At 44.1% G+C, this 70,695-nt stretch overlaps 4 protein-coding genes across 9 annotated transcripts in view; 3 read left to right on the top strand and 1 right to left on the bottom strand.

Moving 5' to 3' along the window:
- The first annotated feature begins 823 nt into the window (after positions 1-823).
- Positions 824-44,771, top strand: plxnb1a (plexin b1a). The gene is given in 39 exon segments (XM_076983904.1): positions 824-1,175; positions 21,403-21,475; positions 21,615-21,795; positions 21,797-22,726; positions 24,051-24,233; positions 25,388-25,516; positions 25,707-25,807; positions 25,964-26,096; positions 26,257-26,413; positions 27,542-27,650; positions 29,228-29,336; positions 29,705-30,358; positions 31,107-31,241; positions 32,126-32,239; positions 32,447-32,540; positions 32,695-32,861; positions 32,959-33,110; positions 33,199-33,304; positions 33,498-33,634; positions 34,481-34,657; positions 35,418-35,646; positions 35,807-36,049; positions 36,249-36,425; positions 36,672-36,820; positions 36,928-37,028; positions 37,112-37,329; positions 37,456-37,634; positions 37,897-37,963; positions 38,449-38,595; positions 38,830-38,995; positions 40,338-40,441; positions 40,542-40,626; positions 40,748-40,920; positions 41,118-41,278; positions 41,410-41,557; positions 41,685-41,749; positions 41,834-41,909; positions 42,036-42,110; positions 42,230-44,771. Coding segments are annotated over 37 exon segments (6,414 nt in total). The 5' UTR covers positions 824-1,175; positions 21,403-21,475; positions 21,615-21,636; the 3' UTR covers positions 42,335-44,771.
- Positions 44,772-46,828: 2,057 nt separating this feature from the next.
- On the top strand, positions 46,829-52,758 carry LOC143484721 (SRSF protein kinase 3). 2 transcript variants are annotated; one of them, XM_076983582.1, is made up of 12 exons: positions 46,834-47,322; positions 48,204-48,307; positions 48,455-48,563; positions 48,812-48,899; positions 49,013-49,100; positions 49,741-49,847; positions 49,986-50,115; positions 50,264-50,310; positions 50,409-50,516; positions 51,209-51,278; positions 51,370-51,462; positions 51,586-52,758. In XM_076983582.1, the coding sequence occupies exons 1-12, from the start codon at positions 47,270-47,272 to the stop codon at positions 51,768-51,770; spliced, it is 1,182 nt and encodes a 393-aa protein (XP_076839697.1). In that variant the 5' UTR covers positions 46,834-47,269; the 3' UTR covers positions 51,771-52,758. The 2 variants fall into 2 exon arrangements, with proteins under 2 accessions (XP_076839698.1, XP_076839697.1); XM_076983583.1 differs by lacking the exons at positions 49,013-49,100; positions 49,741-49,847 and having other exon boundaries at positions 46,829-47,322.
- slc16a7 (solute carrier family 16 member 7) lies at positions 52,709-55,537 on the bottom strand. The gene is made up of 4 exons (XM_076983584.1): positions 55,175-55,537; positions 54,762-54,905; positions 53,411-54,286; positions 52,709-53,241 (listed from the first exon to the last, which is right to left on the bottom strand). The coding sequence occupies exons 1-4, from the start codon at positions 55,389-55,391 to the stop codon at positions 52,976-52,978; spliced, it is 1,503 nt and encodes a 500-aa protein (XP_076839699.1). The 5' UTR covers positions 55,392-55,537; the 3' UTR covers positions 52,709-52,975.
- A 2,619-nt stretch (positions 55,538-58,156) lies between these two features.
- Positions 58,157-70,695, top strand: part of prkcbp1l (protein kinase C binding protein 1, like) — a 21,991-nt gene continuing 9,452 nt past the window's right edge. Inside the window, exons 1-12 of one of the 5 annotated variants that reach the window (XM_076983578.1) lie at positions 58,157-58,309; positions 62,836-62,906; positions 63,197-63,354; positions 64,269-64,490; positions 65,015-65,128; positions 66,694-66,786; positions 66,921-67,008; positions 67,328-67,383; positions 67,494-67,571; positions 67,871-67,986; positions 68,486-68,964; positions 69,112-69,219. In XM_076983578.1, the coding sequence (XP_076839693.1) occupies positions 58,296-58,309; positions 62,836-62,906; positions 63,197-63,354; positions 64,269-64,490; positions 65,015-65,128; positions 66,694-66,786; positions 66,921-67,008; positions 67,328-67,383; positions 67,494-67,571; positions 67,871-67,986; positions 68,486-68,964; positions 69,112-69,219 (1,597 nt within the window). In that variant the 5' untranslated portion in view covers positions 58,157-58,295. Of the gene's footprint in view, positions 58,310-60,075; positions 60,157-60,752; positions 61,359-62,835; positions 62,907-63,196; positions 63,355-64,268; positions 64,491-65,014; positions 65,129-66,693; positions 66,787-66,920; positions 67,009-67,327; positions 67,384-67,493; positions 67,572-67,870; positions 67,987-68,485; positions 68,965-69,111; positions 69,220-70,695 lie in introns of those variants that run through there. The other 4 variants (XM_076983581.1, XM_076983577.1, XM_076983579.1 and 1 more) reach the window with 4 other exon arrangements.

Consider the following 70,695-nt stretch of genomic DNA (forward strand, 5'->3'; position numbering starts at 1 on the left):
AAAATGTCAGGTAAACTAGATTTCAGAGCACTCCAATTGGTATGAGCTAAAAAGAGTTGGGGCATGAGTTTACTTTGTAGGTGTGGAGTAGACTACCCATGATGCAAGTGCTGAGGTGTTTAGGGATTGGCTGTGTTTTTATGATGTGCACACTGGGGTAAAGCATTGGTTGTTTTTTTATGATGTGTACAGAAAGGTGTAGAGGGATTGGCTATGTTTTCATGAATGTGTTTGTGTGTTCTTTCTGTGAAATGTTCCCCAAAAACACACACAGCCATTCAGACACTCCCCTGCACATCTCACACCCACTGGCTGTGCCGCCCTGAACACTCTCTGTCTGCCTGTTTTTCATATTTAAAGCTAAGAAGCAAAAACACTAAACTGCCCTGTTGAGTCTTACAGCAAACTGGGCCAAGCATTTATCAGTACGATTCTTAGTCCCTGCTTACTCAATCCAGCAACTGCGCTCCATTAATATTTGCAAATTGTGTGTGTGTGTGTGTGTGTGTGTGTGTGTGTGTGTGTGTGTGTGTGTGTGTGTGTGTGTGTGTGTGTGTGTGTGTGTGTGTGTGGGCCTTATCTACAGAGGACTCAACTAACCAGCCTAAAAGTGTAAGAAATATATATTTTAGGTAACGTGTTAATAAAATGTTTAAATCCATTTTTATTTATATGTTGCCCAGGATAAGAGAAGGTAATGCAAGTCATGATTTAGTAGTTGTCATTGTCGGTCTCACAAACCCAGCCCTTTTCCGTCACTGACCGCCGGGTCGCAGTAGCGGACAATAACAGCAGTGTGCGCAAGGACTGAGGACCGCTTCTCCCGTTATTCGCTACAAGCGAGCCACTTCTGAGAGGAGACGACAGACCGCAGACCTGGGACTTTTCCTGTAGCTAAACACAGACACACAAACAAATATTCTGGTTAACTCGAGGTAGTCTCACAGCAATCGAACGTCAGCACACGTGCGCCTCGAGCCAACCAGAACCAGAACGATTGGATAATCTCCCTCTGGGTCAAGTTGAGTGAAGGGTTGTTCCTTTTTGGATGTCGGTCTTCCCAGTTGACAATAGTGAGGATTAACGAGGAATAGCGGTTGCGAGCCGCTTGGCGGAGAAAGTGTGCTGTATTTGATTACGCAAAATATTGAGCAAAAGTTCTGCACAATGTAGAGGTAAGCGTGTTTTTGTTCAATGTAGATCGATTTAATTTTCGTTTAGTTGTGTTCGTAATACAGGCATCTGTATTAAGGGGGAAAAGTCACATTGAATAATATTGGCGGTCCTTACCAATCTCTAAGAAAATTGATGCTTTGGGGCGTTCATCATGCCATGACTTCACATATTGGTTGAGTGCGCTCTTTTCAAATCTTTTACAAACAATATAGGACATTTAAATATTTCTTATGGTTTATTTGCATGATTAATTATGTCATCAAAGTGTGTGTTGGTGTGTGTTATCAGCAAAGAACTATATTTACTACAGGTCTAATTACTAATGAAATCATATTAATAGCTGGCTAATTGGCAAAACGGGCTATTCTGTAGTATGGATTTGATGGTGGTTGCTTTGTGATCCAGGATATTCATCTTAGTGAAGAGACACGAGGTATTGAGTGGACACATTTTTGAGACTCCACCTTTAACATATTTATGATTGAATCCTGAGATATATCATCTTATTCAGATAATAATCTTGTAATTCTAATTCAGATTTAATCTTATAACACAAAGTTTGCTAATTGTAGTGAAGTACACAAAGTTTACATAGAAACAGAGCGACAATTTCCTAGGATTTTCTCTGAAATACAGTACAACCACTACACTTATCAATATATATATTAAAGATTAGTCAACTTCACTCACTGGTAGTCCTAACTCAGGAGGCAACTCTACACCTATTTCCATAAGTGATGGAGTACTTTATTGCTCAGCATTGTCACTTTGAAACTGAGTGCTTCCACCCATCATTTTCAAATGAAATGGATATATGTGTTCAGCTGCACTGTCCGTCAATGTCAGTGTGTGCCTGGTGCCATTTGCTCATCTGACTTCAAATGGAATTTATTTTCGAAGCCCAAACACCTCCCACATTGCTGCCTGTCCAGCATTATTTTGGGATTGTGTGATGGGCTGTAGGAAAGATCAGAGAGGGGACCAGTAGGTGAGACTTGCATTATATCGTCCCAAGGTGCCAAAATCAAATTACACATGTTTGCGTATTATTGACACGATACAATAATTTCTTCACAATTCCCCTCTTGAATTCTTAATGTCAGATTAGCTAAATATATATTTTTTGTGTGTTTCATATGCTGTACATAATTTAAGATTTAAAGACATTTCTACATTCTTTACTAGTGAATGATTATTCTTGCATTATGCTTCCATGTTTTTGGAATGCAGCAACCCACAAACCAGACTGCTACTAGTACTTCAGTTAACACTATCATATGGACATTGCAGTATAAACAGAGAGCATACATTAGCCTTAGTTTAGATGCCTTGGTAGTAATGGCTGTTTTCAATCAGGTTCTTGCTTTATTTTAGGATAATCAAACCATGTATTCATGGAGAGCTTGTGTACACATAAACTCACCCAAAAGGGATGTTTAAGGGTCACTTTATTGTAATAGACATAGCTAATATGTTTTTGTATAATAGTCAGTCATTTCTATTTTGTTTGTGTATTTGGCATTGTTAAAAAAAAGTGCAAACAAACCTGAAAAGAAAACTGGACGTTTGAGACATTTGAAAAGCCGTTATGGCCATGAGCTGTGATGCATGCTTGTGGGTAATGCTCAAATGAGGTGTTCATGAAGATTGTGTAATGATCTGTCAAAATGTTTGCAAACATGAGAACAAAGATCAGTAGTTTCACACTGTCCAAACTTTAGCCGGATTGCCCTTTGTGGGACTTTCAAGCATTCAGTAGATCTCAAAAAAATGCATCCATCTCCAATATTTTTTCCTTCCTTTCTGAATACAGATGGGCCAGGAAACGACCATCTGCTCTCTGTGCTTTGGAGCTGTGAGATCAGATTAGACTCGTCACCTCCTGGTCTTGGGCAGTGCACACAGTGGCTTTTCAAGGCTGCCTGGGGCTTTGACTGTGACACTGAACATTCAGGCAGGGTTAACAGGTGGTGCTAGAAAAACTGATACAAACTGTTGGACTTCTCTCTTTTGTTCTTGGTATTATTTCTATCTATCTATGTTTGATTCTCTAAGGGTATTCTTCACATATGTACTTGAATTAATTTGTTCTTGTACCAAACATGCCCCTTAGCAGTTGTCTATGGTGCAATACAGAATATGTTTTACAAGGCTGTTGAGAGGATGAAGGTTCATCTGGCAAAGGTGGTGCACAGACTGCTGTGCCCTGGAAGTGATGGTGGTCAAATATTGTAGTTTAGGTGAGGTTTTAGTTTGAATAAATTTCTGGTGTTCATGTATGGAAGTTCTGCTAACTGCAGCTGTTCTGGTGTGTGTGTGTGCGTGTGCGCATGTGTGTGTGTGTGTGTGTGTGTGTGTGTGTGTGTGTGTGTGTGTGTGTGTGTGTGTGTGTGTGTGTGTGTGTGACCAGGAAGCACAGGACAAGGGTCATACAAGCAAATTGAGAATATACATCTGTTGCAATTCAGGGATCAGCTGTAAAACACTGCGCTGGCTTCATATTTATTGCATTTTTGCTCTGACATCAAACCACTTCTTTTGCGGTTGCGCGTGCTCTGTGAGATTAGACCGTTAGCAGGAGTCTCTGCTGCCTAGTGAATAATGATCTGTGGAAAAGCCTGAAACTCTTAGGGCTTAGCGGCTGATGCCTGACTGTTGCTGCCCGGTGAAAACTGATTTTCCAACGTGTGGGGTTGTCCGTGGCAGAAGACCTTCTCACACTGCTAGTTGCCATGAGGACGGGTACAGGATCCAAATCCTTCAGTGTTTGGCAAACAGATGAAAGCTTACAAGGGGGAATTCCATTGGTCGGGCGAGTGCAGGTGGAATGGCGAGACGTCAACCTACGTGGAATTAATTTCAGGAGTCACAGTTTGATTTGTGACCAGATGAATTTACACTGCCTTGTGTCACTATTTTCCCCATTTTGTTGTGTTACAACTTGAAATGAAAATGAACTTGATTGGGTTGTTTACAATTTGAGAGACAAATTTCTTATCAATTGCACTTAAAATATATATATTTATTGTGACAAAAGGTTTTTTAAACAAAAAAGCACCCATCTGAACACCCATCTGAACATCTCCTGATTAACACTTGACCGTCACTCAAATATACTGATGCTCTTGCTTATGAACCACTCCTTTTGCAAACTGGAAAATCTTCAAGGATTGTCATCATGTCTTTGGTTCCATCCCTCCAACTGTGACCAGTTTCCCAGTTCATGCAAATGAAAAACATCCCAAAATCATAATGCTCCTACTACAATGCTTCACCGTAGGGGGTGTAGTTGAAACCGTGCTTCACTGTACGGAGGTTGTTCTCAGGCTGTAGAGCAGTGTTGAGTTTACACCATACTGAACGCACTCCAACAACTCCAGAAAGTTCAGTTTTGTTTCTCACCACCAGACTACCTTTCTCCAAAAGTCTGCTGAGCCTCCAACATGCTCCAAACTTGTTTCCAAATGGCAGTTTTTCAAGACGTGTTTTCTTTTTTCTTTCCTGTGTTTCGTGAAGCCACTGCTACACAGAGCTGTGGTTGCACCATATTCATTTTATTTTTTGTATTTAGTGGTGGCTTCTAGAATGTTCTAATTATTTTCTTTCTATTTATATATTGCCCCAGAATGTTTCGATAGCTTCTTGGACTTCATGATGTTTGTGTGTGTGTGTGTGTGTGTGCTCTCAAACTCTGGAACCTTCCAGGAAAAGGTGTATTTATATGACACTTGCACACAGGTGGACTTTATTCAAATTATTCAGGGACTTGTGATGGTAAAACTTTTGAGGTGTTTTGACAGCAATGAAGGTGAATGCTTAGTTTGAATACTTGTAGATTGGTAAAATTTTCGCTTTGTTGCGTTTGTAATACAGGCGTGCATTAAGGGGGGGAAAGTCACATTCTGCTGTTTTTTTAATAAGACATGGTTACCCTAACAAAATCATTTGAACCCATTAACTCACATGGATAACAGAATTGACCAGAATAATGTTCCGTTAATGATTAACAAGATATACATGCTAAACCTTAAACTGTGTCTTTACTTAAATGGCTGATACATGATTGCAACATCTCAATGCTGTAGAATGAGACGATCTGGGTTCATCGAGATGAGCTAAAAGAATCCCCCTAGGGGTCACATGTGTGAAGGACATGCATATTTCTCCTTTATTCCATAAGGAGGGAGGATCGCCCCAGACCCCAAACCCCCCAGGACCACCCAGCTCAACATGCTGCACCATTTGGCCTGCAGGGTTTCACCATTTCCAATTCCTAATCCCACCCCAAGGATTCATTTTGCTGGGTTATTCTTTAAATGTTCATGGCTTAGTCATTATACAATCCAGACACAAAGTTGTAGTCTACCTCTGTCACTCATTTCCTCCAGTGTCCAGAGTCTCTCTTCAGGCCTAACAGACCCCATGTCTTTACGCCCTCGTAAGAAGTTTTCTATAAGCTCAGACTATGGGTTTAATACATACTCGGGTGACAGTCAGGGATTGGCACTGTTGTTAGCTGCCGTTTTATGGGCGTCCCAGAATCTGTAGCTCTTTCCGTGTCACCAAATGTGCTGGCTTGTACAGTGTGTGGTGTTGGTATGGGTCACTGGGCTAAAAGGTGCATTCTTCACTCCTTGTGAACAGGTGTGACACTGTAAGCAAACTGTGTGAAAACAGCCCTCCGCCCACTGCCAGTGTGTGGTCCATGCAAATAGACATGCACAACTACACATGCACACACACACACACACAAACACACACACACACACACACACACACACACACACACACACACACACACACACACACACACACACACACACACACACACACAAACACACACACACACACACACACACACACAAACACACACACACACACACACACACACACAAACACACACACACACACACACACACACACACACACACACAAACACACACATGCACACACACACACACACACACACACACACACACACACACACGTATTTTAGGTCCTCTAAGTGTTAAGTCATACTAAGTGGGGAGAGTTGAGTGACAAAGCATGTTAAAGCAAGGGGTTCATATGTTTCCTGGTGTGTAAGAGAATCCAGAGCCTGTCCATCTTAGTAAATCTCAGTTAATCTGATGCAGCTTGATGTTGCCTACAAACTCCCCAAACACTAAATGTGAATGTAATCCAAATAAGTAGATCTTCATGTAGTTATCTTAGTTTTTTGTGCCTCCAAGTGTCTTCTTTGTCATTCATTCTTGGCCTTAGTTAGATTTCAAATCTATTCTCCATTCTCTGTGTTCATATGTGTCCTTTCACACCGAGGTGAGATTTGACCCTTTTCCATGGTGCCACTTGTCTCTTGGCCTGTCTGGACAATGCCAACTATTTGAAATATGTCTCCTCATATACACAGAGCAGGGCGTGTGTCATAGAGCCGAGAGCACAGGCCTTCAGCCTGACTGGGAACAGCTGTGCCTGATCTCAGGCCCCAGTTCACTGGCCAACAAGGTACTGAGTCACTGGAGGGGGCGTGGCCTGATGGACCTACACTCACAAACCCGCTGAGACGATTTGCTGTTAATGTCACAACACCAAAACTTCAGCGTGCGAGCAGGACTTCTTGGTTTTAACAGAGCAGACTTTTAAAAGAGATGTTGCGAATAAGCCTGATTGGTTGATCAGAGTGATTTGATCACGCGCTCAGTGAGATTAATAGGCTGCAGATTAGACACAAATAGAACTGGGCAAAAAGTAGAGGGGCAGCGTCCTCTCTGTTTGTGTCTTTCTTCCTTTCTTTCTGTTGAGGGGACAGGAGTCCGAGGCAGAAGCCTTGTAACTACACTTGAAGGAGTTCCCCCACCTTGCTGCGATATTGACCTAATTGATTTTGTTCATCTTAGAAGTCTTTCACAGCCTCTTACCAAATAAGGTTAGCTTAGCTTCTCCACATCTCCATACAGTGGTGTCTCCATGAAGTTGTAGAGTGAGGCCTAACTGCATTGTGGGCCCATTACCACTCTGACATGTCATATTATACTGCAGCTCATGCCAGTAATGGATTTCACATGTAAAGTGACCAACACTCACTATCATCACATCTGCAAAGTGTGCACCGCATGCTCAAGATAAGACTCAAGATAAAATGCAGACTCAAGATAAAATGCAGTCTGATACTTGAAGTATGTGGGAAAAACTGCATTTCTACATCGTCCTCCACTTTTACAAATGGACAGTTTGCCAGCCGTGTGTATTATTTCCCAGACAGGAGAGCTAACAAAAGCCCTCAGAGTTCTTCTGCCCACAGAGAGACAGTTGTGATCCAGGGAAGTAAAATAAGATAATATAAAAAAACAAAGCAGTGTGTCGAATATCCACATAGATGTGCATAACTTCAGAGGCACCGTTGTATGATGCAAACCGTTGGTAAGCCCCAACAGTAACTTAAAACGACGTTAACGTTGCTGCAGTTCTGAGACAAAGTTTAGCCAGTAACCAAAAGAGGAAAGTGAACCACTGCCGATGTAAGCTATGCCACCTCATCCGTGAGACGAGGTGACTTGGGCATGTGTGGTCTGCCAGAACCGTGCACCTGGTAGCAGCAGGACTCTGAGGTGCAGAGAAGCTAACACCTCAGAACTTCATGGGCGGCGCTTCGGATGACAGCGGGATGAGGAGATGCATCGCACCGCCAAAGCGGCTAAGGAAAAACCAGCCGCGTGAAGAATCAAGGCCCTGGTCAAATGCCCAAGCCCAACCACGTCGAGCAGATGTCCCAATTACTGAGCGCACAGGTGGAGGTGGGAGGGTGGAGCGAGGGTGGAGGTGGGAAGCCTCCAGACCTAGCAGGAATGAAAGATGGCTGCGGTTCAAGCCTTGCAAACATGGAAGACACCCAGGAAGATACCAGCATCAGGCCATGTCTATGGGCCGTAGACTTCTTGACTGCAAATAATTCATTTTAAATGAATGGCTGTCCCAAAGACGTCTGGTGGTTGTGTCGAAATAATCACCTTAGATTGATTGGAAAAGACTTAATGAAGCACTGATATAGCCTCACCACTAACGTCTGCACATAAACCAACCAATCGTATCCTGTTCCTGTTGGCACTTGTCTGTCCAGTGTGCTCCAGCTGATCGTGCCCGGACTGCTCAAGTCACAAACATTGCATTTCATGTTGCAATTCAGAATCTCATTATGGGACAGTGTACTCAGGCCGTGTCAGGCCGGAAGCTAGTGTTACTCATCTACAGATGGATCCAGCCAGGAAGAGGCTTCTGCTTCAGCAATCTGCTTATTTTGAACTTTAAAAGTTAAAACTTAACTTAATGTGTTTACTGAGCCTCTGAGTTTACTGAGAAATCTCTTAAAAGAGAGAGAGAGAAAGAGAGAGAGAGAGAGAGAAATAGCAATACCAATACCAATAATTGCTTGCTGTATTCTAATGTATTCTTTAAACTTCTTTCTGTCAGCACTGGCAAGTGTGGCCTGGAGCATACATAAAGCATTAAGATTCACTTTTAGGGTGTGATAACCTTTAGCCTGTAATCAGAACCATCTGGAATAGTGATAGCAATCTAATCTCTCAGTTATTTACAGCATAATATTCTATGTTATAACTACACAGGTTCTAATGCAAGAATGAAATGCTAATGTCAGAATACTGGACTGAAGTGTTAGCATATGCAGATATGTCATTAGAGTTAAGCAGCGCCTGTGGCAATCTGGGTATTTTAGCTGTGAAAGCTCAGTTGGATAAATCCACTTTACTTCATCGTGAAGTGAATAAACTGCTCACCAGAGGCGTCCACAAAACGTCTCCTTGTGCCCCTTAATACTGTTCACGTGTGATGGATAAAGTGCACAAGCGTCGTCGTGAAAGCTTGTTAAACATTACACTCGGAATACGAGGCCGACCAGCAGGAGAGCCTAGAGCTGTTGGAAAACTGTTCCTGAGCTCTGTTTGTTTATTCTTAGGCCTGGCTCCGCCCCTCTTTCTACATAAACGAGTTCCATTATACTTGCGTCCTGTCATTACTGTCTCCTACCCAGAGAATATGGTTAAAACGTCAGAATGATCCACGCTACCAATGTGACTGTTCTTCATCTTTTCTTTCGCTTTCAAATTTAGAGTGTGTGAAGCTTGTGGCTCTATGAGAGTGAGTAAGAACCCTATGAGGCCAAATACCCTGTGCTGAGAATCTCTGTTGCACTGTCATTGGGAAGTCCTGAAACATCCCTACACCACTAAATAAGATGTACGGCTTCACTCTGAACACACACGTAGCATGGTGTTTTCCCAGACTGCCCTGTGCCACGCTGTATCACTCTTTTCAGTCCAGATGTGCATTACGGGGTTGGCTGTGGCAGGATGTAGGCAGTTCATGACGTAGGTCCTTACACAGGGACCCAAGTGTATGTTTGTGTGCTGCTTGTGGCCCCCTGCCTGGGAAATTGAGTTGCTCTAGGAACAGGACACCTGACCCCAAACGCCTGCCACAACAGCAGGATGAGAGGCGAACCTCGGCTCACAGCAACAGAGCCGTATAACAGAAGCACGTCCTGTAAGCGAGAACACAGTCGGCACGTTTGCTCTTCACAGACATTTGCGGCGGCTTTCGCACAGGACGGCGGAACAAATTCCAATCGCGCCAGCAAAGTGCCCTGACGGCGATCGGCGGCGTGGGGATCGACCGTCAGACGAGCCGAGGCGAGGCCCCTTTATTAAAAAACCCAGAGTTCCTTGCTCAAGCAGTCAGACCTCCGTTCGGGGCCAAGCTGTAGCCCACCGGCTGGGCTCGGTGGGGGGGCGGCTGCTACACTGGCCTGCCCGGGTGAAGCTGCGGCAGGGACATCGCTGCCAGGGCGGCGTTTGGCCAGCTGTGACGAGCTCTTTTGTTTTTAGCTCGCCAGACTGCCGTGCTGAGGCTTTGCGCTGGGATTTTTCTTCTCGCAGCACGGCTAACAGGGATGAAAGCAGAGGCACTTCATCAATGTTTCATATGTTTGGTGTTCGAAAAGCGTATCCAAATTTATTTCTATTACAAATTTATTTCTTTTACAACACACATTTTTACAAAGCAGCTTTACAAATGCGGCCAGATAGGGTCCAGATTCCTGATCAGCAAGCTGACATGCATATCTGATGTTTCCATGTTATATGTTTACTGAAATGTATGGCTTTGCTATAATGGTCAAAGGAATACTAGTGTGAAAGTAAACAGTCCTTGATTTCAAGCCTGGATTAGACTTATGTCCACATGTAATCATGCTGTCGATATTAAATTATGTTTATTTGAGAAATTTATTCAGGATTTGTGTGTGTGGAAACCTGTGACTGAGTCAAATACACCTTTATCTAGGGCTGAATTGCGACGGTTGTATTTTTCCTATTTTGCTTTTTGTATGAAGGGGAAATGAGGAGGGAGTATAAGCTCTAGTAAATACCCCCCACTGTACAGTTCAGCCCCATTCAGCAGAGGCACTTTGTCCTATGTCAAAACACATTCATGTGTTTTGGATGTTCTGTGGAAGCCACAGCCTCATCGTCATGGCATCAGTTTGCTAACCTCAAATAACCAAATATTCCATCATTGGTGTTTTACTAGTGATTAAATAAATACTACTCGCATACATAATTTAAACATGTATTGATGTTATTTGAAATAACATAAAACATCGAATGTTCCCCGTGGCCCTGTATGTAAATGGAGTTCTGTGGTAGGATTTATCATTTTTGATGCACTTTTATTTTTGAGGTTGAAGATCCCAGAAGCTCATAAGTCCGGTATCTTCCGTTGGCGTGGCGCTGAAGATGCTAGACTAACTGGGTCATGGAGCTGAGGAAGAATAAAGGCTTGAAGAGAAGAACGGAGGCTTCCTCCCCTCGTTGGGGCATCCGCTAGTTCAGATGCGGCACGCATCTCCGGCCCGGCTTCCTCTCCCCCTTTTCACAGAAGAGGAGGCGCGGGGAGGGGCTGCGGGAAGCGTGACCACAGGCAGCGGGAGGGAGGAGGAGGGGGGGGGGGGGGGGGGGAATGGGAGTCTCCGCTCCTCGCCTGGCGACCCCACGGCGCCCCGTGGCGGGACGGTAAACGGCGTGCTACATTAAAGGCGCCCAAATCCAAAGAAATTGGGGTTATTCACAAAGCAATTAGCGGCTCGTCGCTCAAATGCGGCAGTGGACAAAACGCGCTGGTTTCGTGCGCCCTCAGGCCAGGAAATCTCCGGGGCTTGAGATTTTCTGTGGGATGCTTCTGTAGTAAAGGGTGGCTTAAGTGTGCCGCTGGATGTCTGGGTAGGGAATCAGGCTTAATCAAAGAGCCTGCTGATAAAGGCTTTGGGTTGGCCGGGTCTCAGAGGAGAGTGCTGAGTCTGCCCTACGATGTGTTCTTTATCAGGCGGGTCTGGGCAGCGGAGATAGACTCCAGAGACTCAGGAGTGTGTCTCTGTGCCCGTCGACTACTGGGGTTTGGCCTGGGAGTGACTCCACTCATATTAATCATTAATGTGGTTCCCAGGTGTTGGGCCTGTTAACCGCCTGGCACTGACCGTGGGGGTTTCTTCCTTGCGTTCCCTCCCCCCTTGCTTGCTCTTCCCCCCCTCTCACCCCACTCTCTTCCTCTAATCTCCCGGGACCACTCGAGCAGGCTGAGGAGTTAAGACCATGCGCGTGTTCCCACTCCATCCCTGATTTTGGAAAGATTGCTTCAATTAAGCAAACGGCAGGGTTCCTATTTTTGGAAGCCTTGACTTCTCTCTCTCCCTCTCTCTTCCTCTCTCTCTCTCTTTTCCTCCATCTGCCTTTCCCTCCCTCTGTCTTTCTCTCCAAGACAAGACCATACATAATCAAGTGCTGAATTTTTTAGCAGCGTGCTAAAAATACTGATTTTGTAACATGGACAAAGGCATAAACAGTGTAACCAACTCAACAAGGTGTAACTTTACCTAAACGTCAATCTAATATGGACATGTTGTGTGGGATGACAGCTAGAGAAAGATAAAAAAAGACAGAAAGCAGAAGGAGTTGGAGACTGACAGTGTGTTGGCAAAACGATGTGCTGACATTTTGAGCATTTTCCGCTTGTGCTCCAGATCTGCTGTGTGGGCGTGACAGGCGGACGCACGTGCCCGGTTCTGCCCCTTTGTCTCGGCTGCCGAGGGCAGATGCGGCGTGGTGGACAGCACTGCCGAGAGCCCTCTCAGAGAGGAGGCATCTGTTCAGCCATTCAGAGATCCCCCTCCCATACACACACACACACACACCCTCTTCCCACCTCCCCCGCGTGGCGTCTTTCAGCCCGAGCGGAACTCGTCACCTCTTCAAGTCGCCATCTCCTTTTATTCTCCTGCCGTGGCTCGCGAGCAGGAAACAAACAGACAGATGTCTTGTTTCGGACCACCTGCAGAGCTCCACCCACTCGTTAGGGCCGCCCCTCCTCCGGAGTGCGCCAGGACCCGTGGCCATGCCCACTGTCAGTCCACGCCAGGGCCTCTTCAGCTCTGGCAAGCATCGATCGACAACGATTTCCTGTCAGCGGTGGCGAGGGGCTCGAAGATTGATCACTTGCGATTGTCTGTGCGTAGGTTAAGGGTGCTGGGGCATGTGTGTGAGTATGCAGATGTGCTAGTGCACTTCGTCCCATGTGGGTGGGTGGGTGTTAGAAGAAGAAAGGAGAAGGGGGTTTATGAAGTGCTGGATGGTTGATGCCCTCCTACTCCTGAAGCCACAGCTCTGTTCCTTCATTCTCCTCATGCTTGGCTTGCCGCTGAGGTCAATGCGTGGCTCTCGTGGTAGCCTATTGTCTTTCAAATGAAGTTGTCCATCTTCCAAAAGTGGAACAGAAGGTTCTGAAAGCTCTCCTCTGCCAGTGACCAAAGAATCTCTTCAGAAGGAGGTTGCTAATTCGCACGATCGTTATGACCATTAGATGTTCACTGTCTTCACTGACCTCAACCTCTGTCACTGTTGACTCAGAGTGATTTGTCACAGCCATGGACCTTCATGATTCTATACACTTTTAATTTTCTAAATTTCCACATGACCTTATATTACTATTAGTTCATCTGGAGAGTCTTTCATGAAGCAGCATCGATTAGTCCGTCTGTCCTGGGCAGTGTAAATCTAAAAACAGTGGTCGTCTATATGACAGCAGCTGTTTCATTTTCCCTGTTGTGTCCACTTCGCACCACAAGGCCAAAATCGGCAGAAAAACCGATCGATGAACGAGTCGACATCTAAGCAGTCAAAAGTGTTTTTCACAGTGATCCACGTCTCATAGACACTATGGCCCCTTTGTGTGGTGGAAATTAGAAAAGCTGACACAGATGCTATCTGCCCCGGTCCTTATTTATTTGGCAGCTTGCCAAGAAGAAGAAGACGAAAGAAACAATTCACCAAAGTAAACATTTCACGCTGGAACATGCAGAAGGTGCGGCCTTCTTAAACTGATTTGGGATTGTCCTGTAAACAATGGAGGTGTTCGAATTGGCAGTGGCTTCTGTTCAAATCGAGGAAAGTAGTGAATGAATTGGAGGGATCAGTTGTGTGTCATGGTGATGACAAGCTACTGAAAGCCATTACTTCTGCATGGATCCACTGGCAGCAGATAAACAGCAGATAAAAGCTGGAGGCTCTGTGTGTCGTGCTCATGTTGGCCTCTTCACTGTGTTGCTGCTGAGTGCATTTTGATTCAGATTATGGGCATAATGGTGAAGCATGAACGCTCTGAGTCATGGTCACTTGGGGACCGATAGATGTCTGTGGCTGTTGTGGAGAGGAAGCATATTTCATAGGCCTGTGTTACTGCCAAACCTCATTTGGACCTCAAGAATGCGTCTTCAGGCACCTGTGAATGAATTACCGTCTATTACATCAGCTCTCATAAAGTGATCATCTCTACTGCCTTCTTCAGTCCAGACTTGATGTCATCACATCAACATTCCCTCTGTTACACATACATACACACATTTAGACACAGATGCGTACACACCCACACACAGAAAGTTCTACACTGCCATGCTAATATTTGGTTTTAACAGCCATCGCACCCCTGTAGCGTCTGTCAGGAGAGCTGCGGTGTCTGAAAGGTTCCTCACAAGCCTTTCGCTGTGAGACTGCCAAAGGTGGCAGGGGGTTAAGTTCCAAACGAATTCAGCTCCCGCACGTTTGGTTCTGTAACATAGCTACGCAGTTGCTAAATGCTTCATGAGACGCAAATAAAGTGACCACTTTGCGTAGCGCAGGGAGTATTATGGACATAAACAAGAGGACGGTGGGTTACTTCAGGCTCAGCCCTTTCAGAAGGCGTTATCTTTAGCAATGGCAGATAAAATGGCCATGGACAAATGGTGGAAATTGAATTGTCTCCTGTATTCCCTTCCTGTGTTACAGCCTCATAACGGAATTTTCCCCAAAAGGGATTTTGCTAATCCACACTTGGACTTGTTTAGAGGACGTGCTTTCACCTAAGCAGGTTACAGCGACCTGGACTCACTCTGAAGTAAACTTCCCCCTTTTGCTCGCTTCTCTCAGCGGGCTACTTATTCACGATACGCAGATGTACTGATGCAAACAGCTGGTGGGGCTTGTGAGGTATGTGAGCGTAGCGAGTTAGCTGCCCCTGTTGAGGGGCTAGTGCCCATGTTAGTCACGGGGGGTTGTAGTGGCACTGTGGTCATTTCGGGGGCGATCTAATAGCCTCTTCTAAGTGGGATCGTGCATCCATGAAGCCTCTCTCATCCTCGGACCACGGGGGTGTCGTCAAGACAACCACGAGCCACAAAGAGTCTTCTCAGTCCCATTCAGAGGGCAGAGTGAGAGGAGCTTTTGTGCTGGGCCTCTGGGCTGTGGGTGGGAGGTAATGTATGCGTTTAGTGTGCAAACAGAATGAGTGAACGGGCATGCGATCGTCGCTGTGCTTTCACGGGGCGCTCCGTGTCCCGAAGGCCGCGCACAGAGATCGACTTTGTGACCAGTGCCGCTCTACCTACATGACGGCGAAGAGGTGGAGATGGCTAGGGGGATACGAGCGTTTCCGTGCCCACCAGCGGACACCCACAGAGAGGGCCATGAGCTTGGTGTTGTTGTTGGTGTTTCTTGCTTTCATGTGCTGCCCACTTTGGTGCCTGGAGTGGGATTTAGGGACTTCAAATGGTTCTTTGTAGTACTGATATAAGAATTCACAGGTTATTGTCGAACACTTCAATAGCCCAATTTTTCACATTAAATGGAATATCTATTTAATGTTGGAAGCTACATTTAATCTTGTTAACTAAATGTTCTGAGCTGAAATTTTTTATAAATAATAATTAATAAATACCTCAGTGGGACTTTATTATCATTCTCCATTCTGCAAGGCCCATCGCACTAGCCAGTCTGCAGTTGCATTGCAGCCCCCAGCATACCAGAACTGGGTACCTGATGACTGTACACCTCTTGAAAAGAACCCAACAAGTCTGGCCTGGGGCGTCTAGAGCTGTACTGACCTCGTCATTTACGCCAGTGTGAACTTCTACCATTCAGCCAATCAAAGTCAAAGTCAATTTGTTATTGTTATTGTTATTGATATTGTTATATGTTATAATGTTATTCTTTCTCATCAGAAATGTGTTGAGTGGGGTGCACAATATGGTCTCTCCAGAACATTGTACTACATTTGACACATAACAGCAGTCAACACTGCCAATGCATTCAGTGCAGGCAGACATCAGTGCAAACAGACATCAGTGCAAGCAGACAGGCAATAAATAGATGCCATGTACTGTACTCACACCTATTCAGAAATTATGTAAATCTCTATAATATATGCTATAGAGTGGCTAGTATCAGTCCCTTGGCTAGTATCAGTCCCTTGGAACATTCTCTGGGTGGAACCTCTGTCCACTGGCCAGACTTTTCACAGTACGCAGTACTGGGTGAGATCCAACAGGCTATGTGTGATTTGACAAGGCGTCATTACACTGAGACTAAATATAGTTACTACTGTGCATTGCATGCAGCTGCCAACCCAAGTGTCATTTAAGTCAACAGAAGGCGATTCAGACGTCACGTTTAGAAGCACACTGGCAAATGCAAGAGCAGAAAAATACATTGAGATATTCGAACTGCATATGACTGCGCATATCTTTAAGCACATTTAAACCAGTTTCCCTACGGTTTACAGTTTATGAGTGATATAAGCAAATTATGCTGACGGTACACAGAGAGGTAGATGTGTGATATGAGGATATTCAGTCTGTAACTCTTCACTAATTAAGTGATGCTTTTGAGACTGTAAGCTTGTGTTAGTCTAATAGGCTAATAAACCTACAGGCACATCTGGGGCCATGTTTAACACCTCACTGAGCTGGCTGACAGTGAGGGGTCGGAGTCTGAGAGTGGGTGCTGCATAATTAAAGGCCCGGCTCACGTGCCGTCTGCAGGCCTCCTGTGGGTGCGTCTGGGCGCTAGCCCGGCCCGGGGCTGAGCTTGTCTGAGTTGAGGGCCCATGGGAAGGAGCCAAAATGGCTGCCAAGCCTCAGAGGCAGGTGTGTCTCTCTTTCGCTGAGGAGCCTTTTGAGGCTTTGCGTTATTCTGCGGAGTCTTTTGGTGGTCAGTCAGAAGAAAGCCCCTGCTTGTCAAGGGAGTCGCGGCAGCCTGCCGAAATGCATTTTAGCAGTAAAGGGCATGAAAAATTAATGATTCAATGCAATATTTAGATCTGCAGGGGTAGAGGAGGGGGGCTGGTGTCACTCAAGTGTTTAGCATGTGCCTTATTAAACATTTTCATTTTAAACAATGTCAAAACTGTGTCAGAGATCATTTCTCGATATGCTGTCGCTGTGAAATTATTTTGTTCAGTTCGATGCACACCATTTTCCAAAGTGGAAAAAAGAAGAAGATAGTGATAAAAAAAAATCAATAAAGTGAAAGGAGGTGAACCAGAGACCTCCTGCCACCTACTGCAACCCCGCGGCCATTTTACCATCATCACAGATACAGATCCTTAATATACCAGCCAAACAAAAGCAACTGCACTCAGTGACAATAATAATAACAACAGTGGTGGTAATAACAGTAGTTATAGTTTTCACAAGTTCTTCTAATCCAATATCCATAAAGTTCACCTTTTCCACATATTAAAGGGCATGCTAGAATAAATACCTTCATTTATTACCATCACCTCTTATAGTGTAAAAGATTTTACTCTAAAGGTAAATAGCTTCCTGTCTTTAATCCAGTGATTAAACTGAGACTTATCTTTCCATTTGGAGCACATCATCTTGCCAGGAAAGTTGTGAAAGCTATCGTACCTTTGGCCAAAGTGTTTATACGGACATCCTGTCACGTCCAAATATCGCTACAAGTGGAGAGGCCTCAGTGAAGGTTTCCAAAACGTCTGAGAGGAAAGACAATATTGATTCCCAAAAGGAAGTTTGTTCATGACATGATGAGAATGTGTGCGATAGTTTCAGTCCTACTAGGTCTGTTTTGCACCTGACACAAATGATGTCAAAATTGTGTGTGCTTTACTTCAGAGCGTAAACAGTGGACAGTCTTGAACTATGTCAGAAAATGTCTTTGGCAGGAGTACTGAAGAGGACTTTATTCTGCGTAATACATTTTGCAGAATGTATTCTGCATATTCCCATGTTTTCCCAAATATCTGTATATCCTCCTCCATTGTTTTAAATACATTTAAAGTCGCAAGGTTTTCTTAGTTAAGCATACTTGGCCAGTGATATTTTGAGAGTTTGGGCTCATTTCAAGAATAACATCCTGAAGAGATTTAGATGGTAAGGCGGGAAACTGGGAGTAATGTGATGACATAAAACTACAGAGCTATAAATACCTGAAAGTTGTAGGAATATTACACATTTTTCTGAGCTGTTCAAATTATCCAAAAGTATTATCCATAAAGATCCATAAAGAAATCTTTTATTGTATGGAACCCCCATGTTCACCCTGTCAACCACTGCGGAAGTGATCGTGTGACTTCTGTCCATTGGCGCATGTACTGAGGGTTCTTTAAGACAGAAAACTTGTCTAAACTGATAAAGGACCATCTCACAACAGGATTAGATATATGTGCAGGTATAGACACAGGCATGTGAACACCTGAACAGAGAGAGACATGAAGTGAAAAAGATTGTGCAGTTTGATTTATTATTTGATTCTATTCATTTTTTTCTTCAGTGAATTTCTCCCTTAAGAGCTTTGGTTATTCTCTTTTTTGACAGGCGTCCAGTCTCATTGGTGGTCCGTGAGTCGACAGGCATGAATAACAACGCACAACACTCAGGGCTTTGTTACCTTAGCCAAGATTCCACACAGACCTGTCATGTCTGCCTTTCAGATTACTGACAAAGAAGCAAAGAAAAATGCAGACAGTCGCCCGTCGGGTAATTAACGTGGATGTAACATTACGACTCATGCGCAGCGTGGATGTAATATTGTGACACGTGACCTTGCAGTGCCACTGGTTAGTGTATTCACTCGCTAATAGGTACTTAGGAACTTTATTTGGTGAAACATGTCATTTGACAGATGCCATTGTGTACCAGTGGTGTGCTGATTCCTAATGCAGTGCATTAAAAGCCAAGAATTGCATTCTGGGGGTTTCAGCGTATGGCAGAGTTCAGGTTGGTTACTGATGCCCTTTGCCCTGGAAGCACTAGGCCAGGATGCCATCACGCCGCCCATTCGCACACTCATGGTTTCCATGCAAACTGTAAGGCTAGGCAGAGTGCCCAGGGAGAGAGATGGACTCAGAGGCCAGAGGACACCCCCGTGCACATACATCTGTGTTCCCCCACCCCACGTTGGCCTGTCAAACTTCAGCCTTGATAGGTGGGCCTATTTATAGCGGTCAGGGTCCGGCTGACAGGAGAAATTCCTCTGGTTGCGAGAAGTGGGTCACTGGTTGTGGATGCCTAGGAGAGCCTGAGAACTCTGGGGTAAAATGCTGTTTATGGCTACGGCCCATCCGGGATGTGACTGGCCTAATACAGCTGGACATACTGTATTCACTGCCCTGACAGCAACCATGATGCTAAATCTGCTTCATCTCGCTAGCAACACTCATATTGTCTGTGTCAGTGTTTTGGAAGTATGTGAAGATCTGATTGTTTAGCGATAAAAAGAACGTTCAAAAATTGCACCTAATCCACTACTCCTACATTTTCTTATATGAAGTTGTTTCTTCGCCACTCATCCTCCTCAAACTTTTTAAATGTTATACATTTTATACACTTTCTGTTACCATTTCTGTAGGATTAACGACTTGATGACAAATGCAGTCCCTCTGGAGAGTGTACTTAAAAAGCCTGACTTAGAAAGGCCATTTGTAGCATGTGGTATGATGAGTATGTGTAAATACACCTCTCTGACTGTAGTGTCTGTCCAAGTGCCCTATACAAAACCTCTCTCTCTTTCTCTTTCTCCTACTCTCTCTCCTCCGTTCTTTCTTTCACTTTGTCTCTTTTCCTTTCTTTCTATCTGTTTTTCATTCTCTCTTTCTGCTATCTTAACGCCTCTCCCTTTCTGTTTCCCTTTCTGTACATCCCTTCATAATTGTAAGGATTAAGTAGCTGCCACACAATATTTGCATTATAAAATGTTAGGGCTTCAGACCATGCCTCTGCAATAGCTTGAACTGACGAACACATCATAGGCTAATCGGCTCCGGCCCGCCTCCCCATGACATCAGTTTGATGCCTGAAAAGTCATCTTTTTCCACAGCGTGAACTGGGTTTGGACGCTCCCGCCGCCCCGTGAATGGTGCCTTTGTCCCCCGGGGAGGATAAATAGGTTTCTTAATCACCCCGAGTGGCAACTTCTCGTGTCCGTTGTCAGGCCCAATGAGGCGTGACAGCGATACATTCTGCTGAGGGCCATAAAAATGTGGGGTCAGTGCCAGCGCTTGGGTCGGGGACGGCGGGGTCAGGCTCCCGTCCTCGCCCGCCGCGGGAGAAGCCCCCCGGCCGGCTTAGCCTCACTCCGCCGGCCCCGCCGTCCGTGCCCGCGGGGACGCTCCCAGACAATGCTCGCCTTTCAAACTTGGCCCATTCAGCCAGACAGGCGGAAGGCTTTATGCTCAGGCAAGGTTTGAAGTACTTGTCATTCCTGGAGAGGAACCTTTGCTCCTTCTAGGTCCCTGGTTTTCGAATTCTGCTGTGATGGATCCGAGGAAAGTAAGTCTGGATCTGGTCTGTGGTGTTGAATCTGCAACACGTCTGCCTGTCTGTGAGAATAAAGAATGACCGGCGTGTGGTGTGCACTTACTTCCCCGATTGCTCACTCTCTTTTTCTGTACTGATTCTGGTGGTAGAAGATTCTTGTTTTTAAAGCGTTTGCTTTCACGCCTTTCAAAAAAGTATCACATCGGGATTATGCTCGACACCTTCGTCTTTTGTCATCGTGTGTTTCTGTTGGAAGAACGATTCACCAAAGCGTAGAAAATGTGATGTGGAAGGATTTCCTCACCCCATTAAAATGGATGAAGTCCGTCCAGCATTTTTATTTTTATTCTGATGCCAGAGAATTCCATCGATTCCCAAAACATGCGTGATAAAATGCGTGAAGTACAAGGCGTGGCGGATGGATGGCTATGCTAATATTTTACTGGCTGAGAGGAGCGGTGACCCTAGCTTTCTCTTTCCAGCCCACGTCTGAGGGTCAATGACATTCCTTACAATGAGGCCCACTTTCTCCATCTTGCACTGCGTGTGTGTGTGTGTGTGTGTGTGTGTGTGTGTGTGTGTGTGTGTGTGTGTGTGTGTGTGTGTGTATGAAGGGAGGCTGTGTCTGAGATCGGATGATAGTATTTCTTTCAGACTGAACGAACTGACTAAAGTTCATGGAAGAAAGCAGGGGGCAGACAGAGGGCGGGGCCGAGAATGAGAGAAGAGAAGTAGTTGGGGAATGTCTACATTTAAAAACAGCAAAAACGAGAAGGAAAAGGATTTTTTAAATCCTTTCAGTTGATCTCTTGACTGGTAGATTTCCTTTATTAAGAGATAAGACGGGTCAAGCAGGGCACTCCATTACGCCGCCATTCATTAGATCCTATCGATGGAAAGCAGGACAGTGAGTACAGACAGCAGGACCCTCCAGAGCGCAGAGCCCAGCACAGGCTGATCCTGACACTGCTGCAGTTTGACTGAGGGCAGTGAAGCTCTGTTCAACCCTTTTCAGCTTTGCTGGTATTGTTTTTAGAGGTTTAGGTTTAAACAGCATGCTTCTCCCACAGGGTCCATGGACGTGCACTGTACTGTTTGACAAAGAGGACAGAAATCACCCAAGCATACTGTCTCTGGCAAATGGTAGGGATATTTTAATCAATCTTAGAAAAAAATTAATAAACAGTAATTATTATTATTTGATCACTTCCTGAAGTGTGTGTGTGTGTGTGTGTTGCTTGTGCTGGTGTTATTCATGCTTCTTTTTGCCCTCTGCGTTCAGTGTGTTTGCAGTGCGACTTGGGATGCCTCTCTTCTTCATCCTGCTCCTCCCCCTCCTCCTGGGCAACCCGGCCACGCCACGGGCTGGCCACCCCTATCCCCGCTTCTCCTCCAACGACACCGTGTTCCAGCACCTAGCCCTGCACCCCGACCCCGCCGTGGGCACACTCTACGTGGGGGGCGCGCGACCGCCTCTACCAGCTAGCCGGTCTGGACAGCCTGCGTCTGGAGGTGGAACAGCACACGGGCCCGGTGAGGGACAGCAAGGAGTGCCTGCCCCCCGTCACCCTGGACAGCTGCCCGCAGGCGAGGCTGGTCAGCAACTACAACAAGTTGCTGCTAGTTGAACCATCCTCCCTGCAGCTGGTCACGTGCGGAAGTGCTCACCAGGGCACGTGCCAGAAACGCAGCCTCGCCAACGTGAGCCACGTGCTGTTCTCCGCCACCAGGCCCGTGGACACGCAGTACGTAGCCGCCAACGACCCGGACGTCTCCACCATCGGGATCGTGGTGAGGCCACGGAACGGGGCTCCGCCCCTCCTCTATGTGGGGCGGGGCTACACGAGCAGCCACCCGCCAATCTCCACTCGACAGCTGTTGGCCGAGTCCGTCTTCTCCTACGAGGAGACGGCCAAGCTCGCCGTGGCGGGCCGCCTCTCGGAGTACGACCACAATTTCGTAGCTGCCTTCACGCGCCACAACCATGTCTACTTCTTGTTCTACAGACGGGACCTCAAAGCCGCTTCTCGGGAATACAAATCGTACGTTGCGCGGGTGTGTCTGGACGATCAGGCTTATTACTCCTACGTGGAAGTTCCACTAGCGTGTCATTCCAGCTCGACTGGGAAAAACTACAATCTCCTCCAGGGTGCGCAGGTGGGCGGGGAGGACTCGGATGATGGGCAGGTCCTGATGGCGGTCTTTTCCACACCCCTGAACGCAGCAAGCAGGCCGAGCGATGAGTCAGCACTTTGTGTTTTCCTCCTGGACGAAATGGACCGCCACATAGATGCCACACGAAACCTGTGCTACACGCAGCATGGCCAGAGCGGGAGCAGCAGGGTGGCATACATTGAGTACGAGGTCAAATCCAGCTGCGCTAACCTGCCCATGGTGAGCCTAGCCAGACCACATCCTCGTGGGGCTTATTATTTTTAAATCATATTGGCATGTATATATTTGTACATATATAGTATGTATATGTATATATTTCCTGCTTTGACAGATGCAACGTACAAAAGAACTTGACCCACCACAATAGATTTTTTAGTGCAGGTGGGATCATGTAATCGTGCTGTTTTTAAGAGTAGAAGAGAATCAGCCGTGTTGTTTAAGATCGACTAGCCTACATTACATCTGACATGCTGCCTCAGCCTAGATGTTTCCTAAACGATGTTTCTGCTGACTGAGGAGGAGTGAGCGGACCTCAGGGTTCCACATGTAGCCTTAACAAGGCTACTCAGCCAATCGCAGATCTCCAGCGAGGAGGCCCATTGGTGCCTTACTGTCTCCTCTGCCCAGCACTGTCTCCAGCTGGCCAGTCAGAGATCCGGCCTGCGGTGCTTTTGCAGAGGTCGTTAAGGATCAATAAACCCACTAATCTAAGATACACTAATGAAACCTGCTGGGGGAGTGGGGAGGGCACAGGAGATCTTAGAAATGAAGGTTTTGAATGACATGGACTGGAAGCCAAAACCAAGGAATGTACATGAGGACCTGACATCACAGACGGGAAAATCCCAAGAATGAAACACTCACACACACGCACAGAATCAAGCAAATTATAGTATTATCATAGATTTTCTTCATATTTAGGAACAGGTAAAACCACATGATGGGTTTTACCCATCGATGACGATAACATCCTAGTCCATGTAGTGTTGGTCTTTTTCCTACAAACTGGATTTTAACGTCTCAAACAAAGGAACCACCTTGGCTTAGTAATAGATTAATCTCATCTTATTTAAATATTCTTAATTGAACTAAGATGATTTTGATGACTCAGACAATAACTCAGAATTTTACAGTACAACAACAATGACCAAGAGATGAACCAGCCCAGCATGACATGACACGGGCAAGGAGCTACGGTGCAAATAGCTACGGTGCAGGTAGCTACGGTGCAGGTAGCTATGGTGCAAATAGCTACGGTGCAGGTAGCTATGGTGCAAATAGCTACGGTGCAGGTAGCTATGGTGCAAATAGCTACGGTGCAGGTAGCTATGGTGCAAATAGCTACGGTGCAGGTAGCTACGGTGCAAATAGCTACGGTGCAGGTAGCTACGTGTAAATAGCTACGGTGCAGGTAGCTACGGTGCAGGTAGCTATGGCGCCAGTAGCTATGGCGCCAGTAGCTATGGTGCAGGCTGAGCAGGATCTCTGTGTTCTGTGCACTTGCGGTACAATGTGGGCAGGAAATATGTTTCTCTGTTCCTAGGACACACTCAACGCCTACCCATGTGGCTCAGACCACACGCCCAGTCCAATGGCCAGCCGGGAACCAGTGGAAGCCAAGGCGGTATTGGACAGTCCGTCTGCTCGTCTCACGGCTGTGGCGGTCAGCGTGAGGGAGGGCCACTCCATTGCTTTTCTGGGAGACTCCAAAGGAAACCTGCACAAGGTAACTAATGGTGCTTCTTTGAGACGATACGAGACAGCTGTCCAACTCCTCGCTGGCCAATATTGATAGTGTTTGTTATAAGGCTTGTCTGTTATAGGGCTATGGTTTGTTCGGCTTCCTGTTTGTTCACAGTCTAACCTGAATGCCAGCCTTACACACAAGCTTGCCCAACATCAATGTGCTTACCATGCCTCTGATCAAGACTATGGTTTCGCATGTAATTCGAGAGCTGTTGAATTCAGTGCCCTTGCCATCCCAACTTCATTTTCTGCCTTTTCAGATCATAGAAGGAAGTGCTACAGCCAGGCTGTATGACCTGTCCTGTTTGAGGCTTAGGCAATAAACTTAACCGCAGGTAGCGTCTTCCATCAGACAGCTTTGTGTCAGTATGCGGTGTTAGCCATGCAGTTAATTCTTCCCTAATCCCTAGGTCAGTCTTAGATCAAAGGCATTTGTTCAGCTAAGCGGAAGTCTCCCATTATACCCAGCTTTATGTTATCACAATATGACAAATTCCATAGTCAACACCCTCACACATGCACATACAATAGTAAACAGTTCTCACTCAGTGCCCGCGAGCCGTGCACAAACACGCCCATATCTTAGTGGGTTTTGCATTGTAAGAGTGCGTGATTTTGGCCGTGGGGCTGCGGTCTCTGGCAGCCGGTCGATGGTAATGTGGTTAAGGCTGTTTGAGCCGAGCGGGCACGGCCCTGCATGGCTCTCAGCCCGAGGTGTCCGACACACGCAGCCGTGTCACCTGCTTGACTGATGGGATTCTCTGGCCGGGTAATCTCATTTCCTGAAATCTACTCCGATCGTGATAGGATTCGGGAGGCATTAGGCACCTTTCATGGATGTATTCTGTTGCTGCTCACCTCTTTTCTCCAGATCCGAGATCTGTGTTCTTCTTCACAGGCAACAGTGTCCACAAATGTATTTTGAAGTGCTGTCAAAGATTTTATGATACATTCAAAGCATTTGGTTTTCATTTTATTTGTGCATGTGTATTTGTTGTTTATTTCTGGCATTCTGGAACAGGTACATACATGGAACACCGACTGTGTCCTTCGTGAAATCCATTTTAGAGCTGGGCCGTTTGAGCGTTCTTCCCGTACGTGACAGAGTGCACTGTTGTGTGTGCCACACCCCAGGTGTTCCTGGGGAGGTCCGGGGAGGTGAAAAGCTACTCCAGTATTCCCATTCAGTCAGGCTCCCCTATTAACAGAGACCTGCTTCTGGACTCCTCCCAGAGACACCTCTACATCATGACCAGCAATACCGTGAGTGCTTCAACCCATCACTGCGTGAGGAAATGGCTTCCGAGAACTTAGAAATGGATTAGATGTATAAAATATATAGCACTGTATATTTAACCTGTCACTCCCACATAGTGAATAAGTGGAGAAAGCATTATGCTTTTTTGTTATGCATATGTGTGTGTCTCCAATATGTCTCTGATAATGTGTGCAGGTAGAGAAAAGACCTGTGGCAGAGTGTGAGAGACATACAGATTGTCAGTCTTGTCTTGAGGCACAAGATCCTTACTGTGGTTGGTGTGTCCTTGAGGGCAAGTGAGTGTCATTCCAAACATCAGTTTCATTAAAATCGACGATTTTACAGGACTTTTATTATGGTAGTCTTACATTCAGAAGCTGGTCTAGTTTCTTTCTTGTTCTCCCCACCTTTTCTTTAGGCTCAATCCTCCACTTTGTTTATCACCTTCACAGGTGTGGCGTGCTTTCTGACTGTAGGCGGGGTTCAGTGGATGGCCATTGGCTGTGGAGTTTTAATGAGGAGCATAAATGTATGAGGGTGCAGTCACTGAGCCAATCCAATATCAGCCTCGGAGAGCAAAAGAACGTAGGTGCAACAGTCAACACTAAATATTATCAATCATCATAAATATTAAGATTTAGCGTGAATCTAATACATTAAAATCATCAAGCTTTGAAATGTCAAAATGAAACGGCAGTTGAACTTGAATGACATTAGATGTGAAGGACCCACTGTGGCCTCTTAGGTGGACCTGGAGGTGCCTGGCCTGCCCAGCCTGTCTGGGGAGGAGACCTACTCCTGTTTTTTTGAGGGGACACAGAGTGCAGCTACTGTCAACGGCACTACGGTCACCTGCTCCACGCCTCCCGCCCACAAGGCACCTCCAGTACCTCAAGGACACGGTAAAGCATTTCAGTATTGTGCCTTGACAATTAAATCCCCACGTACAACACCAGAACTGTGTTAAATGCGCTGTAAAGTGCTCATTGTGGAGCTGACAGATGAATGTCAGTGGTTATGGCTGATTTACATGTCATTATTTCTGTATTATTTGCATATAAATGATTATTTTAAAGACCAGTTCTAAATGGAAAAGCACTTGGGAGTTTCTACCATGCAGCCCTATTTCCAGACTATGCTGAAATTAGGTCATCATTATCAAACGATTTATAATGACACCAGGCCCTGTGCAGTTGTTTCTAAAAATCTGTGAAAAATAATAACAGGGTTTCTCAGTAGTAATGGAGCATCCATATATATGAACATGGTTTAGCAGAGGCTTATCCAGTTTCAGACACGAGCTATAGGGGAATGTGGACGCCTGTTAGATCATGTGACCAACATGGTGGCCATCTTGAATGTCGCCATCTTGGATTAAACTTCAGTTATTCAAATGGGAAGGAAAAACAGTGGTGTGCTTCAGGCCAGTGTAACTTTATTTTAAATAATGATTTTAAATTGTTGATTTTATGTGACACCAGTAAATGTATCAAACGAGCAACCGCATATGTTTGATGTGCGTTCCACAATGTGAGTGTTAAAGCTATCCTTTTCCAATTAGTGCCAAAGATCACACACACATTTTACACGTATTTTACAAAAAAAAAAAAAAAATTAATTTAGAGGTTATTTTATGTACTCTATGCCTTCAGTCTCAGTGTTCTTGCTTGCTTGAGTATTGCCAGGGAAATCGTGAATATTCAGTGTACATTATGACAGGTGCTGGGGGGGGGGGGGGGGGGGGGGGGGGGGGGGGGGGGGGTGGTCTTGACTCTCCGTGACAAAAGGGAAACAAAAGGGCCCAGCAGAGAGCGGACCAGAACACAGCGGTGTAGCGTCAGTCATAGTTCTCCAGACATTTAAGAACGTAGCAGAGCAGACGGAACAAGGGCCAGGTGAAGGCAGCCAGCTGGGACCAGGGAAGAAATGTGGCTGATGTGTGGATATTATATGACTTTCTGAGGCTGAGGTGTCTGTGTGCAGTGAACGCTGCTTGACAGCTTTTACTAGTTGTCTGTCTCTCGCAACAGATTCCGTGTCCGTCACACTGTCTCTACGCTTCCGGACTGTTACCGTGGCGATGCAGGAGTTCACCTTCTTTGACTGCTCTCTTGTACAGCAGCTGTCGGGCACCATGCCGTAAGTCCCCCGGTCCCACCTCACCCAATGCGCAGTGTCCTACATTTGCTCCTAGCATTACCTTTAGCCATTTGAACTTTTCATGCAAGTTCATTTGTGCACAATCCTTCCAATTTAAACCATAAAGTTATGAATTAGCAGAAAACCCTCTCAACTGCACTCTCACCGGTGAACGAACCACACCGCAACCATCCTGGACACCAGCTTAGGAGAACACAGAACACCCACGTTTGAGCTTCACCGCTATTATCAGGTTTGAAAACATTAGCAACCGCTTGTGCCCCTGTGGGAAGCAGAAATAGGCAAGAGGCTCTGTCTGTAAGTAGCATGTCTTTAGGGAGTAGTATAACTCAGGGAAAATAGTAGGATAAAAATTATTTGCTTAGTATGTCCTGAAAACCAGTCCCCCTGGCCTTAGGTATGAGTTTATTAGAGAAATGTCTCCTTAGATGTTTTTGTTTTTTAGTCATTTCATTTTCTTTTTTTGTAAATCAACTGAAAATAACTTCATTTCGTTGAGTCCATTTCTGAATGACAATGCAGTTAGATTAATAATCTAACCTGTAGTTAAATGAATCATCTAACCTGTAGATTAATCATTAGCAATAATTTCCCATGGTGGATGGTGTCCGTACCTAGCTGTCAACAATTTTAACACATATCACTACATAAACAATATTTACTGTGTCGCTTGCAAATGTTGAAATGATTTTAAAAATTATCTTTAAATAATGTTTAAAAAACTGAAACAATACTAATCAGTAATATAATCCTTATTTTATAATGTGTTTAGCATATAGACATTGTGCATATCGCTAACGTCTTCTGATTACTACAGTTACCTGCGGTCAAATGCATTTAAGTCATACAGGAGCAGCACACTGAACTTCCATCCTTTCCAGTGAAAGCCTTGTGCCTGGAACTCATGTGTACCACGAGCGGCGCATGGGTTACCCTTACTTTCACACTTCTGTTTGATTTCCTATCGTTGGTATTTCTGGGGATGTTATTAAAGAACTCGCCGCGCGCTGACCCCCTCACCCGAACGTTTCTCTCTGAAATCGTTTTGCCAGCTCCGTGAAAGCAGCCAGTTCAGTTCAGAACGGCCTGTCACCTGTGGGCTGAGCTTGCTGGAGCTGATGAAACGTTTGCTCTGTCATAGATGGAGGCCATGTGCATCTGCTACACAGGTGTCTGCCTTTACACACTGCTGGAGTTTTAGGCCTGGGGGGGGTGTGCATGTGCCCAGTATCGCCTCGGCGACAGATGCCTCTTACATTCCTCCTGAAAGCGAGCTGCCTCGTGTCTGGCCCTCCTCCCCTCCCCCGGAGCCAGAGCTCCCACCAGGGCTTTTCATCCCGCTCACGTTCATTCAATCTGGGCGGTCGGAAGCGCGGAAAGCCGTGCTCTTGAATCTGCCCGACGTGAAGCCTGCTGAGTCTGTACGGGTCGGGCTTGGTGAAACCGGACTGGATGGCTCTTCGGCTGCCTTGAATCACTAGCAGGGACACCGCTAATTATTTTCTGCACTCGATTAACTTTTTGTGTTGTTCTCGTTGCCTCTCTTGCTGGCACAGATGCACGGGGTGCGTGAGCAGTCGCTGGAGGTGTAACTGGTGCATCCATCAGCACACGTGCACACACAAGAGCACGTGTGACCAAGGAGTGGTCATATACAACCAGCACGTAAGTTCACGTGAGCTCTGATGTGGTAAAGGTGGCAGTCTGTGAACTTTATTGAAGGTTCCAAAATCACTTTGCAAACAGTATTAAAAGTTCAGTGGAGTAGATCAGGCCCGAGGCAGAGTTGGACAGTTCTACTAATTTGTGTTTGCTTGCTGTTAAAAAACGACTAGCTGCAGTCACATTAATTTTTTGCGTGTTTTACTGTGTCAGTGTTGTCTTGTCCACATTTTGTCTATAATATCAATTGTCTGGTTCAGAATTTCAGTCTGTCTATAATGCCTTGTTTGTGTTTGCGTATTTGTCACTAATTTCATCATCATTTTCCTATTGTCCCCTCCCTCTCCTCATCCTGACTGTATGACCACAAGTTCCAACCACCAACCTCTACTTCCCAAACAACCCATGTCATTAATAAGTTCATGTCAGCCACTCCTATACATTCTACCATGGCGCCAACCAAATCCTCCATAACAAGCGAGACCATATCCGTGACCACTCCTCCTGTGGCACCTCCCAGCACTTCAGAGCCCACCACAGGCCTTCCCCCAGCTGTCGAAACCACACCCCCCCTCGGCACCCCGCCCACCACCCTGCGGCAGACCACGCCTTCCTCAGCCCAGGAGGCTCCGGTCACAGCAGCGGGGGCTCTCCTTAACGACAGCATAGCAGATGGAGAGAAGGCACGTGTAGCTTCACTGTCAACACCACCTCCTGGTGGCACTGGTGATCCGCCCCATAGAGAGTCAGACGTACAGTCCATCACGGTTGCCAGCCCGGCTGCCCCCGCAGAGGGCGTGGCCATGGCAGGGCCGTCGGGCGAATTACCCCCCTCCCCCTCTGTCGCCGTGGTAACTCTTGGGTCTGGGGAGGCCGACGTGGGGGAGGCAGCCCTAGAGGCAGGGCTGCCAGCGTCCTCGGACTTTGCTCCGTCCGGAGACAGCGAGGCAGGTCGCGTCTCGGCCGATTTCCCTCGCGATCCCGACACGGACTACCAGTCCGACTCGGACGACTTTTTACTCGTGGTGAGTCCGGTTCCTTTGGCTTACTGCACAAGCCAAAACAATTTAAACAATAATGATAAAAACAACATGCTAATGTCCAGTAGTGTGGATACATATTGTTAAACAAATGACCTTAAGCTAATGAGGCTCTATCTTAAGAACTAACATTGACGTGTTGTTTGTGGCACATCCAGAGAAATCAAATGGTCAAGCGTGTGTTCACTTAATCTCAGAAATGTTTTCTCCGTTTCTACAGTATATTCTCTTGTCCCCTTTGAAAGCTCTTCATCCAACAACCTAAAAAAACAGACCATGCTTTTGATAGGGATTGGAGCAGAGGTGACATCTAGACTGTAGGAGGGTGGGAATCCCAAGTGAACTTTAGGCTAGAGTCCTGTGCAGCCTTAGTGGGGGGGCTTTCCAATGTTACCAATCTAAAACCACTCCCTCTCCATCATGGTTCCCATCCTGTGGGAATGTACATGGATAGAAGGAGGGGTGGATTTTCAGGCGTGGTCTCTCTCCCAAACTTCATGTTGTTCCATAACTCCATCAGCCATTTGTAGCAATCACTGTGAACGTTTTTTCAAGTCGAAAGTAATTTCCCTCGCAGTGATTAGGCTTTGTGTGTGAAGCAGCTTGAAACAGACAGCCATATGTAAATAAAACGTTTTTTTATTTATATATTTTTTATTGATTATGTCCCTGAAAGCAGGGCTTTAAGTCGTGAAAGGTTACAGGATTAACCTGTGTGCGTGTTTGTACGCAGGGTGATGAAGACTTACTGGTGAGTGGGGGGTCCTATGCTTGTCCCTGTGTGGAAAGGGTTCAAGGTTCTTCCCTCCTACCTATAAACGTGGAGAGGAAGATCACTCTGGTAGGACGCAATCTACATCTGTACCAGGTAAGACATGAACTCCAAACGTGAGGTCATAGAGCATCGCTGTTTACGTCATTTACGTCATTTATCCTCAAAGACAAATGAATGCAAATTAACGAAAATGAAATGGACATTTTTTTATTCAACTGTTTGACAAAGGTCTAGAAGTCTAGTGTCCACCAAAAAGGGACTATAAAAGGCAATAGATATACAAGTCTAACTGAAGTAATTAAAAGACTTCAGTGCAATGTAACTGTTATAACACACTGCATCTCATGCTGATTAACCTTAAGCAAAGCTGCTTTTCAGATATTTCACACCAATAAGATTCTGTCTCAAAATAATTCTGAATTATTGCATCAGAGCAAAACTGACTAACTGGGTCTATATATTGTAACAAAATAATTCAGGACAAAATTATATTTATACAAATTTTCATTTACCCTAAATGCTGTCAGTCCGGATTTTTTTGTGTCTGACATTGTGACAATTAGTTTTGCATTTGAGCTATGAAGCTAATGTAGCTAGCAAGAATTGGAAGTATAATTAAGTTTATTATTTTTTTCAATTGAACTATTATGTAAAATTGCATGCACAGTTCACATTTACCAGGTTAAAGTGGATCTATATTATCATTCACATTAACTTCCAGCTTTCCAGTATGATTTAACCATCAAATGAAGAATGTGATTCCAGTTAACCAAGTTGGCTTTGGCCATAACATTACAGCTATTAGCTGTTGGATATTATGCAGAAGCATTGTCTTCAGAGAGGCTGTGTGTGTGTGTGTGTGTGTGTGTGTGTGTGTGTGTGTGTGTGTGTGTGTGTGTGTGTGTGTGTGTGTGTGTGTGTGTGTGTGTGTGTGTGTGTGTGTGTGTGTGTGTGTGTGTGTGTGTGTGTGTGTGTAGGATGTGGAGCTGGATTATGAGTGCGTTCTGGCCATTGAGGGCAGGTCAGTGGTGGTTGCAGCATTTGTGGAGACAGATGACTCCATCTTCTACGTCACCTGCCAGCTCCACCAGGTCTTCTGCAGCTCTCCAACACATATATTACTCACATAAAGACTGCTGGCTTTTTACTGAATAAACATGTCTTATATACAACTACATTCAATTTATATTCAACTATTCTCCCAGTTTTGAAAGTATCTAAAAGATACTGAGAGAAGCAATGAACTGAAATTTGTGTGTGTGTGTGTGTGTGTGTGTGTGTGTGTGTGTGTGTTTCAGTACTCCTACTTTGCGGATGTAGATGAATACAATGCTACAGTCTCTGTGAGGACACGAGGCTCGTTCGAGATGGACCGTCCTCACGACTTGTACGGTAAATTAAAAGCGCCCCATTAGCTAACACCTGTCGTCCATTGTGTGTTCCAGCCCAGCTCAGACCTTCTTGTCAATCGGAGCGTGTTTCCAGGGCGATATTCAGTGTTGGTTGAGCTTGTGTGTTTGTATTAAGCTGCGTGTGTGTTTCGCAGTGAGGCTGTACAACTGCTCGGTGGGTCGCACCGACTGCAGCCGTTGCTACACGGCCGAGCCGCTCTACGAGTGTGCCTGGTGCGAGGGAGAGCACTTCCACTGCGTCTACCGCGACTCCTGCACCGCCCGCATCCAGCACACCTGCCCTGCACCCCACATACACCTGGTGTGTGTGTGTGTGTTTACAAACTTCCTGTGTGTTCAGTTATTCTTCTCCCAGACATTCTCCAGGTCTCCCTGACAGTGTTGTTCTTGTGTGGTAGATAGAGCCTCTGTCTGGTCCAGTAGAGGGTGGGACTCTGATAACTATTTCTGGGTCAAACCTGGGACAGAGGGCGGAGGACATCCAGAACTCCGTCACCGTGGCCGGGACGCCTTGCACGGTCATCCCTGGACGATACGAGATCTCCTCCAGGTAAACCCCTAACGTCTAGTAGCCCCAAATGCTGTTTGGTCAGCAAGTGAATACAATGTCGAGTCACGTCCACGTACTGTGTGTCCAGCATCGTGTGTGAGACCACGGTAAGCGGAGCTGAGAGAAGAGGACAGGTGTCTGTGGAGGTTAAAGGAGGAGGAACCGGGCAGTCTGCACAGCACTTCCGCTACCAGGTAAACGTCTCCTCGTCCCACCCTGGCAGCTTTAGCCCCGTGCACAAATGACTGGCCCTTTATGGCATTACTGCTTTACAGATTAACCAGGCTGGTGTTGTATACCGAATCCGACTGTCTCGCTTTCCCCAGACTGTTGTGTTCTAGTTGGGTCTAGACCTTCGTTTTGATGTGTGTATTTGAATGTTCTCAGGACCCAGTGTTGCTGAGAATGTCCCCACTAAAAGGTCCAAAGTCAGGAGGGACTTTACTCACCATTGTGGGGCGGGGCCTGATGACAGGCCAGACTAGTGAAATCAGAGTTCTGATTGGTGGGGTTCCCTGTCTCATGTGAGTAAGATGTTCAAGGCTCCTTGAAGTGTAAACTAAATATTTCACCCAGAACGCCTTTCTACAACTACCTAATTGAGAAGTAAAGGATAGGTTTGCTATTTACTTATACATTATTAAAATGAAAAGTTGAGAACCCATTAAGAACCACTCCTCACCAGACCCTCTGTGCTGAAATATATTCCAGTGGAGTGATTGTTTAAGCCTTCAAAAACAAATATATCTCCACAAACTGTCTAAAGCTCACAGTGCAGCCATGTGGGTGTTTTATGTTTATTCAGAACATGCTCTGAATAGCGCTAGGCTTTAATATAGCAGTAGGCTTAATAACATATTGGATTATTGGAGTTATGTACAATTACACATGGTACATCTCAGATATCTTTGCAAACTTTAGCACAAATAAAAGTTACAAAACTGGACTGAAAGCAACGTTGGCTACTTATCCTTTTTCAGAAGAACATCTAAAGTGTTTCTTGTTTTAAAAAAATGAGATTTATCCGGGACTTAAACGTTCATGTGTTTGTAAACGGAATGTGTTTAAGCCCACAGAGAAACTGAAGAAGAACAGAGTGGTGCTCAGTGCTGAACGTTACTGGTCATGCACAATGGGAAGAGAAAGCGCTTGTTATTACTTGTTTTAACATGTATTTTAACAGATATTAATATATATAAATTAAACATGCTTTAATAATTAAAAATAAAGTCTGTACCTTATTTGTCATATTATTTTTTCATCATTTTTAGCAACAGTCCAGTCTGTAATGTTGCTAGTGCCTGCTTTCTGTTAGGTGTAGTTGCCACAGTGAATGTGACCATGAAGAGTTATGGTTTTGTTGTTTACAGCTCTCCTAACCGGGAAGATGAACGGATTGAATGTGTGACTGGCAGTAGTAACAGAACAGGAGAGCATGGAGTTACTGTAATGTTTGGAAGAGCAGTGCGCCATCTAAAGGCAGCTGTGTATCACTACACCCCAGACCCCAACATCACCAATGCAACTCCTTCGAAAAGTTTCTTCAGGTATGTTCTTATTTCAAGAACCCTAAGAAACACGAAAAAAAAAAACAACCTACTTTGCCAAAACAAAGCAGCACCTTTGACCTTTGACCTTGGTCTGTCAACTCCTCATTGGCTAGGTAGTCTGAACAGTGAATTATGTTACAGCAATATGTAGAGTGATTATTTACTTCATGGCTTCACCTGATAGGCTGTTTGCTGAGGCTGTAGTAGAGCAGCAGTCCTATATTCCCAAAAAATCAGCACTTATTGGTCTCGTGTATAAGTATCTGGATTGTAACCAAAGAGAACATTTTTTGGACACTTTCAATATACATTGATACCAACAATGCACTTGTACTGTTTGTTCAAAGACTTACAAATGCAGATTTTTTTTTCTTACACAAATCATCTAGATATTGACTCGTGAGTACACAGAATTAACCGATACAGGATCGGTAGCCTACACACTCAGCAATAGGTACCCAATACCTTGGCAAGTATATATTAAACTTGCAGACCTAAACAAAGGGCCCAAAATGTGTAAAACATCTTTACAGCAGTGGTGTGCAGGAAATTAAACTGACTTAACACTGCAGGACTGAAGTATAATGTTTGAATCACTTTCATTTGAATCTATACTGTGGCCAGATGAGGCTGTTCTCCAGACAGAAGGGGTTAGTCACTAATAAAGTGTCCACTGCATCTACAGAATAATCAGTGTGAATATTCCTCCCTGCATGAGCCCAAACTGGACTTTTAAGTTCCATCTCTCATCACTCAGTGGGGGTCGCATGATTCGAGTTTACGGTCAGAACTTGGACGTCGTCCAAGAACCCCGCATCCGTGTAACCCTGAGTCCCCTGGAACCGCCCTTCCACGGGAGGAAGAGGAGGAAGAGGAAGAGCGAGGCACGCTCGGGGAGAGAGGACAGGATCCGGCCTCTCAAAAGGCAGCGGCGGATAGTCCCAGAAACCGGCTGTCCTGAAGAGAGCTTCTGTGATATCACGCAGGTAGTCTGAAGGAGTCCGCACACACTGGTGTTTGTGTGTGTGTGTGTGTGTGTGTGTGTGTGTGTGTGTGTGTGTGTACATGCATACATATGGACTACAGTATGGTCCACATATGCACATGAGTGCGGCGTATTTGAAGGGTTTCCGGTGTGTATTACAGACAGAGGAGCGCTGCATCATCAACACGTCCAGCCTGCTCCTATGTCCCACGCCCACGCTGGGCCCTGAGGCTCGCCACGCTACCGTCACCGTCCACTTCCTGCTGGACAACCTCCGCTTCGACTTCGAGAAAGTCGGCGGCCGGCCGTTCGTCTATGAGCCGAACCCCATCCTCCACTCGCTCAACAGAGGCGACCCAAGCAAGCCCTATCGCCACAAACCCGGCAGTATCATAGCCGTGGAGGTAACGCACAGCTTTCCATCATAACACACCACAATATGACATATTACACTGCTGATAACACAATATTGCTTTGACATTAGGTGTTATCACTCTTGGAGATTGTTCAACGTTTCATGGCATTTGAAAAGCTAAAAATATACAAATATTTCTTTACTTTTTTTTTACTGAGATAGAGGTGAATATTTTGTTGTTGATGTAGGGGGAGAATTTGGACTTGGCCATTTTTAAGGAGGAGGTGTTGGCCCGGATAGGAGACGGGGTGTGTGCCGTGAAGACCCTCACGAGGCACCACCTTTACTGTGAGCCCCCTTCCCAGCAGCCCTCTGTGTCCGCCAGCAAGAAGCGGGAAGGCGTGGATCCTCTGCCCCAGTTCACAGTGAGTCTCTGGAGTCCCTGAACTGGTTTTTCTTCATTCGTTGGAATGTCCACTGAAATAGATGCAGTTAGACTCAGTTAAATCACACTGTATCCCCCATGAACCTGCAACTGGTCATTTAGGCCAATATGGTACTAGTATGATCAAAAATCCTTCAGGTTATGTTCCAGATGTTAAGTATGTGCCGTGTGTGTGTGTGTGTGTGTGTGTGTGTGTGTGTGTGTGTGTGTGTGTGTGTGTGTGTAGGTACGGATGGGGAATCTGAACTTCTCCCTGGGCAGAGTGCAGTATGACACCCATGGCCAACCCATGTTCCCTCTGGAAGCTCAGGTGGGCGTGGGGGTCGGCGCGTCGGTCGTGGCTCTCATCGTGCTGGTCATCGTGCTCGTTTACAGGTACAATGTACATTTCCAATCAACATGGCCGTTCTCCCTCCGGTCACTTATCACTGGTGAAAGTTGCCTGTACGTACGTTTCTGTGTGTGGCGTGTATGATGGACAGGAGGAAGAGCAAACAGGCCTTGAGGGACTATAAGAAAGTTCAGATTCAGCTGGAGAACCTGGAGACCAGCGTGCGAGATCGATGCAAGAAGGAGTTCACAGGTATGCTACTCTGACAAGTACTCGCTACTTTTATCCCTTAAAAGATCACAGAAGCCATTTTATAGCTCTGTGTCCTGTTGTAGATTTGATGACCGAGATGATGGACATGTCTAGTGACCTGGTGGGTTCGTGGATGCCATTCCTGGACTACCGCAGCTACGCAGACAGGATTTTCTTTCCTGGCCACCGGGGGTCGCCACTGAGACGAGACTTGGACGTGCCCGCCGGTCGCCGTGCAACAGTAGAGCAGGGACTCGTTCAGCTCTCCAACTTGCTTAACAGCAAGCTTTTCCTCACCAAGGTAAACACACATACAGTCTGCTCAAGCACCGTGCGAGGCTTTCTTGTGAGTTGATATGAGAGGTAAAGGCTTATTTCCCCCACATGTAGCAGACAGCAACTGAATGATCTTGACCTTTATTTGCAGTTCATCCACACTCTGGAGGGCCAGAGGACGTTTTCTCCACGGGATCGTGCCTACGTGGCCTCCCTCCTCACGGTGGCGCTACATGGGAAACTGGAGTATTTCACCGACATCCTGAAAACCCTGCTGGGTCACCTGGTGGAGCAGTACACCAGCAAGAACCCCAAGCTTATGCTGCGCAGGTCAACTCTCAACCAGCACAACGATAGTGCCATTAACAAACACGCTTGTAGTGACAATATGGCTCACAGTGATTCAAAGCTATTGTTACAAATGAACCATCTCCAATTGCTATTCGTTCATTGTACAAGCTAGCATGGATTGAACTGCAGATTGTGTCCTTTTTTTTCTGAGTCAATCTCTGGAACAATCAATCATTCAGCGAATTTGGTCCTCAACACTCAGCCAAACCTCCATCTCATTTCATCTCCTCTGCTGTTGCAGGACCGAGTCGGTAGTGGAGAAGCTGTTGACCAACTGGATGAGTATCTGCCTCTACTCTTTCCTCCGAGTGAGCCCAAATCCTTCTTAATGTGCAATTCATGTCCACAACCAAAACCAGCAGCTTTAGTTACTAATGGGATCACTAAAGATTCTAACATCTTTGCCCTAAATTCTTCTGGCAACACACCATAACAAAAGGGTTGATTTCATACGCTAATGACGACTGCACTCACTAGCTACTAGTTGGGGGTGGGGTCTGGGGGTGGGGGTGGAGGTGGGGGTGGGGTCTGGGGGTGGGCGTAGTGCAGTGGTGGAGGTCTAGAACCAAATGAAACAACGACCACACGTGTGGTCACGTGTTTATTCACGTGAGCCAGGAAGGTTTTAACGCCACGCAAAGCAGCGCAACAGATTGTATCACATGTTCCCAGTAAACAGGGAAACGCAGCACAATTAGGTCGGAGGGGGACATTTTGATTCTCTGCACCATCGTAATAATAGTCTGTGTGAATTCGTACTCAGCCCTGTCCGTATGTTTTGTCTGCAACGCAGGACTCGGCAGGTGAATCTCTCTACATGCTGTTCCGAGCCATAAAGCACCAGGTGGACAAAGGCCCTGTAGACGCTGTGTCGGGAAAGGCCAAATACACGCTCAACGACAGCCGGCTACTGCGTGAGGACGTGGAATATCACACACTGGTGAGGGATGTCCACGCTCTGTAAAGGACGCGGTGCCAAACGCTTTCGTGCGTCTATTGCCGCGTGTCTCTCGTCAGAGAGAATTCAAGGCCATGGCTTCATTGCAAATGGCATCTAAATGTCACTTTAAATGACAGGAAAAGTCTTTTCAATGAAAAGTTTCAATTAGAATTTCCAAATGTATTCCAAATATATGTATATGTTTTGATTATATGTATTTGATTTGATCTGCAGACACTAAATGTCCTAGTGACCAGTGGGGGCGCTAATGAGTCTCAAACAGTTCCTACCAAGGTCCTGGACTGTGACACCATCACACAGGTGAAGGAAAAGATCCTGGAGCAGACGTGGAAAGGCACATCTTACTCTCAGAGACCCTCCACAGACTCAGTGCATTTGGGTAAGAGAAGAATCAGAGTCACTCCCATGAACACAAAGGCTCATTCATAACAGTCACTATGTACTGTAGCTGGGTTTACTGTGCCTTGAAACAAAGTGGTATTGTAGCTAATGGTTAATCAAAGTTAGAGATTCCAACAGCATGTCATGATGTCCATTATTTCTAGCTGTCGAGTCTCTATAATTACAGGGAAAATTAATAATCTATAAATGATTAAAAGAAAAAAGGTTATGTACTGACATCTTCCTTCAGATGTCTCACAGACTAACAACCACTAACAACCCCTTCCCAAGGCACCTTTACGCCTAAATCTCCTACATCAGTTGGTTGTCCTGGTATGATTTTGAGCAGTTTCATCAGTTGTAGTTCATTAATTTGTAGTCTACCTTCACTACAACATGGACCCATTTCTTAGTATCTTGCTGTCAGAGATACACTTGTGTGACTTGTGCTGTGTTCCTTAAATGATGGAATGCAGTTTGATAAAGTATTTAATGTGTGGTTTAAAAGTTAAACCAGAGTTAAAGTTAACTTCATTTTTTGTCTGTAGAGCCAGATTTCCAAGTCTTTACATTTTCAAGTCATACACATTTATATACTGCTTCACTATCTTTTACAATTATTTTTGTCTTGTATTCATTAAGCAAAAATAAATTCTATTAATCCAGATATCAATGCAGAACAGATTCCCAATTTATCTACAGTAAATCTATGTAACATCATCTGGCGCTACAGATATATACTTAATAAACTGACCCTGTAGCACCATATACAAAGAGAATAACAGTGGGCCAAGTAGATAGATGTAATGTTGCAAGGAAACACAATAGGATCCAAATGCAGAGAGCGGGTTTTATTTGCAGAGAACTCGGTGCAGAAACTCTGGTGATAGTCGTAGCAGAGAGAGAGAGCGACTGGAGAGAATCCAGGACAGGCAGGGATCAGATCTGGACTCCAATCCTAATGGCAAGACGTGGTCTAGGGGAGAAGCAGAGGTTGGTGCACAGAAGGACAGTCAGGCAGAAACACTAAAGGACATGGCCTACAATGCTTCATAGTGAGGTTGTGACTGGCTGGAGTATATGAAGGTGAGTGGGGCGTGGCTAAAGTGAGACAGGTGTACTCTGGTGATTGAGCCCATAAGTGTCGCGATCCGTCACTAGGTGGCGCCGTTGAGTTCCTTGATGTGATTGAATCTGCGTGAAATGTGACGTGTTTGTTTCATGTGTGTTTCAAAGTTTTCATGGCTATTAATTGTGGTGTTAATTTAAGACATTTTTAAGACCCCTTTCAAGAAAGGGAATGGCTTAAATTATAGCAATTTTTTCCTTCGCTGATGTAGAGTGGCGAGCTGGAATGGCGGGTCACCTGATCTTGTCTGATGAAGACCTGACCTCGGTGGTTCAGGGCTCGTGGAAGCGCCTCAACACCTTGCAACACTATAAGGTCACATGTCAATTCTGAGACAATATATATAGTTCTGCGGTCTACATCGTGTTGCGGTCGCCACAGTTTTCTTACTGCGGCTCATATCCACACTGTGCAGGTTCCAGATGGTGCCACGGTGACACTGGTGTCTCGGCAGTCCAAACAGGTCCACCATGACAGTCATGACTACATACCAGGAGAAAGTGAGTCTCACAGCATCCTACTGCGTGTCCGGGTAGAACACCACAACTACTCCATCTATTAGCGGAACAGAACCGCGTGTCTGAGGCGTTGTCTGCATGTTTCTATTGCTATGTCTCTCAGAGACTCCCATGCTGGAGGATGGAGAGGAAGGAGGGATGAGGTTGTGGCATCTGGTGAAAGCCAGTGAGGAGCCCGAGACCTCCAAACACCGCCGCGGTAGTCTGAGAGAGCGAGAACGCGAACGAGCCAAGGCCATTCCCGAGATCTACCTCACACGCCTGCTGTCAATGAAGGTAGAAACTCACACACACACTTATCCATACACAACCTAGCTATCGCTCGTTTTTATCCATCACTATTAACGTCGTAGTAATCTTAGCCCAGTTTTTCCTCCGAGCTGAACACATGAACTAGGTTGATGCATCCTTTCTGTACTCTAGGTAGTACGCGTACACATGTATCATCTCCTGCTGCATCGTCTTTGTTCCAGGGAACCCTGCAGAAGTTTGTGGATGACTTGTTCACTGTGATCCTCAGCACCAGTCGGCCAGTTCCCCTGGCTGTCAAATATTTCTTTGATCTCCTGGACGACCAGGCAGCACTACACAACATTACTGACCCAGAAACTATCCATATCTGGAAGACAAACAGGCAACTGCTTCACAAACTTCATACTGTATCATTAGTTGTGTAATTAGTAATTATTAGCAGAAAAGCAAAATAACCCTTTCACAGGCTAATACAAAACACTGAACCTTATTGCATAACTTGTTGTTTTACAGTTTGCCATTGAGGTTCTGGATAAATATTCTGAAGAACCCACAATTCATCTTTGATGTTCAGGCTTCGGACAATGTGGATGCAGTACTATCTGTTATCGCCCAGACCTTCATGGACTCCTGCACCATTGCTGACCACAAGCTGGGCAGGGTGAGTCAATCGAGAAAAGACAAGAAAGGATAGAATATGCTACGCTAAGCTAACCATTCAGAAATGCATAGAACGGGCCAGTAGTGAGTGTGGTTTCACATTCTCATTTGTGCATTGCTCAAATCAGGACTCGCCTATCAACAAGCTGTTGTATGCTCGAGACATCCCACGCTACAAACAGATGGTGGAGAAGTGAGTACTCTTCCATGTGCTTCTGCTTCAGCTCATGTAAGGCCTTTCTGCAATCTGATTGGTGCCGTTCTTGTGTCGATGCAGATATTATGCAGACATAAGGCAGACCATCTCTGCCAGTGACCAAGAGATGAACTCCGCTCTGGCAGAGCTGTCCAGGGTGGGTGATTTTATCTTTCATCTTCATTACAATCTCTCTAATCCCCCTAGCTTTTATTTTTCTTCCTTGTCAACCCTAAATAAATAATCGGTTATTGTAACATTGTCCTCTGGCTACATGTTGCAGAATTACTCCAGTGAGGTGAACCACCTTGTGGCCTTGCATGAGCTATACAAGTACATCAACAAATATTACGATCAGGTGAGGAAATATCCTGCTGGTTTTGTCATATCTTTCATCACTTGCATTCACTGACTTCTGGCTTTCCTTTACCTGCTCTTTGCTCTTCTTCTTTGTGCCTGTCCGTCTTCCTCCACCAGATCATCACAGCTCTAGAGGAGGATCCCACAGCTCAGAAGATGCAGCTGGGTTACAGACTCCAGCAGATAGCAGCAGCTGTGGAGAATAAAGTTACTGACCTCTGACATTCAGACTCTGATGGACTTCAAGAGCCTTGAAAATGAGCATGGGTGAGGATGGAGGCGGAGCTAAGATAGGGCCACGCCTTCACACAGAGTGAGACTTCTGCTTTTTTAGCAAGTCCTTGCTGTAAGTACGCACATGTAGGCAGGTGTATCCTATAAGGAGGTTATTCCCTGGAACAGTGAATCTCAGCGCAGTCACCGGTCCAACAAAGTCAAGACTATAAAGGAAGTCTATAAGTAGATGCAGCTGGATTATTCTTGCAGCTGGATTATTCTTGGTCAGTTCCCAAGCAAAGTCCATTTCATGGTTCTTCTTCAAGATGCTAACAGGCTTGTCTGGATCTCCACTGAACTTTCGCCAGATGTTCACTGTCTTCATTGGTGTCCGAGAAGACTTTATGCTAATTATTTTTCAATATCTCTTTGCTTTGCGTTGGGCAGCTGGACGCTTGTTCATCTGCTGTGCGAAGGGCGGCATTAGCTCTTTCTTAACTGCTTTTTTAAAAATGTATGCCGATGTGAGTGGCATCACAGGATTTGTCTCTGGAGACCTCTGCTCCATCTGCTGGCTTGATCTCACACAGCCTGACATTCAGGATTATATATCCTAGTGCTTTGCTGTTCTCTGTCAAGCTTGAAAACCATTATTCCTCAAAATCTTTGCAGCAAATATAATCTCATCTAGAAACTAAAATAACATCAGCTATGCGAAATTAAAATTTCAGGCATTGACTGCATGCAGTCGTGGAAAGAAGCGGTCTAAAACACGTCTGGAATAGCTTTTTTTTTTACTTTTGTAATGTTTGTATGTACTCTTCACCGAAGATATATCAAGGAATTGAAAGGACTTGAAAGGGGGATTTTTTAATAATCCTTTAATTTTTTTTTTACTTTTTTGTTTTGAAGTACTAATGGTTTAATGGACCCTCAACAGAGCTACAAGACATTGTCATGCCATCATACTAAGCACTACACACAAACCAGTAACCTGAGCCCCACTTGAAATGGCACTGTTTTGCCAGATTGTTGCAATAACACCATTAAGGCTAAACTAACACATTGGGTGTCAGCTTTTCTGCTGTTAATTTGTTCATCATTACTGAAGACTGTCCACCGATACAATATACTGCCATACCACTTCACCCCTGCTCCTTATGCCTGTTCAGAAGTACATCGCTGTCCTATTTTCTAGTCCTGGACACTAGCAACGTACGTGGGCTGTGTTTACGCAAGAGTCATGCGGCGTGCAGTAAAACTCATCAAACGTGAGCAGCGTTCACTCTCGCAAGAGTTCATGTTTGTTGTTCTTTAACTGAATGGTTCAAGTTCAGAATTCACAGAAAATTTGAACACGTTCATACACAACACTGGCTACGTACTCACCATGTCCTACACACATCAGCAATCAGTCAAGTGAATAAGCTTCATATTCCAGAATTACAAGAGGAATCCTTATCAGCCAGGCTCCATCAGTCATTTTCATTCCTTCTTAATTTATTTGTTTATATTGATTGTAGTGATGTGGGTTTTTCTGTAACTTCTAATTATTGCTTTAATGTTCTAACAATGTGCAGTTATAATGTATGCAATGCACTGTTGACAATGACAAATTCTTAATGACTAGCCTAGTTTAAACACCTAACAATGTGGTAATACTACTGCTTTGGGGCCCTTACTGTGGGCAGGGCCACCACCAATCATCTCCCCCGTACCTTCCATTTCTAGCAGAGCCACTGGTCAGTTAGAGCATTTTGAACTCGTCTTGTTTTCGTGTCGGAGAAGCGATCACCAGTGACCGTGTTGTAAATCCCAGTATCCCTGTAAAGCGCCACACATTAGGTTTGCCAGAGTGAGCTTTACGTAAAATTCTGATCAGATCGTGTCGGCTTGCACATCCTGTTCATGTTGTCTTACGATGCTTTATGGATGTGCCTCCTCATTAAAAAGAAAGTTCTTTTGTTCGAATGCATAGGGTGCGTTAATGGGTAATGCAAGCCACTGTGGGCCCCCAGTTACACTGCTTAATGGTTTCTTTACGAATGCTCCTGGGTTTTATGTATTTATTTATTTATTTGGAGTTTAATTGGCTGCTAAGAGTGGATTTATGTGAAGACCAAATTCCCACAAATTATTTTCGATGCCGTTTTTAATGGCTTTGATTCCCCCAACGATAGTTTTAGTTTACCGAATGCAGACATTAACAAAGAAACAAGTCTTATTTTTTTTGTATGTGTGGTGATGAAAAATGTTGTGTAAATAATGCTTTGGAGGTATTTTGTTCTCCTCTTCTGTGTTCATTGTGTCATGTTAACATGGTCATTTTTACCTGAGCTTTTCTTTTGTACATAGTTGTAATCAGATGTACGCTTCCTGATGTGGAGCAGTGGTACGTTTGTGTAAGATGTCCTGTAATAAAATTTTCAGAAAAGTAACCTTACCAGTTATGAAAGCCCATGTGTCTGGTTGATCAGGAGTCTAGGGTTATAAACTTGTCTGCATTTTCATCACAGAGCTATGACTAAATACTAGGAGCTAACTATTGATTAATTTAATGTAAATTCTGTTTCATTTTGAAGTTCGAAATCTTTATATCTTTGTACATGCATTACATTCTTACTGTATTTTTGCTACCGCTCAGACTAGAATCTGTATTTACCGTGTAAGGGATCTACAGAATGGCCTCACCACATAGAAAGGGATAAAGTACCTTGTCAGTCAGCGCGCCAGCTGAACCGAGACAAGCTTGTCCGTCGCGGCTAAAATCAGCTCCGACAGACCAGTGTGGGATGTTGTGTATCAGCATATATGCCCCAGTACTGTATGAGAGAGGTCTAATAAAAGACCAGTCAGTTACAGTGTGAGGCCTTTCCTCATAATGACTCGCCAAGACTGTCTTCAGAGGAGTAAGAAATCTTGCAGTCACTGTATGTCAAAGGTGTCTCTGGTGCTGATCAGCACCTGTGTTTATATAGACAACAACACCTGCACTCTGTGCAACAATTGAGTTCTGCTTAGTTTATAGTTTTTAATCTATGTTCTGGCCACTTTGGAAACAAAAGACAAGCTTCATTACTAATAAGTAACTCTTTTAAAATTAATAAAAAAGGATTTACAATCTTTAAGAGGCCAAAACAATGTGGCGTTCGCTTCCATGTTAACCGTGCGAACGGCACTGAAGTACCATAACTGAAATGAGACGCCCTGGGACCGTGGTGGTGATGCAAGTGAGGGACACTTTATTTTAGGGGACAGTGTCACATCTAGAGAGGCAGGCCCAGATCCTATTCACTTAAACTGCCGCCCCAGGCCCTTGGCGTTCACAAGTGTGCTTGATTATTTGCTATATTTAGAGATACAAATGCCTTTGGAACAAATGTGCGTGCAGCTACGATTTATATTCAACAAGTCCTGTGTTGACAGGTATTTCGGCGATACAGACCATTGGCAACACATCAGGCTATAACTCCAGCAGCAGCCAGTGTAGCTTTGGATAGACGGCTTTTCCACCCAAGGACAGAACAACAAACCCTCACCTTGCAGGTCAAAAAAAAAAAAAACCATTTGAAGCTGTTAAAAAAAACAACATTAACTACAATTTCAGTATTTTCAGAAAAGTTCTTTTGGAGACCCAAATGTCATGAAGTGCACTTGCATGTGTTGTTGGGTCCGTCACCAGTTCTGGTGCGTGACGGTAATGCTGATAATTCCCTTCCAGCATCACAATTGCACAGCTTCACAGTTTTGCCAAGAAGAGGCCATGTGACACCACAGCTCAGCAGAACCGGCTTTGTTGATTAGATGTATTCTTTCTTGATACCAGCACTGATTGCATCCATTGGCTTATGATATAAAATAATGCTAACATCATTTTAAAAAGCCAACTTGTTATGGAATGTTTTTATAAATAAATTATATGGTTCAATATGACTTTACAATACTAATTATTTGATTTTTGCTCTCTTCAGGAAATATCACCTAAAACAATCTCTCTTCTTCTTCATGTGCATTGTTAACCCAATCTTGGCTCTAATGTCGTACTGGTAGACCCAGTTCTTATGCCACAAGGAAGTACATGGCCAAGGGAACAATTCTTCATTGCCCATGTAACTATTAGACATGAAACCTGACACATATCTCCTTCTGGTCTCACCCCCGGCTGCTTTCTAGTAAGAGTCAGGTCCTGCTCTGCTGAGCTTCAAACTGCTAGAGCCCAGTCTCTGAGGGGAGAGTGTTAACAGGCTCACGTTAGCCGCAGGGTGATCTGTTCTGTCAAGCTGTCTCTCCGCTCCAGCTGACGGGGGAGGGAGCTTCACCCGGTCTCTCATCTCCAAGCTGCCACATGGGGTCGGGACAGGAGCCAAAGCCTCAGATCATTTCCTATTGGTCGTCATTGGCATGCCAAACTCTTCAGGAGACAGCATGGGTTATAAATTGCTGTGGTTTCTTTTTACAGGCCTTGAACTCATTTATGACAACTTTTGAAACCATTAAAGGCCCAATAGAGATCTTTGGCTAGAGTGAAAAATGTACTTTTGCCAGTTTAACTTATAATATCATAGTGTTTACCTCCTCGGCCAGTTTTAATTCTGGTTAGGTGTGAATGTAGCATCAGCCTTCAACCAGCTGCCATGTTTTAATGTTTAACCTGCCATTATGAACAGAAAACAATAACATGAGCAGTACTTACACTTAGTCTGGTTTTGTTTTATTGGACAAGGGCTTATCAGTATTAAGTACTATTAACGTCCAGAGGAGGCTGCAGCGGCCACCTGTCTTTTTCTCAGAATATCCCCCAGCTGCACGTGTGAGTGTGTGTGTGTGTGTGTGTGGGGGGGGGGATTAATGTAAGAATGAGTTAAAGACAGCAAGGGTTTTCCCATTAGCTGACCCACAGTGTACAGCAGGTCTGTGTTAGAAACCAGAGCCTCCTCCACCATGCAGGGCAGCAGCAGAAGCCAGTGCTCCTCCGCCCAGATCCAAAAAACAAAGTAAGTCACCATCCTCCACCCAGACCTCCACGGTGGCTTTTGCCCATAACTTTGGATGTGGTTAAAATATCTCCACAAAAAATATCTGCACAAAAAGCAGGTGAGTGTTAATGTCATAAAACTGGACAATGATGTTTTGATGTTGTTATTTCCTTTACAATCTGTGTCCATTGACGTGAAATTTGTTCAGGTTTCTACAGCAAATGTGTGATCGAGCGTGTCAACAAACTAGTGGGATGGTGTCATGGGATGAAAAATCAGACTAAACAGATATTGATTTCCTTTGCAAAATGAATGGGGCACTTCTGTGTTGTTGGTAATTATATGATTAGTTGTTTATCTGAATTGTTAATCTGGAACAATAATGTAAAATGCTTCCTGAGTCAAACGCGTGGAGACGATATCTTAGACTGAATTGAAAATACATATAAGCATGTGAAGCTAATCTGGGGTTAAGAGATCTCAAAATGAACTATGGTGTATTACTCAGAAGTGATTTTGAGAACTTTTTGTCGTACGTGCCGGGTGGTCTATGAGAGATTTCTGGGACAAGATCTTTAGCTGTCTGGTACATAAGAATCTAATTAGATTCATTTGCACCACTGCATTTGGTGGGTGGGGAGGAATGTTTGTCTATAATATCTGTAGTGCATCCTCACAGGAACATTGTAGGGCTCCAAAAAATTATGCTCCATTAATAATAGTTAATAGTTATTTATTATTGTACATTGATGAAATTCATAATGTAGTAATGTGTGTGTGTGTGTGTGTGTTTGTGTTTGTGTTGTGTGTGTGTGTGTGTGTGTGTGTGTGTGTGTGTGTGTGTGTGTGTGTGTGTGTGTGTGTGTGTGTGTGTGTGTGTGTGTGTGTGTGACAAACAGGTCTCATATTGAAAGACTTCCTAACTTTAATGAGCTGAGTTGCTTTGAACATCTGAAGCCTGATAATAAAGAGGATCATGAGGATTCGAGAGAGTACTGCTATGGTCTGCACCTTTGTTATACTTAATACAGCCGCACCCTGCTGGACATGACAGTGACGATAAGCACCAGTGTCATGTGGGTTGCCTACTGTATGAATAAGTAGTTGCAACACCAGGTCTGGTTGACTGTAGTGTCTGTTTGAACTATAGGAGGCTACCACCCTGTCCAAGTGGGGGATGTTTTTAACAAAAGGTACAAAGTCCTGTCCAAGCTGGGCTGGGGCTACTTTGCTACAGTGTGGCTCTGTATGGACCTCAGGTATGTATTTTTAATGGTATAAAGCTACATATTCAAATTGACTGTACATTTGTATCATACATGTATGTACATTTAAGGTTTTGTGGGTTTTTTGTGTGTGTGTGTGTGTGTGTGTGTGTGTGTGTGTGTGTGTGTGTGTGTGTGTGTGTGTGTGTGTGTGTGTGTGTTGTGTGTGTGTGTGTGTTGTGTTGTGTGTTGTGTTGTGTGTGTGTATGTGTTGTGTTGTGTGTGTGTTGTGTGTGTGTTAGGTCAGGCAAGCATGTAGCAGTTAAAGTCCTGAAGAGTGGATCTGGCTTCACACAGGCTGGCCAAGATGAGCTAACACTGCTTCGCTGTGTGAGTCTCTCTCTCTCTCTCTCTCTCTCTCTCTCTCTCTCTCTCTCTCTCTCTCTCTCTCTCTCTCTCTCTCTCTCTCTCTCAGCCCCACCTGACTTTTCTTCATCCCCCAGGCCAGTGGTCCCATAGCCCGCCACCCTCTGAGAGGCCGTATTGTGCAGCTGCTGGATGAGTTTAAGATAGCTGGTGTTAATGGCATTTGTATCCTTTTAGAACCAACGAGTCATGTTTAATACCCATATAAAATGGGCATTTGTTCATATCGGCTTTAGTCAGCTTTAGCTTTATTTAGAGGTCCTCATTACTACATTTCCAATAAACACATCAGACATTTATTGTATTAAGGGTAATACCAATGTAAAATTCCTCACCTAAGATGGAATATATAAAATCTTAGTGTGACAAGTGTTCAAACACTGAGAAAAGCAAGTTTTATTTGGAGCTAACCCAAAATCAGAGTCTCAACAGTTCTGGGTCAGTTTACCAATACGAATAACACCAAAAGATATGAAAAAAACACAATGAAAGACTACAAAAGATAAACACAACAAAACAGACCACATGCAAAACATAAACGGGGGATGTAGAAAACAAATGGCGGCTAGGAAACACGTACCTACACACACAGGTGAGTACAATAACGAGGGATGGAGAACTAAAGTACGAGGTGTGATAAAAGAATCCAAACAACAAAGCACATGGTGAACAAAAACAAAGACATGATTGACATGGGTGGGCGGGGCCAGACATAACACTATCATACAAGAATTGTAGTACAAATGTAGCTATTATATAGACCTCAGTAGTAGGGATTTTTCTGAGGCTTAACCTAGCCATACAGACATGTGTCTGGTGCTGGAGCTGCTGGGGCCAGACCTGCGCTGTTGGCAGGCGTGTTTTGGGAAACCGGGTCTCTCGCTCGTCTGCGTCAGACACCTCATTGCTCAGGTGAGTCCTGGATACTGGACAAGCACTGTGTACTTTTAGCAACTGTTTCATGGCAGTTCGGCCAATGAGAAAGAAGCTACATAACTTATAATGCGCAGCTGTGGTGGTTTTGTGAGCTGTGGCCCACTTCTTTCCCAGGTTCTTGAGGGTCTCGATTATCTGCACACCCACTGTAAGATCATCCACACAGATATTAAGCCTGAGAACATTCTGCTCTGCCTGGGTCAGCAGCCATCAACTTGCACAGCAGACGTCACAGCAAGGCATGGTAGGTTCATGTATCTACCACTTTTCATAGAGTTTCAGAGCATTTCAGAGTTCCTAGGCAGCAAAGAGAAAAATGGCTTTCATAAAGTTCTCATCATTGGATAAATAAACTATGATCTTTTCTTTTCTCTCACATTTTATAAATCCAGACAACATTTCAGTAAAAATTGCAGACCTGGGCAGCTCCTGCTGGGTGGTGAGTTCAAATATACTTCAAGTAGCCCATGACACTAAGAAGAAGAGGGCCATTGTCATAGACAGTGTAATTAAAGGACGTGTCTGCATTTCTTCCAGTATCAACATTTCTGTGAAGAGATCCAGACGCAGCAGTATCGCTCGCTAGAAGTTCTGCTGGGCTCTGATTATGGCCCTCCTGCTGACATTTGGAGTGTAGCCTGCATGGTAAGCCTCCAATGCCATCTAACTTTCCATTAACATCTGCTTATCCAGGTCTGGGTCACAAGGAGGCCCAGGTTTCCCTATCCCCAACCAGCACTTCCAGATAATGTAGATATGTAGATAAGATACATATCTTGTATCTTAAATAAAATGTGTATTTTATGTAGATACTGTATGTATCTTAAATACAGACAGTATCGTGTATTTTAGATATGTATCTTAAATAAAATAAAATCTTACTTGTTAGTACTACTAGACCATCATTTCTGTTGTTCCTGAATGTTTTACTGGCATTTACTGGCTCATCTAGTGTTCACAGTCTTGGTTTTGTTTTTGATTCCACCTTTTTTTCTGCCAATATTAGGTCAGTAGCTAGAAGACATGTTTACATGCGTTGTGCTATTGTACTGCATGTGAGAAAGGCACAGTAAACAAACTATTATTATTGTTTCTGTTATTATCACTGTTACTAAAAAGTACTCTCTAAATTGCGCAAGACCTCATGAATCGAATTGACCTCATGCATGGAGTTCTTGAGTTCATGGTGCTAAGCCTATCTCTGTCATACACTCAAAATGCTATGTTTGCCTCTCATCTGAACAATTATAGATATGAGGGCCCTTCGGTTTGGCTGCTAATCGCTGATGACCAACAGTTAACATCTAGATTAACTAAGACTCTCTGTCTTCCAATAGGCCTTTGAACTTGCAACTGGTGACTCTTTATTTGAGCCAAAAGCTGGGAAGAATTTTTCTTTGGAAGAAGGTATACCTGTATTGTTTTAAAAATGGACGATACAGGGTATATAAACAGAGGCCTGTTTTGGTGTTCATACTCTCTCTTATCTGCCTTTTAGATCACCTTGCACATATTATTGAGCTTTTGGGGAAGATTCCAGCATCAGTGTCACTGTCTGGTAGATATTCATCCGAGTACTTTGACTACAAAGGTGCACATAAAATAAACAAATTAATAATTTAAATCATTTTTATTTTCTTATAGTTATTGCAGCATTTACTTCTTTATTTCTTTATTCAAGAATCTTCAAAATAGTCTTTTTTTTTTTTCAAAGGAGACCTCCGGAGAATTCCTGTCCTTCATTCATGGGGCCTGTATGAAGTCTTGGTGGAGAAATATCACTTCCTTCTTCAAGAGGCATCACTCTTCTCTGACTTCCTACTCCAGATGCTGGACTTCCTACCAGAACGCAGGCCCACGGCGGCTCAATGTCTCCAACACACGTGGCTAAAACTGTGACTGTACACAAATACCTTTGATCACTTTTCTCCTAGTGAGTTGATGATTTTTACATTGTTTTACCTTGAAGGTATTTTAGGCAAAAGTGACTTGAAGCTTGAATATACAGGGTGTCACAAAAGTAAGAAAATATAAAGACACAAATCTAAAATTAATATGCTCTGTGAAAAGTGTTGTTCATCTTAAAGACAACAACAAAAAAAGGATTGTTGTTGCTTGTGCTAGCATTTAGTTTTGGTGAAAGTTAATCAGAAATGAGAGCCATAATATTTGTTTAATTGTATGAGTTTATATGAGTAAGTTTCCTTACTTTTTAGACACCTTATAGTGCATTTAAATAAGACAATATAGAGTGACAATAGCAAATACATTAAAGAGAAAGGCATGAGATTTCACAATTTAGTGAATTTAATGAACTAAAATCCATTGTTCACATTTGTTTGTAATGCATATATGAAAAATTAAACAAAACAGTTAAGGTGTTTTATGTTGGACAGGTGATTGAACAAGATTTCAAACTTCATCATGCAAACAACAAAGTTCAGATAGCAGCTGACTGCCGTCTCCATGTGTATCTTCCCTTGTCCCAGTTGTGTGAGTGTCTGTGCATGAATGTGTGTGTGTGTGTGTCCAGTGGTGCGTGGTGATGTGTCCTGGGTCTTGTCTACTCCCTTGCTGCACCTGATTCAGTCCCTCAGGGGGCGCTGGTTTCCGGTAGAAAGTACAGTTTTTACAGTACACATTTTGTCTCTCATAGTTGAGGTCTACCTATGATGTCAATTACCGGCCTCTCTCATCTTTTTAAGTGGGAGAACTTGCGCAATTGGTGACTGACTAAATACTTATTTTGCCCACTGTATGTGGGATGGATCTGTTTTTCTTTACTTCTCTCTTTTTGTGCTATGGTTATTTAACATTTAAATATTCCCTCAGCTGCCTATGTGCAATTTTTAAAATAATATACAATGAATAAATGAAAACGATTATATATTTGTGTTCCTGTGCCAGTGGTCAATTATGCATATATCATCCATACATTCAATTTATAATTTTATTAATATACACAAAATGTGTCCATAGAATAAAGAAAACAAGAAAATAGCCTTAATACTGATATTGCAAAAAATTGTCATAGCAAAAGATCTGTTTTAGTAACATCGGTACAGTAAACATTGTGTTTAAAAGCCCGTGGTAAGCCTGTAACTCTAAGTCTCTTTGTTAGCTGAGTGTGTAAGTTGCTCCTCCTGGCTGAGATGGACGTTCTGCTCGCTGTCCTTGGCCTCCTCCATGGCGGTGAGCTCTCTGGCCGAGCCCATCTGCTGCTCAACTCGCTTCTTCTCACGCTCTTCCTGCTCCAGCCATCTGTAGTTGAAGAAGTTCATGATGAAGAGAAAGATGCCAGGGACCAGCATCATCACGCCACACGCGTAGTACATGTACTCATAGACCATGAAGACGTCCACCAACGCACCTAGAGAAGGAGAAGTTCAGAGCATACGCCCATTAGTGTTGCAAGTTTCAAGTGATCCCTGAGTTATAAAGTATACTAAAGGTAGATTATGGATAGTAGCATCTTCTAGATATCAGTTTGTTGACTTAACTGGATTACGTAGTACAACTGAGGATTTTCTAAGACTCACCAGACATCGGAGGCCCCAGGAGAACAGGGCCACATTCTATGATGGTGGCAAGACCTACGGCACTAGAAAACCGCTGGGCCCCCACCAAGTCCATCAGCACCTCAAAAAGCAGCGCGCACACCATGCCGAAGGCCAGGCCGAAGATCACGGCGTACACCACCAGGCCCCCGTAGCCAGGCAACAGGGGACAGACTAGATGGCACACCCCACTATATGCCACGGAGAAGCTGAAGAAGTACTGAATCCGTGGCCTGATCCACTTGGTGTTGGCCACTAGGCCCGTCCCGGGTCGGGCCACCATGTCCACCAGGGCAAAGATGGAGAGCAGGAAGGCGGCCGAGTACTCGTCGATACCTTGGTGCTTAGCGTAGGGGGCCAGAAACACAACTGGGGCAAAGAACCCAAAGAACATTACCACGTTCCCCACAAGGTAGATGAGGTAGCCGCGGTGTTTGAAGAGCGACAGGTCTATGAATTTGTTCACCCGTGCTAGACATCCTGTCTGCTCTTGCGCGAACCTCTGCTTCTCATCGACCAAGCCAACTGTCTGAGGGTCTGTATCCCCAGCATCTCTGCCCCCCACACTGACGTCTCCGTTACCATCAGCACCACTCTGGTCCACGGGTAGTTTTGCTTTGATGTGGATGGGCCTCATCAAGGCTCCTGCCACACAGCAGTTGAGCACTATGGCTCCCAGGATGAAGAAGCTCCCTCTCCAGCCAAAGTTGTCAAACAGGAACTGGTTGAGCGGGGCCAGCGTAGACAGCAGCACTGGACTCCCTGCCATGGCCAGACCGTTTGCTATGGGTCGCTTCAACAGAAAGTATTTGCCAATGATAGTCAGTGCAGGCTGCAGGTTGAAGGCGAGGCCCATACCTGAGACACAGGATGACACAATGATGTGAGGGGGTATTTATTTGTTTCTGTCTCTGTGCTTAAAATAGTTCAGTCATACTTAAAGCCACACAATGATGAAAGATGTAAAATGTCATGGCTACTAACGACCGGTGTTTGTTTGCAATAACATTATCTGTTGGATTACATGTGTAAAATCTGCTGGGTTGATAGACTGCTGCACCACGTTAATAGTTGAGCCATATTGAGCCATATAATGCAGGACTGTTGCTGACAGCAGACACGCTTGACAGTGAAAGTGGGAAGTTACGCTGAGCATGCGAACAGTGTCCTCTTCGACCTTTGACCTTTAGCCATCAGCAAACACATACAGGGGAGGTTCCCCGCTCTAGTGATCCTGACAAATCAGGGAGTTTCTGACCAAAACGTCCTTTCATGACAAATGCCTGAAGCAAAACATATCTTTCAAGCTTGTGACAAACGATGAGAAACGCACCTCCGATGACTCCCACGCATATGTACAGATGTATTATGGTAGTGCCAAAGGAAGCAGCCACCATAGAAACCCCCACCATCAGGCCGCCGACCATGACCACTGGCCGGCTGCCGTAGCGATTGACCAGAATGCTGCTGACAGGTCCTGCGGAGAGACAGACAGACATGAGAAGGCAGGATGTCACACCAAGGACTTCATCTGCACTCAAACACGGCTCATCTCACTAGGGTTTATAACCTTTGGTTGTACACAATGGCAAGGTAGGATAAACAGCATAGGTTTGACTGCTTATGCAATTGTGGAGTCATATATATAGTCTTCATTTAAATGCTTTGCTTAAGTATTACTTGATAGGGCATTCTGGTTAACAAAAATGTTTTTCTCATAAACAAACAAAATGAAAGTGTCCTCACCTCCTGCATACATGGTAGCAAGCATGATGGAGGAGACCCATGCTATTTCACTGTACGAGATGGAGAAGTACTCCTGGATCTCCTTGAAGTAGATGGTGAGAGACTTGGGGAAGGCGTAGGAGAAGCCGATGGATATGAATGAGCCTAACACCACTGCCCAGCCCCAACCTCCATCAGGTGGAGTGTAGCCCAGGTTAGTTACTGTGGTGGACGGCATTGTGGCTACTTTCTAAAGAGACAAGAACTCACATATGTATGTGATATTCAATCTATAAATACATCTTTGTATTTAAATCAATCAAACTTTGATTAAAAATGGGAATTGTGCTTTTCTAGTAATTCAATATTTAATGTAAGAATTGTGTAATTAAAAATGTCTCACACCATTTAATGAAACTTAAAATAAATTAAATAAATATTGTCATTACAGTTACTCTCCAAGTCTCCTTTTTTATGCCAGTGCCTCATGGGAGAACAAAACAAAATTAATTGGAAAATTAATTCTATCATAGAATAATTAGAAACTGAAGCTTTCAGATATAAGGGGACATAAGGGGAAATGTAAGCTCGCAGACTGTTATGTTATGTTCCTAATGCATTACTACATTTACTGTACATATTAAAAACATAGTTTTCAGTTGTAATTCTTTGTCATTTTCATTGCTCCAATACTAAAAAAAAAAAAACTCTGGAAACATTTCTGACGAAATTTTTGAATTTTTGTTATCAAATCAGTGTGGTTATTAGATGCAGACTTACCCTTATGTGTGGAGCGGACACTCAGTTGTAGATAACCACATGGTCACCAGTCGTTTTATCAAATAAGCGCTCATGCCTTTAACAGATGCCACCAGACCTTATCAGCCACCCCCACCCCCCCTCTCCTCTAACTATCTATCTATCCTTCTCTCTGTTTACATAACTGTAAAAAGGTCCAACTTCTAAATTATTAATTATTAATTCATTTTTTTAAACAGCAAAAGGCAGTAGGTGCTCTCCCTTGTTATATTTAAAACAATGTATATAGCATATAATTAAAATAATTAAATTTCAGATTAATTATAGTTCATTAATACATTTTGCCCCTCACCCCTGATGTGCTCAGCACACATGAGAATGTCTTCAGGGCGTCATAGGTGCTGCTTCATGAAGCTGGTGAAGAACACCAAGAGCATCCAGAGCATCACCACTCAGAAGAGATTACAATCTACAACCATCTATTAAAGCAGCATATATATATATATATATATATATATATATATATATATATATATATATATATATATACACTGCTCAAAAAAACAAAGGGAACACTTAAACAACACAATGTAACTCCAAGTCATCCACACTTCGTGTTCAGATAGGAAGCAACACTGATTGTGAATCAATTTTAACTGCTCTTGTGCAAATGGAACAGACAACAGGTAGAAATGAGAGATTTTCAACTGATTTAAAAGATTTTTATTAATTGAGACATTTTAGTGTTATATATATGTGTGTGTGTGTGTGTGTGTGTGTGTGTGTGTGTGTGTGTGTGTGTGTGTGTGTGTGTGTGTGTGTGTGTGTGTGTGTGTGTATAGATTAGAGAGGGGGGGGGGTATTTTGTTTTGCACAGAGGTCCTTCATCAGCTGTTCATCAGCAAGTACAGTGCTTCTGAATTAGGGAGGAGCCCCATCTTATAAATGTTAACAGTAAATGTTAGAATGACATCACTCATTCCACAGGGTTTTAAAGTTCCAACAGCGAAGTTTCCTCGTTTTACTGCTGCCATAGCAACAAATAGCAATGCAAATAGATATATTATTAATACAATGTCCATAAGAATTAAAATGCCTTACGACTTTTCAAATCCTTAATAAAACAGGCATGGACCTTACCAATGGCCGGTTGAATATCTAAAATGCAAATACTGTATGTATGTAAAAAAAAAAATACTTTTTACAAAAGTATTTAATGTTTAAAGCACAAAAAATCTAACTTTTTATCTTGCACCATTTTGTAGACATTACTCGAATTTCAAGGCATACAGTATACCTACTGGCCAAAGAGCCATAATAGTACTATTCCTTTTTTTCCCACTAGGTGACAGTATCGTGTAACAAACATTTAAAAAGAACCTCGCATACAAAATCCAGACCAGTGTTGAACATTGAGTTCTACTGATACTTTGTGTCCTTTTAATAATAGAACCTGAATGTCCATAGATTCCCGATGTTACAAAACCTGCACTCTACCATCCGAAAGCTTTAAATAATTTAGGTGAGCAGTAGTATTTACAGACACCCGGTTACTGACACCAGGCCGACGCTATCGCCTAACCTAACAGAGCACATGATCTCAGAACACAAGCTATAAACAAGGTATAACACGCAAACTGCAACTGAATTAATAAATTGTCGGTTTCTTTATAATAAAAAGTGTGTCTAAATAACATGGAAATTAAGCTGAACCGTACAGCAACCATGAATAAATCAGAGGGGAAAGGCTATTTAAAATACAGGGACACAGGTATTGGTCTCAAAATACAGCAAATGTTAATATAAATACTATATTGGGTAAACTGCAGATGGTAGTTCAGTGACATTGGATATCTTAGAAAGCACTTATAAATAAGAATTCTATTAAAGTAGTGTATGTACCTGCTGTGCTGTTATCTTTTTTCACTACATAAAACTGTCTCCTCATGGCTGTGGTAGGGGGAGGGATTTATCAAAAGCCTGCGGCGACAGTCTTCAACAAAAAAAGCCTTCATGTCTAATCTTTCGACATAAAACAGCAGATTTTGGTGTTTCCTGGTTGTAATAAGCAATTCTGAAGTCGGTTCTGTTTCAAAGAAAGCCATTTTAACGTTTATTTTTTTAACGCGGCCTAGTTTTCTCTTTCCCTCACTCCCTCTGCTTTCTGCCTGCTCCTGCCAGCGCTGAACAAAGATAATTACTCAGGAAGCCATTTGGCCAATCAGCTGTGGCCTTACATCCTGTCAGTGGGAGGGTAGCCAGTCACGGCCCAGCTCTGATCACACAGGCCTGAGCGCTGAGTGTGGAGAGGCGAGCCCTCCCTTGTCTAAAGGCAGAGACTGTCCTCCATGTTTCATAAGTATTGACATTACACTTTTCAGCCATGCATCCACAGAGGTAAGCTTTCTGTTTTATTATCTCCTTGTCTGACTTTTGACTACTTATGTTGCCTGTTAACAACTGTTCATTTTCAGTTTCTGGATCTACAGTTAAAGGCCTGGCAAGGCCTCTCACACAGAAAAAAAACAGGGCAAAGGGGAGGGATAGAAGAGGGGGGGGGGGGTGAGGCCTAAGGAGGAAAAGCAGGCTTTTCTCTATGCTGCTCACTCCTGAGCTTTGGCCTGTGCACGTCACATGATCGCAGAGCAAACTCAGTCAGCCATTACTCATTGCTGAAGTGGCAAACAAACATCTGGCAAAAAGGTGCATTCCCCCTGGAGTTTAGGTGGGGTGGAGGGCAAGGCCCTCTCCTGCCCCATTTCGCCCTGGCTGCAGCAGGGAGAAGGGGCCGGTGGGTGGGGGTGGGGATCCGGGGTGCTGGAGCTCCTTTGTGAGCTGGCTGCCTGGGCCTATTGTCTGCTTTCGTGTCACTGAGCGTGGCAGAGAAAATGGTGGCATATGAAACAGAAAGGACTGCTGGTGCCCGCCGGTGTTATGGAACAAAGACCTATAACGTCATTGGTGTCTACAGCTACCAACCTGTGCATGACAAATGCCTTGCAGATTTTGTAATTCGGTATACTTCGTCATCCCATTCAAACAACAATGTTCATTTCTGTAGTCTATATCTTTTTTTTATCTGATTACCAGTTATTAAATCCAGTTGTTTATTTTTGTTAGTTGCAGTTCGATGAGCAAAGGTCGAGAATCATTAAGAATGAATCGGGCATGTTTGCACACTTCCCTTGCCTGTCATATCTCCCCATCTCTCTGCGGGGAAAAATCTGGAGGATCCACTGGGAGTGCATGTGTGACACTGGCAAGATTCTCAGACATGGCCGCCCTACGCAGACCCTGTTCAGACCTACGCAGACCCTGTTCTTGAGTCAGAACCAGCTGTCTCGTGCGGGACCAGCTTTAGTGTTGAAACGAGGGTTTTTAACATAAAGCCTGTTCGTCCTGTGGCTGTGTTCTAGGACACACAATGAAACAGCCTGCTCTACGTTCTCAGCACACAGCCACACGGGCGGCCCGACATTGTTACATTCTCTCTTAAGCAACTACGTGCTGGGTGTTTGTTGATCCACAGAGATGACTTTGTGCTGATATTATTCCATCATTACCTTGTCTTCATTATATTATAATTCAGTTTCTTTTATTTTACTTCTGCGTGACGTCAGTCTTTCTGTAGATGTGGTTAATAGTAATTTTTTTTTGTTGAATGGACTCCAGTATGTCTAAGAGGGTTTTTCATCTCTGATAAAAGGATTAGGAGAATCACAGTGACCCTAAATGATAAACAAGGGACTAAGTACAAGCGTTTCAAGCCATTGTCTTCAGACAAAGGAAATCAAACGTGAAAAGGCCACAAAACGCAAATTTCTCGTTATCCCCTTTTACTCTTCTTTTGTTAGATTATGCTTATAGAGAGAAACCTAAAGAAAATAAATAGTGGAAAACATAAATAGAAAAAATTAATGCATAAATTTTAACCATATGACTGAAGTAAGGTTAAACGGGATCTTTGTCTCTGATTATAATTATCTGATATCGGTAGATTTTATATAGAATTAGTGCATTTTGGTATGTTCTTATGAAAGAAAGTGGATTATAAACAGGATAGTATGGCAGCAAACAGTCACCCAATCAGATGGCTTTATGTCAGTATCTCAGCCAATTGGAGACATGGAACACAGCCAGAGCAGCAGAAAGAGGGCCTGTTCTGGAAAATTACACAACCATCTTTGATTCACAAGCACAGGTCACCAAATGGAAAATGCATCAGCTTTGTACATTAAGAAAAGGTATGATCATACATTTCTGGTTATTCTGAAGGACAGTTAGTAGAAAGACATTAAGTCTTTCTTCATAAAATCTTTCCAAAATCGAAAGTAATGGTTTTAAATAAGATAGCTTCTGTGCTGCCTGGAACAGCTGGTGTTGCAAGTCATGTTTCTGTCAAGGAAAGCGCTTAAGATTTTTGTGGTTTCAGGGGAATCCACCACATGTGGGGTTGAAGAGGTTTTCAGCGTAACCGACGAAAGAGAAATATTCAAATTATGTTGGAATAATGTAATTTTTTGCATTTTTTATTAGTGCATAAAAGGAGTCCTGTGTGTTTCTGTTTAGGTGTTTAAGCTACTCTCCTCACTCTGTAAAACTGCCTTTTAGGTTATGGTTTGCTCACGTATTTGCCTTTTGCCGCGTCTTTCTTGTTTATGTTTCTAGAGATTGACCTATACTGACAGCCTCTCTCTCGCTCTCCTGTTTACTGTAAAGCTCCTGTGGACGTGCCAGATCAGGCCTAAAGGGAGGGGGGAGGGGACGCTCAGCAGAGCTGTGGGGGAGGGGAAGCAGCAGCCATTCTCATTTCCTGTGAGGAGAGAGAGAGAGAGAGAGAGCGAGACGGGGGAAAAAGAGACCTCAGCACACTCACTCTCTGACCAGTTATCTCCACATTCACAGCCGCCTTTCTCTCCATTTCTTCTCTGCCGACGGGCCCTCCGATTGGATGGCCTTTGTTGACGTTGAGAGCAGTCGTTCGACTCCTTAGAACATTCTAGAAGACTTTGTCCTTTTTCTGGTTTGATTTTTTTTTGTCTGTATATGTGTGTACGTTTGGTGGAGCTGACTGTGGCAGTGTGGCAGTTTTTCGCCTCTGAGCAAGTCCTTTAGCAGCCTGTGGATCGATTCCAGGACCTGTTTTCCTGTTTGCGCTGGTATTTTCATCTAAGATCCGTCTCTACCAAAAGCTGGCAGCCTGGACTTTGTGACCACACCACCAGGCCTTGCCAGTGATGGCACACATATACTCACTATAGGTCAGCAGGGAAAGGCCCCATGGCCTGCCAAGACATTACTTTTTTACTCTCCTCTCAGGCTTTTCCGAATCACATTTTCTGGTAATCACTCCCTACACCAGCAAAATTCCACCTTGTTGGTGGTACTTTTATCTGACAGAACAATTTACACAACATCTGGACTGTTGAGGCCTACTTGTGATCAGGTGAGTTATGGTCCTTGCCATGGATAATGGGTTGTGGCCCTTTTTAATCTCTGTCAGTCCAGGTGACCTTCAACGTTGATCTTTTGTGTACTGGAACTGCATGATAAATGTTGGAGGTGTTTGCTTTAAGCTCTCTTTGCCTAGTACTGCTCTACCACTAAAACAAAGAGAATGTGTTGGCCATGACACATTATTACCTGACACACCCTCTCATTCCAGACTCAACAGGACATGGATTTTTTTTAATGCTGGTTTCTCATCCTGTGGCATGACAGACGCCTTTGTCTGCCATCATGCTAATTCCAGTTTATACCTTTTGGATCTTCGTTGCAAAAGAAAGGCATGGGGAGGATAGGGTTTCAGCTCTGGTTTCGGTTGTCGCGCTAATGGAGTGCGGATAAGAAGTGCTCCATAGCAAGAGCCTTAGGTCTTTATCCTTCCTGTGGTCTAGTTCCTTTACCTATCCTTTACCCATCCCTTTCCAAGGAGACCTTTTCTTTACCTTAGGCCCATCCCCCCCCCTTGGACCTTGGTCTGACCCCCGTGGACTTGCCTGCTCTCAGCTAAATGAGGCCTAAGTTGTAGGACGTGTTCCCCATTGTGGCCGGACGAGATGAGCAAGGGCAGAGTGTTGGAGGAGCAGCGTGTCGGCCATGACACCCACACCCCTCCTTTCCCTGCCCCATTCGCTGAAACCGTGGGCCAGGCATTCTGGCCAGATAATTAGGGTCCTGTCTTTGTCTTTTTTCTTTTTTTTTTTAAGCGAGCCCAAATGCCTTAGGCAAATGAGAATTTGGGGAGCTGCTTAAATGGACTAGGGACTCTGCATTTGCAGGTCAGTCTCACTTTTATTGTCTTAGTACAGTGCTTGGTGCCCCCAGCTACCTCCAAAGGGTCTGGCAGCGGTTGATGGTGTTTGGCATTATCCCATCAGATTTGAGAGGACTCCTTGAAGTATTAGTCAAGTCCTCTCATCGTTTTGTTGTGTAATGGGACTAATGAGTTGAAGTAATCAGCAGAGCTAGCCCAGTTGGCTAGGAGACGCTTAACCCTTTGGTACTGGCCTCGTACAAAAAGGTAATCCTCATGAAAATCCCTGGCCCAGCGGGAACAAGAATGTGTCGCCAGGGAAATGGGTATTTTGCTGTTGTCTGGAGTATCAGCGCTCTGGTGTACAATGTATATGTATGCAAAACCTTAAAAGTGCCCGAGACTAAGAGGACCTTCACACATTGGCATTTGCAAGATGAGCGGAAAAGTTTAAGACGACCATAGACGGCCATTGAGGGCCTGTGCTGGTGTGAGCTGGAATGGTACTCTGTTATACTAAACAACAACAGAGCTCTCGGGATTCAGTTGCATCACCTCAGCTTTCTATCTGAGGATTGAACCTTATGAGACTTGATCTGTCCTTCTCATACTGTTGTTGTCTCTCTGGTGTTCCCTGTCTGATTTACCCCCTTTTTTCTTACACTAGTTTGGCTGAGGAGGAGATTAAGACAGAGTCTGATGTCGGTGAAGGGATGGAGGTATCAATACCACCTAAGGGTAAGTTTGATATTTGTTCGATAAGGCATTTGTATGCCATTTGTTTCTGCTATAACAGAAGAAACCACTTTTAGTTTCTATGGAGGAGCTGTTGAGCAGTGCATAGGAAAAGGTCCTTCTGCAAACGAATAGCCTTGATGATAACGGTTAGAGAGCATAACAGTGAGTGGGTTATGAAAAGGTTGTACAGTCAGGCCTCTAGAGTATACACTTGGTGCCTTTTTGTATCTATGTGTACAATGGCTTTTTCATACAGACTAATTTAAAATTACCTTTATCACTATGCAAAGTCCCTGATCTAGGATCAGCAGAATCAGCACTTGCTGCTCAGAAGCGGAAAGCCCCTAGTCCCCCTCACTCCTCAAATGGACACTCACCATCTGACACATCTCCTAGTGCCATCAAGAAGAAAAAGAAACCTGGATTAGTCACCAACAACAAAGATCAGGTAGATTCCAGCCTAATTCAATATCTCAGATATTTTCTTTCCGGTTTAGATTTTCTCTTCCACAATAAGCATAATAAACAACTAATGAATTGTCATACTGAGTGTTAATAAGATAGTTTGTTTTAATGTGCTCAAGCACAAGCTGTGTAAAATGGTCAGGACACTGGAGTTTGATTGTAGTTTTTCAAACATCTGATCTTGAATATGTGACCAATTCTTGAAGAAATGGAGAACAATTTAACCAAGTACTGTCTTGTGATTTACTTTGGATTGAGCTTTTATAGATGAAAGGTTTAGATCTGGTTTATCATTCAACAAGATCCTAACTCAATTTATTGGCACTATTATGAATGAATTTTATATAATGCTGCATTTGGAGTGTTGTGTTGGTGCACTGTAGCTTTTGTAAATATCATGCAAGATACCAAGTGCAGAACTGAAGACTGAATTTATAAATTTTTTTATAATAAAATTTAATATTTAAAATGATAAATATTCTTAATCAAATGTATAGTTAGCATTATGCTATTTTGGAGTTTTCTAATCCTCGGGAACAACATTGCCATTTTTGAATGCTGTAAGTGGCAGTTTGTATCTGTAATTGGTATCTGTAGCTTTATGACAAAAGCAGTATACCCTCCTCCTGGAGAGAGAGACGTCTGTGCTCCAAGCCCAGATCGGCACATTTAAAGCTAAAATCCAGCGCATCACCCGTTGTTCTCATGGGTTTGAACTTCTTCCACTCGTCTCTCTAGCAGGAGGGTCGTCTGCCCCATGCTTGTGACCCCACTACCTGTACTTGACTGCCTGTGCTCTTGTTGACTTTTGCAGAAGCTTTGCTACTTCTTTCCCCTGTCGTCTTGTGCCGTGTGTTTATTTGACCGCTCCCCCTGTCTCTCTTGCCTGCGTTTCAGTGTGAGCTAAGACATGGTCCCTTTTACTATGCCAAGCAGCCAGCACTCACCACAGACCCTGTTGATGTTGTGCCGCAGGACGGGAGGAACGACTTCTACTGCTGGGTGTGCCACCGCGAGGGGCAGGTGCTCTGCTGTGAGCTCTGCCCACGCGTCTACCACGCCAAGTGCCTCAAACTGGCCGCAGAGCCCGAGGGCGACTGGTTCTGTCCTGAGTGTGAGGTACCCGGTGGGAAAGAGTGAGGCGTAGGGTGTAGGGCGCAGCGTTGCGAGCGTAGGGCACTAGCTAGCGCTAGTGTACGAGTTAATTAGTAATGAAGCGAATGAGAAACGGCTGCATATCTGAAGAGATGTCAGGACTTGCCTTCTCATAGTGCTCTTACAAACCTTCCTTAACCAGCTGTGCTGGTTCCTCATTAGGTTATTTGTGAAGCAAATTACCTATGAGCACAAACTTGCTAAATTAGTGAAGGTTTCAGTTACTTGCAGTGGAAATGCGGATAGGTTCCACAGAGTCTATAGATACGTTACTAATGCATAAGTCATTTCTCCTCTTAACATAGGTAAGGGTTAGATCTGTCGAACCATTCTGCCCAGCGGACGTATTCTTAAATCTTGATCTTGATGTCGTAAAAGGAAAAATTATAGTTACCACTGCATAGGTTTCCTAGCTTAGCTTTGGCAGTAGTCACTGTACTTTAGGTATAAAGGTCCTGTCCTAAAAGCCTCTAACTGTTTTTTTCCAGAAAATAACAGTAGCAGAATGCATTGAGACCCAGAGCAAGGCCATGACCATGCTAAACCTGGAACAGTTGTCTTACCTGCTGAAGTTTGCCCTGCAGAAAATGAAGCAGCCAGGGGTGAGGTTTCACAATCAGAAGTCATCTACACATGATTTACCTTGCGCTATGGTTAATTCTTTATACTTAACATGTATTGCAATTAGCGAGAGCTGATTCTTCATACTGAACATCAATAGGTACAGTTGAAAGATGTTTGTGAACTCTATAGAAACACCTGAATGTTTGCGCGGGGGGCCTAAAATATGATCTGATCTTCTAAAGCACAGAAGTAGATCAGAAGACAAGACAGTGTCAAATGAGCAGAACCAGTTTTCTCTACCTGTACTTCACAACATGTTGCTGTTGCAATATGTAAATATAATGCAGTATAGTCCAGTCAAGATTTTAGAGGGCATTAGGATAAAGTCGCAGAAGCAAGACTGGAAGATTTACAAAGATTCTGATCCGTTTCTAAAGAATCTGTCTATTAGTACTGTGTTGGTGTCATCGTCCTCCAAAAAACCAAGCACAGAGGTCCCCACCATGGCAGAGAAGGGTCTGCAGTTTTCATCAGGCTAGAATAAGATTAACCCTGACCAGGGGTTGCTTGTGATGCCTGTAACATGTTCAAAAGAATATAGACGCATGCAGACTTTGCCTATAACGAAAAAAACATCTCAGTCGTAGCAAGACAAAATGGGGTCAGAACCAGAGAGTTCAAATCCATTGAAAACATGAAAACTGCTTTCAAAATGTTATAATACCATAAACAGACATGAGCAGAAGAAAGCAATGGCAAAGGCAAAAAAACAAAAGGCAAAAAAACAGGTTAGATCAGAATAGATGAGAGTAGATAATAGAATGCTTGGTACACAGGACTTCGCAATAGGGCTGTAGAACTTACAAGTATTTATAGGCAGCAGCTAATGGGCTACAGGTGCATTCAGAAATCAGAGGAGCAAGGTATTCTGGGAATCGGAGTACTCTGGGGGCACTGCTACATGAGGGTACCTATGAGGAAACCACAGCCCTGGGCAAATCAAGATTAACTTTATCATATATGTACACAGCACATAAGACACTGAATATAAACCCTACAGATGACCAAACATGGAACCCTATCCCAGCTGTGAAGCGTGATGGAGGGTTGTGTAAGGAGTATGGAGGTATAGGACCATGTTACCTGCTCCAGCATCTGGCTTGCAGACTTTAGAGAACAATGAATTACAAGCTGTAAGAAGACAGGAAACACAGGAAAGGCTCAAATAGAATAAACTGTATTTTCTCAATGGCCAAATCAAAGTCCAGATTATAGCCTTGTTGAAATTCTGTGGCAGCATCTGTTCTGGCGTGCTGTTCCAGCAAGTCACCCCCAAATTCATCACAGTTTTGTATAGAGGAATATGCCGAAATGCCACCAAAGCAGCTGTAAACGCCTGGTTGGCAGCTTTAAACAGTTTAAACACTAGTTGGTAAATTTAAGACTTCACATACTTTTTCTTTCTTCAGTGAGCCTAACTGCAAAATGGTGTGTGTGTTGTGTGTTACATAAGCCATACATAAGACTTGTTTGGCTTCATTTATTATTATTATTATCATCATTATTATTATTAATGTACTTGCGTGTTATGTCCGATGTGTAGACGGAGCCCTTCCAGAAACCCGTGTCTCTAGAGCAGCACCCAGACTACGCAGAGTATATTTTCCATCCCATGGACCTTTGCACCTTAGAAAAGGTAATTTGTATCTTCTGTGCTGAAAACTATTCTTTCTTTGCTTATACCTATGCAGTGGCCAAAAGGTCTATTTGGAAAGGATTATGTACTGTTCTCTATGTCTGACCACAAACTGATCAGTGCTCTGTCCACAGAATATCAGGAAGATGATATATGGTTGCACAGAGGCCTTTTTGGCAGACGTGAAATGGATCCTGCACAACTGCATCATATACAATGGAGGTCAGTTGTGATGTAATCCTTTGTCATTTGATTTCGTCTTCCATGCAGCTCACTGGCGGCCCCTGGAGGCCAAAGCAGCAGCTCACAACTGAAACACTTGATATACACCCTGACCAGAATGACGTCTTGTCTGCTGAATACTGCGATGGCAATCTACACACACAAAGTGGAACTAGTGTCACAGCTAATTTTATCTTTTGAGGTTTTAACAAAAACGGATCTAATATTTCTCTGGTGACACTGACCCTCTCTATAATGTAATGAAGGATACTTTATTAGACGTGCTTGTTGCTAACTTTTAGAAATGTCTCTTTGTCAGGGAATCATAAACTGACTGCAACAGCAAAGGTTATTGTCAAGATCTGTGAGCATGAAGTAAGTATCATACTTTTGAATGTGGTATGATGACATGTTTAATGAAGCATGCAGGGAACCCCGCTGTACTCAGACACTCTCCAAAGCTTGTTTGTTTTTTCCATCTCCAGATGAATGAAATTGAAGTTTGCCCAGAGTGTTATCTGTCAGCTTGCCAAAAGAGGGACAATTGGTTCTGTGAACCCTGTGTAAGCAGATCTACTTTTCCAGCCTGTTTTGGGACCAATACATTAATCTATGTGCAAGAATGAATGACCTTCGATGAATGAGGTCATTTAAAGTGTCATTTAAAGGATTTTGGCTATTTAATAAATGTATACAGAGGCAGGAATCAAAGAATAGATAATGGTGTCTAATAACACTCTGTGTGTGTGTGTGTGTGTGTGTGTGTGTGTGTGTGTGTGTGTGTGTGTGTGTGTGTGTGTGTGTGTGTGTGTGTGTGTGTGTGTGTGTGTGTGTGCGTGTGTGTGTGCGTGCACACTCTAAGTCCCAGCCCCATCCACTGGTGTGGGCCAAACTGAAAGGTTTTCCGTTCTGGCCTGCTAAAGCCCTGCGGGATAAGGACGGGCAGGTGGACGCACGTTTCTTTGGCCAGCATGACAGGTGAGCTGGCTGCACACCCAACCCACTGCTGTGGCCTCTGCACACAGCTCTGCCCACAGAATCACCCAGTGTTGTGTCTACACACAGATCACCCCCTGTGGTCTCTGCACACAGATCACCCAGTGTTGTGTCTACACACAGATCACCTACTATGGTCTCTTGGCTTCTACATACAGCTCTGCACACAGATCATCTTCTGTGGTTTCTGCACACAGCTTAACAAATTATTGCCAAGCTCATTGTTTTGACTCATTTCTAAACGTTTAAGAAGCGTGTCAGGGCCCAGGACCCTAGATACTTTGAAATGTTTCTTTGGAATCTTAAGTATTAAAGGGAGTGTTCAAAAACAACAGCAACTTAATTGTTTTGCAGTGATCATTGTACTTGACTGTGTTTGTAAAGCCCAGGCCAAACGTAGGAAAGCCTTAGAAACTAGGATTCTGGTTGCAAACTTGATATCAGTCGACTACATGAAATCTTGCTTGTTTTTTTCTTCCAGAGCCTGGGTGCCGATTAATAACTGTTACCTTATGTCGAAGGAGATTCCATTTTCTGTAAAGAAGACAAAAAGTATCTTCAACAGCGCCATGCAAGAGATGGAAGTCTACGTGGAAAACGTCCGCAAGAAATATGGAATTTTCAATTACGCCCCGTTCAGAACGCCCTACACGCCCAACAACCAGTTCCAGATGCTGCTGGACCCCAGTAACCCCCGCAAAGGCACAGTCATGCAGGAGAAGCAGGACAAGGTCAAGTTCAACTTCGACATGACCGCATCCCCCAAAATGCTCCTTGGCAAAAGTATGATGCCAGCAGGGGCGGGACGTAGGATCTCTTTGACGGACATGCCCAGGTCTCCAATGAGCACCAACTCCTCGGTCCATACGGGGTCAGACCTTGAACAGGATGCATCAGAGCGAGGAACGAGAATGCCTTCTAGTCACTACAGTGCAGGAGAAGACTCTATGGATTGCACAGGTACGCAGTGTAATGAACGCTTATGTTCACCTTTCATCAAGGGGACTTGAATGAAGGGGACTTGGGGTGCTTAATGGGATGATGTCCATCTCATCTGTAGCCTATTGCGTGGAATGTTAATGGATACGCTTCCTTTTTATGTCACAGCCTCCCCTGGATCTCTGAAGACCTCGGGCAGCCCCAGGCCCGCTCTTCCAGCTTCTGTTAAACAGGAAAGGACTCAGGCCACTGGCAGCATCCTCAACCTCAATCTTGGTGAGTATTACAAAAACAGTGCTGCCTGTCTCAGCATGTTGTGCATAGCAAAGGTTCGAAATGATGAATTGTTGATAGCAGCGCACCACTTTGAACACAGGGAAATAGATGTTTAACGGGTACAGGGAAAATAATGTTATATCGGTGTCATTACCTGAGGGTGAAATTCTCAAAACCAAACGATTACCAATGAGTAAATATAGGCTTTGTGTGAAATGTCAGAAAAGGGGCAGAAGGATCCTAACAAGAAAACGTAGAAAAGGTAACGCTCCGTAAACGTGCGATCAACGGCACTGGATATGGGATGCATGTGAGTGCTGGATTGAGTCCCAGCGCGGGTTTGCACCCACGGGCTCCGGCCTTGTCGTTGGTGCTTTCACGACCCAGTGTCTTTCTCCAGGGAGCCCAAAGACGCCAAAATGAGCCGAGATATTCATTTATTTAGACTATTCAACACTTCAGAAAGAACTACCAGATTTCAGAAAGTTTGCAAGATGTCACAGCGAGGCTCGCAGGTGCACGATCACTGGAACTATCTGGATGTAACTAATCTGACCTTAGCTACACTGATGGTTATACTAAAAGCTAATTAACATCAGTCGGCTAAACAGAATGAACTTTAATTTAACGAAAGGAAAAGACAAAAGAAAAATAAAGATGACTTTAAAACGGCTAGTGAATGCAAAGTAAAAGAGTTCAGACAAACTACACAAACTGAAAGATGAGACAAATGACTACGGTAAGTATTTTCTAAATATAAATTGTCTTCTTCTCTAGATGCTTTGATTTGAAATTTCTTTGTAGGGTTTGAACAGACTATTTCCCTTCATGAGATGGTACTTATCTGACCTTATCTAACGTTATTCTAACAGAGGTTACAATCTCAAATCTAATGAATATGCAATGAAATGAAAAAAGATAACTAGAACAGAAAGCATATCTTTTTGTACTTTCCCTGCCAAAGAAAACACCTACTTCTGAAAATTCTGTTACCTAATTAGGAACTAATGTAATCACTTGTCATTCTGGATCCTGAGCTGTATATAGATGCAGAGTAACATAGGGCATATGATAATACATAAGCAAACATAAATGCAGGGTAATGTAGAACACATGATAAATCATGGGCACACATCAAGAGAAGAGTACTTAGGACAAATTCAAACCTAAAGCACATGATGTCTAAACTGTCCAGATACACAAAATAACTTGGTAAAAATATCACCCCAGTGTTACAGCTTAGCAAGTTAATTTAATCCCTTACACATGACCTAGGTACCCCATCATGATGTCATCGTGGTGGAGGTGTCATTACCTATATTTAATCATAATGCTGAGATGACACAGTTATCATTTTCCTAAAGAGATGATTGGCCCACAGAAGGGGGAAATAGATGGCATACATCAATCATAGACACAGGTTACATGGTGTTCCAACAGTACAGCACATAGTCTGTGCATTCTTTGTGCATTTAA

Source organism: Brachyhypopomus gauderio, chromosome 21, assembly GCF_052324685.1.
Source record: "Brachyhypopomus gauderio isolate BG-103 chromosome 21, BGAUD_0.2, whole genome shotgun sequence".
In the NCBI taxonomy this organism is placed as follows: Eukaryota; Metazoa; Chordata; class Actinopteri; order Gymnotiformes; family Hypopomidae; genus Brachyhypopomus; species Brachyhypopomus gauderio.

Coding starts and splice junctions, on each gene's coding strand:
- slc16a7 (XM_076983584.1), bottom strand. CDS start 55,391: ATGCCGTCCACCACAGTAACTAACCTGGGCTACACTCCACCTGATGGA. Junction 54,287..54,761: donor ATGCGTGGGAGTCATCGGAG/GTGCGTTTCTCA, acceptor CCTGTGTCTCAG/GTATGGGCCTCGCCTTCAAC. Junction 53,242..53,410: donor CCTGGGGCCTCCGATGTCTG/GTGAGTCTTAGA, acceptor CTCCTTCTCTAG/GTGCGTTGGTGGACGTCTTC.
- LOC143484721 (XM_076983582.1), top strand. CDS start 47,270: ATGCAGGGCAGCAGCAGAAGCCAGTGCTCCTCCGCCCAGATCCAAAAA. Junction 48,564..48,811: donor TGGCTCTGTATGGACCTCAG/GTATGTATTTTT, acceptor TGTGTGTGTTAG/GTCAGGCAAGCATGTAGCAG. Junction 48,900..49,012: donor AGCTAACACTGCTTCGCTGT/GTGAGTCTCTCT, acceptor TTCATCCCCCAG/GCCAGTGGTCCCATAGCCCG.